Below are 67,894 nucleotides of genomic sequence, written 5' to 3'. Positions count from 1 at the left end.
ATATAATAAAGTACTCCATGTAATTCATATGTTTTCCAACATCTTTGGCTGCTTTGTATAACATACTTAAACTCAAGGAACACTCAAGGGAAAAACCAAGGGGAATTTGAACACAAAATGTTTTTGGCAAACGGGCACAGAAATTTGTAGGTCTATTTCAGAAGAGCATTTCCTTCCAGTATCACTGATGCAACATGATATTTCCAGTAAAAATGGTAATTTAGGTAAGGTTTAATGACCATTACAAGTGAATAAGCTACATATACAATGACAACGTATGCAGCTTTAATTCTGCACAGATGAGATTTAAAAACTGAAATGGTGTAGAAATATCACCCTCCTACTTGAAAAAAAGTGTAAGACTTTGATTAGCGTGGGATGCAAACTAAGCCCTCCTTCCACCAGTGGGAGGTGTGCCGACCCCATCGAGTCATCCACGGCAGGAAAAAAAATAAGAAAAAATCGTGACTTATGCAAAACTTTGAGTAAAATACAAATCTAGCTCAGTGACCACCTTGGAACCCTGAATCACAAAGTAAAAATACTGAAATATCCTTAAAGAGGAATTGGAATTTCCCTGCTTTAATAACCTTCAATAGTCTATTTCCACTGAGGCCATTCCTCGGATTTCAAATCTGGAAGTCCTCAAGCTGTACGGAGCCAAGCACAGCTACAACGGAGCGCTTGCGGTTAGAAAACACGCTCGGGAGCTGCATTCTCGCTTCTTGCTCTAAACCCTCGCCAAACATTAAGGAACTGTGCTGGAAGATGACAGAGTGCAACATTGAAAAGGCCACCTCTACAGCTTTCAGCACGTCCTCGAAAATACAAATGGTTATTTCAGTGTATTGGAGGTCATGATGACAGTAAAGAAAGAATGAGGGGCTGTAAAAGGTGCTGTAATCAGAGTTTATTCTGAATACACGGTTTCCTTGTATTCCAATGGTAAAGATGTGTAACTAAATTGGCACAACATTACTATAAAGATCACACCATACAGTATATAACTTCAAGAGTCATTTGTACAGTGTAAGCAAGGTAAATGGGAATTTACATTGGAGTTTTTGTATTTTACCTGCACGAGCTCAATTCCCCCTCCGTGCTTTTTGTTCAATCTTTGTTTCAGTGTTTCATATGACGTACTTGTATTTAACCACACACAAAGGCACGGGCTGAGCGGCAGGAAGTGTGAGATAACCCAGGAAGTTTAAAGATTAAAATATGCAACCCTAAAAAGTTCCCTTTCTTCAAAGTAGGTGGTTCTGTGGACTCTGGATATATGACGTGTGGCATGCTATCTTTAGAAAGCCTTTTCCTGTGTTCTTTACTTTTAGTTTTTAGGGCCTGTGTTATTTAGGACAGAAAAAAAAACATCAGAAGAATGCGTTTACATCCCATAAGCAATTATTGTGATTCAAAAGAAACAAAGAACAGTAAAATTCACTTCATGCTGTGCAAATTGTTTCTTTTTTAATGTTTTTGTGAAATACGTAGGATAGGATTTGTTATATATAGTTTGTATATGTTGATATATAAACAATTTTAGATAAAATACATGTAAGATACTAAAGGATATTCTGTATCTGTATTTTTCAGTTGCATCTAAATTTCACATTTGGATCTACTGAGTGTGGAGGAAGTTCAGTAACGGGGCTTTGAACGCTCATGCATTGAGACATGAAAGAAAGAATCCACTTTTCATCTCTTAGAGACGTTTAACAAGCATCTAAGAGGAGCCCTTGGAGTGGAGGCTGGCAGTTTCAATTCTGATCATACTTACGCTTCACATTTGAGGCTGGCATGTCAAACAAACTGTGACAGCCTCAAGAACAGAGACGATGAAATGACTTTTTTTCTCTTCTGTATGACATCACTAAACTCCACAACTGTCAAACAGCAATGAGTCACGGATTGTCTTCTGTGTACTTGTAGGCAGTGAAATCATGTGGCACGCATGATGTTAGCCTGAAATGCACCTTTCTCAAATACCATTTGAATGCTAATACTTTTAAAAACTTAGCTGTCATAGGATTATCGGGTAAAAAAACTAAACACTGAACCCAAAGAGTGTGTACTGGATCTCTGAAAACCATGTAATTATGAAATAACAGGAAACCAGACAGGGCTGAAAACTAGTCTGTGAATACAAGAAAGATTATTAATGAGAGGAAGTAAATCATCCCATTCATTCATTCATTTGGTTGCTATTAGCCAACCATTCCCAGAGTCCCAGTTTCTCTTTTAAATTTAGGATCCATCAACGACAGGATTTCTTTTTTACAAGGTGCTCTTAAAAGTATGCAACATTGCCTCTTTTGTAATTAAAGCACAAAGCAATATTTAATGATGACTGTTGCTGCTTTAACTACAGAAAGAAACATCAGACGACTGTGAAAATCCTTTCTCGTTGTTCCTGACAATGTTTAAGAAGCTTTAAAAGGCCGGTACACAGGAAGGCAAAACAAGTGTTGTTTATGAAATAGAAAAGGATTGGCCATTTGACTTTCTCAGAAATGCTTGCCAGCGAGATAAGGTAAATTTCCATTCTCCTTGTGATGTGTGTTGACTTCTTTCACCTTCTGTTCACCCAGTGGGAATGTTCCTACCTTGAGCTCTGGGATTTTTTCCAGCTCATCTCTTCCACTCCGCTAACAACTAAGAAGCCTTTCACAATGGTTCAGAACTTCATGGTGTTGCCCCCTGGAAAGATTTTGATAATTCGAAGCACTTTCACTTTCAAATTGAATTGAGCACGATGATTTCTTCGTGAAATGGGGGTGGGGGAGATGAAACCGATGAAGAATTTGTATCTCAGAGTCATGTGTTAGTGGAGGAAAGTACAGTGCACCCAGTGACCCGCCTCTGGATTGTGTTTGTATACTTCTCCACCTCATCTTCTGGGCAGTGGGGGTGCACCTAGGGGCGGTGCTATACTTCAGTGGAAAATCAGCCGGATCTTCTTCTTATATGCCAAATTTCTTTGGGATCCTTTGGGAAGAAAAAGAGTTAAAAAAAAGAAATTGAAAGGTCAGATATTTATATATCTAGTTACAGATAGATAGTATGGATCAATTAAATATACCCCTGCTTTGGGGGATAGTCAGAGATTATTACAGTTCTGTGTTAAAGGGTTGCTAATCATTAAATGGGGAAAAGTGATGTATTTTTAAGTTGAAACCTTTGAAGCAGACAGGTGATTTCCCACTGGGAAGTTGAAGTGATTGAACCTGCTGATTGTCAAGTTTGGGTCAGATAAAAAAAGAAAACCACCAGAAACAGGCCAATATGGCTTAGCAATCAGGAGACGTACTTCTTCCTAATAATGCGCTGCAGGCTGGGCTTTCGTCACACAGTTTTATGGCATCACAGGTATTAACAGTTGGCAGTTTCTAATCCTGCAAGACATTACAGCCAAGCACAGTTAATTAATGAGAGGCTGTCATCTCTGAGGCCCTGAGTCCCAACAGTTTGCAAAGATTTACATCCATCATTTTCACACAGCCAGATCGACTGCTTCAGAAACCTGCTCATTAGCACTTTAAGTGTGAAGAGGCAGCTACAAATTCACTGTGAGCATAAGAACATAAGAAAGGTTACAAACGAGAATGGGCCATTAGCCCATATAGCCTGTAGTGCTCGCCGATGTTCATCAGTGCAACTGAATGTCATGGTGTGAGTAAGTCCTCAGGTGGACATGCCAGCAGTGCAAATCCTGTTTAGCCATGAGCCACATTATTGTTCTAGGCTTGTTAAAAAGACAGGGTGCTCTACATTTTTTTGGAGCTAGTCTTATGGTATTAAGGGGTTGCTAACTGCCAGTTGGGGAGAAGTATTATTATTATAAATAAGAAGAGGCCTTTAAACTTGAAAGTTAAAAGAAGAGGGAGACCAAGGGTCACTTTTATGGCTTTCAACTCCAATAAAATGTCAGCTCAGTATTGTTCTCTGATCACATCTGATTTGAATGTGCATGTATATCCAGTTTCAATTCCATTAAAAGGTAACACCCATTAAAAGCAGCCTTCCACAATCTGCTGCTGTTCATGAGGGGATATTACTCCTTTGAGTTCTGGGTTTTTTTTCCAACTCATCTCTTCCACTCTGCTAACAACTACACAGCCTTTCATAATGGTTCAGAACCTCTGGGTGTTGCCCCCTGGAAAGATTTTGATAACATGAAGCATTTTCACTTTCAAATTGAATTGGAACACCAAGATTTTTTTGGTGACGTGGGAGTGGGGGGGGGGGGGGGGGGTTGTAGATGAAACCTAAAATTGAGAGCTAAGTCTTATTTGACAGGGGTTAATGGGGACAGTGGGGGATGGGGTGTTGAAATGGTTGAACAGTCTACCCTTGGGACACATCTCTGTTTTGAAATGATGCCAGTTCTTCCTAAGCTTGTTACTGTGGACTTATACCCATAAACGGCAGATCTGAAAGATGCAACTTTGTTTACGTGTATGGTAACAACACTTCTGAAAGTGGATGACCCAAGGACTGTGACCACCTCTTTGTTTTTGATTTGATTTTGTGGAACCCCAAGTCCTGTGAGTCATACCTGAGATCTAGTTTCAGCTCTTATCTGTGATGTAACAGATGGAGACCTACTTTTCAAATACTTTCAGGATGAGACAAAGTCACTAATTCACAGACTGTGCAAATGAGACACTCAGCAACACTAGCAACCACTAAGTCTGAGAAGGAACCGTGGATGTTAGATTCCATCTATAAATATTGTGTACATTTTTGTTAAAGTGAGATTCACAAGTCACTTCTACTGCACAACTGAATTGTAACTGATCTATAACTTCGGAAAGGCCTATGACAAAGGATCACTTGTCCCAAGAGCATAGTATTTTAAAGAAGCTGGCAGCCGTGTCCACCCTACCCATGCAATACAAACATGGAAAAGATGTCAGTATATGACAGATCTGGCATGTTTGAGTAAAGCGACTCATAACACTTTAACTGCATTGAGCTTCTCTGTGCTAGTTACGACAAAGAGAATAAAGACAAAATGATCAGGCACCAACACCACAATCATTACTTTTTACAATTTGTAAGTTGTCAATGATTAAATTACAAATATACATACGGAACAATGAATTTAAAATTTTTTCCATATATGTGTACTTGAAAAAGGTTGTTCAGTTTATGTTGTTTGCAGACAACCTGAGGTCTTTCATACCACCTAGAGGACACAGATGGCATGTCTTAAAGGATGATGGACCAGCATTAGGTTAAGGGCCCAGCCTCAATCACTGACAATGAGCCAATGAGGTCAGAGGGTGTATAGGACAGTCCAAAGTCATTTAAAGGCCATCTGTATCCTTCAACAACCCATTCTTTGCAGTCACATTTAAGTCAGAGGCGGTTTAAAGTGGAATGGTAGCTGGTTACTATTTCAGCTGTAACACCATCCATGAGTTTGCAGAGGTAGTGGATTCCTGCAGCCAACTGCAAGAAAAACATTTCAGACAAGACCAAAGGACCTACCAGAATGGAAACTAGACCAAACTGACAGACCAGGTGTCACCTGCAGTTACAGACTTGAAGCGTCTTAGACTAGCAACTGGGAGATGAATGCACAGATGTGTGTGGAAGTGAGGTTAATACATGCATGGAAAGGCATATTCCTTTCCCCTTTTACAAAATATCAATCACATTACTGTCCTAATAATAGATGACAATGCTAAAGTTTTTAATGATTCCTTAATGTCATTTTCCCCCAAGAAAACAGCCATAAAAACATCTATAAGCACTTTAAACACCACCATTTGGACAATTTTATTCCTAATTTTTTCTATTTTAAGGTTCAAAGATCCCTTAATGATTTATTGGACTTACACAAATGCTCATAAACCATTTCTTTTGCTTTCTGCCTCAATTCCATCATTGGTGTGCTTTTCTTCTTCTTAGGCTGTGGATTTTGCTGTCCTGCATTTTGGAGCCCATCTCATTCAGGTCTTGACCATTAGCGTTTTCACCGCAACCGTAGTCTTCCCTCTCCTTTTCTATTAATGATTCTGTGATTTAACACTTACCCTTTTGCCTGGCATATCTTCTTGCTGTGTTCAAAATACCTCTCTCAATTAGCAGTATTCCTCCCTCTCAGACATTTCTGACCATATCAACCTGATTTCCACTTTCCAATCTTGCATTTTTAAAGCAGTGTACCAAAAGCTTCCAATTCTAACCATCCTTGGAACTTCTTTTTTCTGTGTCCTCTGCTCCATACAGGTTAATCAGATGTGGATTTACAGTGCATAGTGGCAGACTTGAAGTAAATGATTTCATGTTTGGATTGTGAACAAGACAGTCAACCTCAATTCAAATTGAGATTTAACAGACATTAACAAGCATCTCTGAAACAAAGTAGACAAGTTACTCTCAAGCATTTTTGAAAGTTTAAAATATTTATAATCACTATACCAAAAAGCACATTTTTGTGCTTAAGTCACCAAGCATTGCTCATTTCTAAATGGAGACAGATTTCTGAAGTTCATTTTGTAGTGAAATGGTATCTTCAATACTACGTCTCAGACTACCTTCAAATATATTTTCGCAAAAAGTATGCTGTTGCATACTCTAAAATACTACTCTGAGTATTAGACAAATTGAACGCCAATAATCTCTTTAATTTAACTAGTACCTGCTTTAATTTGTGAAAACATCTACCTCACTGCTCAAGATGATCAAGATGATACTCATCAAGATGTATGCTACATGCGCAGGCAAATGTCCTTAATTTTTAACCTTGAAAAAATGCTGCAAAGGTTATTTTAGAAACTCCAAAAGGAAATTTGCATATTTTCAACAGAAGTAAGTTTTTATGTGCTATACCTAGATTCAAACCCACAGCAATGAGTGCCTTTGGGTTACCTTCAGCGAATTCAGTCTGTCTCACTACACTGGAAATGCGAAGATGTCATGTTTCCATTGCGACAAAAACTCTGGATACGTTCAAGAAGTGAATTTCTGACACTGTAATGTCTACTTTCCTTTTGATTATGAATGCATGATGCAGTAAAATCAAGAAATTTGTCAGGGTGATTACTCAGACACTGTAAGGGGGTGAGACTGAAGCTACATATCTATCTTAAAGTGTTACCTTTAAAGTGACTATCCAGGGGTGTGTCGATTAATAAAGTGTGCTATTAGGGATTTCCATAAGCATGTTTCTAAATGTTATTTTCCGTAAGCATGGGGTAAATAATGTAGAACACTTATTGGTAAAACGGTTCTGAAGAACATGTATAAAAAATAATAGATTTACAGTATTCTGAAAAATTAATCTTAATCTTTTAAGGGAGCATTAATAAGACTAAATCCTTTGCTGCAATAAAAAATGTAAAATAACAAGCACATATCTTTTTACGAACAGTGAAAGGAATAAACATTCAAGACACAAAGGAATCTTCCTGCCATACTACTGTATTCCATCTTTCAAAAAAGAAAGACAAGATTTTTAATATTACTTAACAATATGTTAAAAAGTAGCCAGTTTGGCTTCAGTGTTAATACAATATACACTCTATAACAGGTCGATAGTGTGAGTACTGTTCTTTTCTTAAATTCCATTCTGCAAGTAATCTGATACAAGCTGGCTACAGGTCAAGAAGAAAAAAAAACACATAACTTGAACACTTTTGAACAGTGGATTGTGAGACAAAAAGAAAAATGCATTGTCAAGTATTAGCCTTCCTTCTTTTTTAAAACCTTATTGTGTAGAATGCTGGAGCAAAGTAGAGTGATACTGACCAAGCCCATTCCCTTGTCAGCAATCTGAAAGAAGTGCTGGATGCATGTGTGATAGAAGCCACAGTTACAGTGAAAAACGTTTTAATGGTTTCTTTTTGGAGGACCTTCATCCAAACAGAACGTAAGCAGCCTGGACTACTATAGGTGGGGGGGGGGGGGGAAAGCCAGAATAAATCTGAACAAAAGTCATTTTATGTTCTAGCTTCATCAGGATATGGCTACAGTCAAGAGAAATGTCCCACTCACAGACTACAAGCACACAAGCAAACAAATTCAGGTAGAAAGTAGCTTTTGTTTTGTTTTTCTTTTTTTTTCAGTTCTGCAAGAATATCAGGCCAAATGGGTTCTTCACAGAACCTCGCAGCAACAAGAACAAGGCAAGGCAGCAGAGGCTCAGAGGCCAAAGGAGCTTCTAGCACAGCAGGGCTGAGTCAGCAGTCAGTGATTGGTTCCTGCCAATGTCTTTTTGTATGGTTATCAGTGTGCAGCAAATGTGGTTTTCTTCAAGCTAAAGTTTGACCAGTTGATGGAAAGCCGCTGTCTAGTCTGTCTAGCAGAGTCCAAACAAAATCTGCAAAGAGAGTAACGCATAAGTTATATTCAAAAATATTTACAATAGCTTAACTTCACTGTTGTCACCATACCTAACACAATATATGTGTGCTAAAAAAGCTAGTAATACATTGTTAATGACATACCTGTTATTCTAAAACTCACTAATCCAGACTATGTAAACAAATGCAGCCATTAACACATTGATTGATGAAAGCAACTGGTATTGCTGATGCCAACCTCCACCTCCTCCTCCAATCGTCTACAGAAGTCAGACGGCTTGAAATAAAAGTCACTGACTTGTCTGGGTCATGCTGCTAATCACTGTATAACTTTGAGATGACCGGTGCCTATATAGGTTTCATAATTCTTCAGAATATACGATACAAAAAAACAAGAAATTAAAAATCTTCATTTATCTTTAAAGTTTTCTGAAATTGAATGGGTGGCACATTCACTAAAGCTGAAATGTGGGAACTACAGCTAAAATACTTATGCAATACTTGATATTTTGGAACTTTAATACCACACATTTAATAGAATATACAAATACACTGAAAATGAAATCCAACTTTAATCATTATACTGATTTACATAGACAACACTTCCTATTCTATGATATCAGTTCTCCAAGCATTTTTTTTTACTTTCAACAAAACACTTCTGCAAATATTCCTAGATGGTAAATGCATGAAAGTGCATTTAAATGGTTTACCAGTGTTATAAAGACATTTTTATCACACAAGGCATATTTATATTACTCATCTATGCTCCTTCTACGGTGCAAATACTGTAGATTAATCTTTTCTCAAATTTAGAATAAGGCAGGAAAACACATTGATATTTGACCTTTTAAAGTACTCTACTTCTCGTTCTGTTTCATCCATTTCCACGCTGTCCAGGTCAATGTCTTTTGGCAGGAACACATCATCTTAGAAGAAAAACAGTTATTTTCCTTTTATAACACAAAATAAATAAAAAGCAACATTTATGAAAAAAAAACAACATTTCAGCCAGCATCATAATATGCCTCCTTGTCTTGTAACACAGGACCGTATAATAAAAAGTCTCTTTTTATAAACTATTATAAAAAGCTTCTGGAGAATAAATACATCTAATGGGGTGCACAATATTAAAGTAATTGAATACAAGAAGAGTCATGCGCTAGCTATTACAAAAGATCATTTTTTAATACAAACAACACATGACAGAACCTCAGTAATAATGAAACAAATCTGAACACCATTATGTTTGGAAGTCTTCCTGTGAATACTCACCGATGGAGTTATTGAGCTTATCTCCCTTTTTCTTTTTGTTCTTCTTGGCCTTTCCTTTAGGCTGCGGAGATTCGGCTGTGCTGGGCTTGCTGTGCTGCTGCTGCTGCTGCTGCTCCACCTGGGGAGGCAACTCTGTGACCTCAGCTGCCTTGTCCTCTCTTACGTGATTTAGCTGCTTCTTGCCGTTTAAGCTGTTGATCTTGTCTTCCCTTTTCACTTCGCTAGAAGGATCCTCTCCAGGTTTAGGCTTAGACTCTATCTGAGCGCCGTTAGTAGTCTTTGCGGTCAACTCTGTACCTTTGGAAATTTCCGGTGACTTCTTTGCTATCTCTGTTACAAGTTTGCTTAGTGGCTGCCTTACCTTTGACTTTCCATTCACTTCTTTCTGCATGAGAGCTTCAGGAAGAACAGGTGTGTCCACCTGTTTCACCTTTGCGTTCTTCTGGCTCTGCATTTGATTAAGCTGCCTACAGTCTTTTCCATTCATCCAGCTCTGCTTAGTCATAGTGGGCTCATGCACTAATCTTTGTTGCTCTTTATTGTCTTCTGGTCCAGTCTGAGGACTGGGTAGCTGAATAATGTCTTGCAGCAACTGAGGTTTACCATTCTTAAAGTTGTCCAATGCGTTCTGAGCGGTTTCCTTTAAGTGTTGGGGGTTCTGGGGTGCAGCAGGTTCTGCTTTTTGAACCTCTTTTGTTTTGTCTTTTTTCTTTTTCTTAACAGCCCTCAGCTGCTGGAGCTCCTGAAGCCTCAGCAGCTCCTGTTTCAGCGTCTCTTCTTCTCTCCGCCTCTGCTCCTCAAGCAATTGCTGCTGCTCCCTCTCCCGGGCCTCGGCCTCCAGACGAGCCTTTTCCTCCATCTGCACATCACAGAACACGGGCTGTTAATCCACAAACAAACTCCGACAAACTACCAAGGGTTATGCATGGCTCCCTGCTCAGCGCACAGCGGTTCAGGTCCCACAGCCCTGCACATTGGACGTGTTTGTCTAACATCTGGCTTTAGGGAAGCAAACTGCAAATGTAAATCCTATTTTTTATTTTTTTTCAGCATTCTGTATTAAATATGTAACACATTCCATTGGTTCCAATACTGATTTTAACGGCTCTTGGCATGTATCCAAGTTTCATATACAATTCCTTGCCCTATTCGAGACATTTCTTGGAATAACAGTGTCAAAAAAAAGTGGCAACCTGGATCAGGAAAAAACTGTGCTCTTCCATGCTTCACCTGGGTGTTTTAGCAGAAATGCCTTTTCTATTTGTATTCTCCTTTCATGTTATATGTGGATGGATGGGGAACATCTGTATATAATGGATTGATAATAAGCCAAATATTTGTTCCAATGAAAGCCAAACATTGACTTTTGTTAAAAGATATTTTGGATTACAGAGTCTGCAACCAGCTAACTCCACTTAGAAAATATGGAAATGCCACAGAAAATACTGGAATAATACAGAGCTGTTTTAATAAAATAAGAATAGGCTATCACATGTTAAAATATCTAATTGAATGAGTACAAAAATCCACTCTTCGGATCTTCAGTCTTGTGTGGTGGTTTTAAAACTGTAAATAAGTAATAATGATAAAAAATGCTTACTATAAGATTTGTTGAGAGATTGAACACCCTTATTACAGTATGCTAGCACAATGGGTGACGACAAAAAAGCAGAAATACATGCATCTACCGGTCCTGGAATTTTGAATTAGTCAAATATATCACTGTGACAAACAGTAATTTAACATTAATTATTATCTTTCAGTCAAAGCAAGTTAGCTCAAAGTCCTTGTTTGGCTTTTATCTATAAAGTTCCACCTGAGCCAGCAGTGATGTTTTTAAACTGCCTTTACCTGTTTACTCAAAATAATAATACTAATGTTTTTAAATGATACATTAGTGTTATAGATGTATTTTCTAGTAATACTAATTTAACAACATTCTGGATTATTTGATTACTTTTTGAAAAATGTTATCCTTGGAAGAATACAGAAATGTGGCAAAATATTATTTACTACAAAAGATCAAATATATTTTGACTCATCTCATCTAGCAGAAAAACTGCCTTTTTTAAATTTACTTCCCAAGGAGAACACGAATGCACTTAATTATTGTAATCCACTTATCACTGTTTTACATTCCAGTTACTAAGATGGAAAGATCTAAACCAGGAGTCTCCAACTGAAGTCCTGGAGACCCTGAATCCAGCAGGTTTATATAGAACCATTAAATAATTAATTTCCAAAAAAACTGTATTATGATCAACTAAGCAGGTGATTTGCCAAATTATGCAACTTAAAGTTTAACTAGAGCACTGTGAGCACTCAGGTCCTTATGGACCACAATCTGTTTAACTGAACAAATTACTTATTAACTAATGCATGATATATGCCAATACAATAAAGTATTCCATAGTCTTCAGTGGATTAAAATGAGTTATAGGATTGCAGCCCTTGAGGACCAGGGTAGGAGATCCAGTTTTAGGCTATCGGTCACAATCATATGCTGAAATAGTGTGGATAACTGCAAAAGAATCTGTAGTTAAGAGAAAAAATTGAAGTACTTCAAAGTCACTTTGAGACCCAAATATGTCACACAAGCGTTTTCAACAAGAGTATCTGCATATCAGTATTGTGAACGCCTGCAAATAAGTCCAATTCTGATGCTTATAACTGGGAAGGCATGGAGAAAATATACATTTAAACAGAGACCTGGTGTTGACTTGGCCTGCAGATTAGTCAGCAATGATATTGTCCTTCAAGCACATCTTAACTAAAAGTGTTTTAATGTGAATTTTATAATGTAAATCATTTTGTATGTCTAAAGCTTTACATAAATGTCATGTCACCCTATCCTTTCAATACATCCAATGACTTGAAGATTAGTGTTCATTTACTATCCCTCATGGTCATGAATGATTGGTCATCTTCAAGTTCCTAGTAGACAATAAGACCTACACAGGATCGACACACTCACTGGCTGGGGGAGCAGATGACTCTGGAGATGGAAAGATCTAGTTGTGTATTTTAAAATGATAGTTTAATTAAAGTGTTAATTTTTGTTTACAAATATGATCCTGTTACAGCACAAATAAAGTTTTGAATAATGGCAGCACAAGTTTGGATTTCACATGAATATAGTAAATATATGTAACTGCACTGGCTACATATGCCAGAGCATCATGTTTATTTAGTTTTAAAGAATTTAGAAACATGAACAAATTAAATATTAATTTAAGATTACATTTCTGTTATGTAACTGTTACTAACACTTTCTGCCAGTAAAACATCCTTCCTGCAAGATCTGACAAGCTCTTTGCAGAGTAGTACAGGATTTAGCCAAGAGGTGGTGCAGGTTGGGACAAGTATAGAGAATGCTACAAGACTGGGATCAAGTGACACCTGCTGGCGGTTAAGGGTGAGACCCATTTAGCATTTTCTGGAGCAAAGTACAAAAACAGCTTTGTTTTGTGATTCAATTAAACATAGTAGTTTGGCAAGCCAATGAAACACTGAAGAGTTGCTTTATAAACACTAATTAAAAAAGGTGGGTAGCTGCATCAGCATGCATAGGCTGCAAAGGAACAAGTAATAGGTTTATTCCATGCTGAAAAAAAGAAGAAAGAGAACACAACGTTTCGGCCGTGGAGCCTTCTTCAGGTGTCACTGAAGAAGGCTCCACGGCCGAAACGTTGTGTTCTCTTTCTTCTTTTTTTCAGCATGGAATAAACCTATTACTTGTTCCTTTGCACTAATTAAAAAAAGCTTCCTTTCCACAGTTTATGGTCTTTCATGAACATCGGAAGTTTACATTAACAAAATGACATAACGGAATACGCTTACAATTTACAAAGCCACTTCGAGTTTTTATTACTTTATCATAACAGTGGGAACAAAAAAAAAAAATCGCATCTGTTCTTACCTTCTTCTGTTTGTGCCGCGCCCTTTTGGCCGCCCGAGAGCTACTGACAGGTTTGGAGTCGGCGCTGTTTATGAACTGTAATAGGTCTTCTACCTTTCGGTGGTCTTCTAAGCTCTCCCTGTCCAGTAGCTGGTCACCTCTCTTTGGCTGTTCCTCTTTCCGCCTTGTGAGCCGAAGGCGTAACTTCTCGCGCATTTCTGCATAGTTTCGACTTGTGGGCGCCGCTGGAGGCTGCCGATGAGAAATCGGCATTAAAGGCTTACGAAGAGAGTTGTTCACCTATAGCAAATCTAACGTCACTCAGGTAATGGTTCTTAAATAATAAGGTAGTCATGTATACAGAGTCCTGCTGGGGGTATTTAAAAACATATTTCCCCTCAACGTTTGGATGTTGGATGACTTCATGAAATAAATGAAACACACGTTAAACTTTGGTGTTATTTGATCACTGAACGTGATCAGAGCTTCATTCAGTGATCAAACATAGAACATGGAAAAATTCAGAAAATCTGAAAGGGAACAGCATTACAGAACAGAATGTGTTCCAGGCCAAGAAAGATGAACAAGGTCAAGGTTCCCGTTGTGTTACCGCGGTGTTATTCGTGGTGGTGATTTGTGTTCACTATATTGCTGAAGATGCTTCATTTAACATGGCAGTACAGCATTTTTAGGATTAATTTCAGAGGATAACAGAAATTAAAAAGATGTAAAAGTAACGAAGAAGTTATGAAATATCTCAAACATTTTATTAAAAAACACTGCACCCTACCAAACGTCCACCTTAAAATGCTGATAAAGTACTGGTGCTACAGATTTAGTTATTTCTATTTAGTTGTTCCTTAGGGCTGTGTAAAAACATCTGAACAAAAAGGAAGTGCTCTCTGAGGTCAAATTATCCATTTAAAAAAAATTAAGTCTTACCCCCCCATGGCCAAAGAATTCACAGTAGCAGCAGTCACAGTACTTTCCTTCTTTCTGATTGGTGGATGTCGAAGTGCTAGAACTGTGTTCTGAGCAGCTGTCCTCATCCTGGCTCTCCTCGCCGTCGTACTGCTGATGGTCATACGCACTACTGCCTTCACATCGATGGCCCTCGCAGTCCGGATCACTGAAACCGAAGACCGGTACCAAAACCATTAAAACAATGCCGTTAAATCTGTTGACGACTGTCTGGGTTCTTCTTCACGGTGCATTACAGGGGCAATAGCTGCTTTAAGTTGTAGCATAGCTCTGAATGTTTAAATGGCACGCCATCACATCTGCCAGCATAACTAGGCAAATCCATAAAAAGGGTATATTCCCGCTTTGCCAACGGATGAGGCGCAGACGTCTGCATTAATCCGCTCATCACCAATATGAAAAAAAAGAGCCGTCTGACAAACCTGCAAACGCTGGGCGGGGCGCTGACGGAGCTTTCAGTGGCAGCAGCAGGGGGCACCGCTGAGGGAGGGCACAGTCCTTGGTGGGGGTCCACGAAGCCAGGGGCTGTGGCAGCCGTCTTTGGGAAAGCTGGAGCTCCAATGTTGGGGAGATGAGGAGCAGTGGCTGGAGAGAATGTTGTGGCGCTAAGAGGAGGGAGTGAAGCTAAACCTGTCGGGCTATTTCTAGGTACAACTGGAGGTGGGTGTCTGTGGTCCTCTTTACCTAGATTGTGAAATACCTCACCTACAAAGAACAGAAAAAAATGGTGGTCAGGAAAAGTACAAATGCTAGTTTCTAATTTGACATATAGCCAACATTAGATAAAGGTAATATAATCCTAAAAAAAGGAATAAAGATGTACATGATTAATATTTCAAAATCACTGTATACATATTATCGTCCATACTACACACAGAGAACTACTGATAAAAGACATTTGTTAAATTTTGCATTTTGTAATATCAAGGTGATTAAACAGTTTAAAGACCCAAAGCTTTCATAAAAATAAAATTGCTTAGTCAAAATAGTGTATTGTCTAATATGTTCCCTCAGTAAAGGTATAGTAACTTCATAAAGGTTCAATTTTAAATAACTTCAAAACGCGTGATGATAAATGCCCATTAACTTTGATGAATCAGGGCTTTAAATTTAAAGTCTTAAATTTACAGATTTTCACATTATCACAAACATTGCATTCAAATTCCGTGGAATCCAAATTTGGATTTTTCTCTAAACTATGAATTTTAAAATGTTAAAAAGTAAAAAAGCTTATATCTTCAGATCAAAATGCTTTTAAATTTGGAGACATTAAAATACAGAAACTATGCTAAAGATCTAGTCTGCAATGTTTTAATTCAGAAGTGCTTTTCCTGGAACAAATTTTCAAGTTTTCCAAGGGTTTAATATAATAACAATGCTGAACTGAATTATAGCCAAATTAGAATTTTATTTGCATTTATGAAACAATGCAAACATTTATGGGACTAGATTTGTTCCAAGTGCATTTTGGTGTTACTAGCCTTGAAAGACATGGCTAGCAAGTCCTTCATACTCCTCCTACCCTCTTTACCTAAAGAAGTGGGTCTTTTAGATGAAACTTTGATCTGATTATTACTTGACTGGACAGTAGTAGCTGTGCAGGACACGGATGAGGTTGCTGAAGATGTTGCCATAACAACTTTATTAGCTTCCATAAATGTGTCTTGGAAATTATAGAGACATTTCTTCTTGGCTGTGTTCTTTTTTTCTGTGGTTTCTGTAGGGGTTGTGGTTTCAGCACTGGATGATGGTGGTGGAACTTCTGGTCTGATTTCTGGGAGAGCCGATCCAAGCATATCACCTTTATGAAAGAGGACATTTCAGCAACAATAGACAGTAACAGCAACAATATGAAAATACACGTGTTAAACTAATAACAACGGCTACTATAAAGCATTCTGGTATTCATTGCTGTTATTAACCAAAGGCCTAATCATGGAAGATTAATCTTTCCAAATAACTGGCTAAACGCATTGTGAAAAAACATCTCTACATATCCAATTTCCAGTATGGTCAACTGTTTCCAATGGACTGATGCTATGATGGGAACTACAGACCACTGTCAGAAAGGGTTCATGATTATGTTTATATGCCTATATACTGACTTACACAAACATATGTTATTTAAAACAGAGCAAATGTCACACCTGAAAGCGGCTCCTGCAGAAAAATTGCTGGATTCCAGTTCATGACTGATGTTTCCCAGATGTTTTCAAACTTCAGAGACGGGGGGAGTGAACTGTTCCAGTCTGTAGTGTTCCCAAAACAGTTTTGATAAATATGGTCTTGAAGTGAAGCATTGAAAACCTGATGTTTGCCTGTGTGGTTGGTAGTCAGGGCTGATGGAGGCGTCTGCAAAATGTACACATAAATCAATTTATAATTGCTGAGACTGTGTATTTACATATGGAAGATAATTATACATTATATATATATTATATATCATACATACATTAAATAAAAACATTTAATAAAAAATAAGAAAAAAATCCCTACAATAAAGAACTGTGAGTGAAGCAAGAAGGAGAGAAGTTTAATAATCTTTTAATAACTTTCCATTTTAATATTTTCAGTCAACCAATGACAATATAATTCGGGTGACAATTTCAAAAATCATATTGAATTGCCTAAAAAAGTAAACAAAATTTAAGATTAAACCTGGGAATAAAACAGCACTTTAAATATCCCACAGAATCTCCTGTAGCCTTACCTTATTGCTGTGTGTAAAAGGTGGACTAGTATAGAGGGTTGGGTGAAGAAGGGGCCTAGGTAGATGTGAGATGGTGTGCAATGGTAGATGGCCATGGATGTGTGGATAAAGGTGCAAAGCAGGATGGGACGTTTTCTCTGTTAAGAATTGATGGCCAGGATGGAGTCTCCCAGGCGTGAGTGTTGTTCCATTAATACCAGATACTTCCTGCTTGCAAACATGACATTCGCAAGCATGCTGAACTTGATCAGTCTGTTGGAATAATAAATAAGTTAAATTACATTAGATATACAGTCACGGAGACAAAATACGTAAGTAGGAAAATCATATACAGAAATGCACACAAACACATTCTCACATTTACAGGGGATCTTAAAAACACCAGGGTATAACATTTTAAAAGGACATATGGAAAGAAACATTGGTCATAATCGGTCAAGTCACACCAATATATTGTGCATGAATTGAGTTTCTCGGCATATCTCTAACATAACAATACGGAACCTCAAAATTGGGTATTCTAATTACAACATAACTTAATTAGCTGTAAGAAAAAAAGTTAAAATTTAAGCCATAAACTTCATAGGATACTAAACAGTACTAATTTATGATACATTTCAGAAAGGCTGTAGGCAAGACATCTTGTGTATTCTGCCAGTTAGACTTCTTAGGGGAAAACTAAAAAGAGACTCAATGATTCTTCAAGTTATCTCAAGTGCACCCCACAGAACTTCAAAAAAGCAGTGTACTAAAGGCAAAGCAGTTTATCAATCAGGATATGCTATCCCTTTGTGCCCTGAAAGTGACAAATGTGGTTTGCCTTATAGCCCATCTTCAGTACAAAGGACAGAAACAGCACAGCAATAATTACATATCGCCTTAATACGAACTGGACCCGAGTCATGTTATCTGCACCTGTTGGTTCTGGTAAGACGGCGGAGGACTATCGCTACTCATTTCATCCTTCACTGAAGCTCTCTTCCCTGAAGAGAGCTCCTCCTGCGGCCCTGGGGGCTCCCCACTGCTCTCCCCGTCAGCCTCCTCGTCGTCTGCTTCGGAGGAAGAGCTGCTACTGCTGCTGCTGCTGCTGCTCACCCGCGGGGACTGCATTGAGAAATGGCACATGCGGCGCTTAGAACATGACCCAGACCCCCTCAATTACCAATATTCTCTACTGTTCTAAACCTCCTGAGCCACCAAGGCTACATCCATTACAGACAAAACGTCAATAATAATCATAATTCCTTACACTTCTACAGCGCTTTTCTGGACACTCCACTCACAGCACTTTACAGGTAATGGAGACTCTCCGCCACCACCACCCCATCTTTGACAGCAGCCAAAGTGCACACAGTTCGCTCCCCACACACCAGCTATCAGTGGGAAGGAGAGCAGAGTGATGAAGTTATGAATCTCCATAGATGGAGGTTTTTAGGAGGCCATGATAGGAAAACACCAGGGGTAAATTTGGCCAGGACACTGGGGTTAAAACCCCTATTCTTTTTGAGACACGCGCTGGGATTTTTAATGACCCTGGAGAGTCAGGACCTCGGTTTTATGCCCCATCCAAAGGATGGCACCTTTCCGACAGTAAAGTGTATCCATTGGGGGTTTAGGACTGCTGGATGAGCGCCCCCTACTGGTTCACTAACATCTCTTCCAACAGTAACCTTTTTTCGAGGTCTCCCATCCAGGTTCTGGCCAGGCTCACACCTGCCTCGCTTCAGTGGGTTGCCAGCTGTGAGACGCAGGGTGATACAGGGTGATATTCTGCTAAATCAGAATGTCAGTCTGGGTATGACTGAAAATGTACAAAAACAACTCAAACCCCGAGAGAAGGAAAACTTTTTTAAAGCATGATTTTTTCCTCAAATGTTGTTTTTTTAATGAACACAAAATGATAACTACTTCTAATCCATTAAAGTATACTATAAAGAGATAACCTTTCAAGTCTTAATATGGAACTCTTTAAAGGATTATAGTCATCAACAAGCATGAATAATCACTTAAGAAGCCTGTATATTTTTTTGATAAGCAGAGTTTTAAAAACATTGTCAATAATAAGAGGTTAAATGCATAACGTATGCATAAAATGAATCCTTGTTCTTTGGAGTAAAAGTTATCTGAACAAATTTATGTACCAAATTAGAAAATGGAATAACTCGGATACATAGGATCCAAGCTATTAAAGCTACTTTCATCATAGATAAAATCTTTCACTTTTTGTTAAAAGAAAAAAAAACATTTTACTTTGACAAAAATTGACATCTTGCATAATGCACTTTCTACAAAAACGTATAAATGATTACAAGAGTCACACCTCATCTTTTAACGCCATATTTTCTCCTCCTCCATTCAGCTGACCATGAGTTCCATTCATGCTGGCTGCTACCTCTGCGTCATCATAGCTACCCAATGGGTAAATATCGGCAAACTTAGCAGATAGGGGAGGTACTTCATCATCATCACTGCCACTAGGAAAAAAACAAATTCTTCAACATTCTGTCTGCACTAGAAAACTGGCAGGACAAATCATTAAGATGACCCTATTATTAAGGACACATACATAGAAAAAGTCATGGGATTTTTAATGGGTTATTTCTGCAAGATTAGTATAGGTTGTCAAAATAACAAATGTGAAACACAAAGCAATCAACCCTGATTAAAAGGTTCTAGGTGTTCTAAGGATTGTTTCACAACACTTGCAAGACTAGCTTCATTACTGAAGACTGTAGGTTTATGGTGGTGTTATTTTGATTTCTGATCCAATTAAGCACACAACTGTCCAAACTGTTGGTTGTTCTTATCAGTGGCAAATACTAAAAACTAAGAAAGTGAGATTTTGCACAACATCATATCATATTAAAAATCATATTACAAAATCAATACAATTCTTCCTTCAGTGTGATAGAAATGCCTCTATGGCATCATGAAAACTAATATTATTTAAAAGTCTCTCCTTGAGCTCAGACTTCATGTTTGTTCCAGGATGGAGCTCTTGCAGGTGTCAAAAGGTTTCAGCGATCAGGGGTGCTTTGCAAAACAGGGCTTTGGAAGTGACTTACAAGGTGGAAGCAGGACCACTGTCAGTGAGGATGAGTCTGGGGTGCTGCTGGATTGTGATGGGGGAGCTGGGTCCTGAGCCGGAGCTTGCAGAAGACATGCTGGGTGGATGGACTTCAGAGAGATAGTCAGGAGCAGACTCCACTTGCATTGGCGACTTGGTCACATGAAGATCATCAGCGATGGGAGAATCCATAATGCCACAGGTCAGAATGTGCGAAAGGCTACAGTCATCACATGTACACCTATGGATGGGAAAGAGACAGCTTTAATATTTTTAATCTACCCTGATAAGTAAATAGTTATAATAGAAAATGCTTCCTTAGACTATTGCCATCAAATTGTCAATTACAAAACCTTATTTGATACAATAATTATATAAAACACTCAAATTTAACTAATCTTTAATGCTACTTTCCTTAATTATATACTAAGCACCTGCATATACTATTAACAACCATTCAGACGCATAACTCGGTTTTTAGAACCCTTTGCACTGGAATGTGAAAACCAAAACCAGCTTCTTGATGGTACTTATCATATACAGATTTAGATTTTTTCTGTTGCAGTAAATTCACATTTGAAAAGAAACAAAAATAATTTAGAAATTACCATATGCACTCTTTTTCAAACAATATAACCAATGTAAGAATTAATATCAAATTTGGATGTGGTTCCTTGGATAGTGGCTAGGTTAGATTTGTACAACCCACAGATCTTTGGGATCTAGGTTAAAGATAGATTAGTACGCAGTGTTAAAGTAATTATGTTAGAAACGCTAAGGCAGCCATTGTTGAGAATCTAAATTAAAAGTAATCAACAGTTTACTACTAAATGCATGTTTTGAATTTGAGGGTATATGATATAATAGCATTTCATGATTCAAGATTGAGGCAATCTTTTTCCTTCTTTAAGAATGTTCCAAACTGACAATGTTTTTCTATATATATATAACACTTCCATGTACTTTCTTTCACTGAATCCGTGTAGGGACCTTAACACTGTACCATCAACACTAACAAATCAGCTGGCAAAAATTTGACAAGATCAAATGTGCATGGTGACAGATGTTTTGTTGTTCTGTGCTCCTCCAGGCTTTTACACAGAGTATGAATGTTTTACCAGGTGTGAACATCACACCTGGTTTTACAGAAAATGTTGTTTGAGCCTTTCGTAACGAAATAATTACTGTGCCCTTTGTTTTAAACAGAAATAACAGCCCATTTTAATGACAAGTTCACCCAAGAGATACCAGTTTAACTGATCCTTCAGTTTTCATTTAAAGCCCTTCTGTGGTTATTTTGGTTGGTGACAGAAAGGAACAATGACTGGTTAAGAACTATACAGCTGAGCATGCATGTACACACATACACATACGTGTCCACATACAGAGTTCATTGGAAAAAAAGCAGCTACAACAGAAATGTCATTTACCATTCCAGTTCAATAAAAACACCCCCCCAATTAATGTGGCACTGCCTTAGAGAGTGCTGTGGAAACTATGTAAAAATGGTCAGAGCTTTTACATTTTCAAAACATTTTTACTGAGAAACACTAACACATCCAATCAATTGTACTTACCTTCGCCGATAATTACAGTTGGGACAATCTGGTATACTCAGCCTAGATGAAAGCATGTGTCTCATTGTATCTGTAAAATTATTGTCTCCTGTAAGGGATTTCTTACTGTTTGTTAGCTGTAAAAACATAAACTGGTATTAATATCACGCATATACAAAAAATGAAAAATATTGAGCAGAACAGCTTGATGCAATGTAAGTTTTAAAACCTCAGTATTGTGCCCTAATTTATTTTTAGCATTTTTCAAAAATCATTGAAAGACTATATATTGTATAGAATTTTCAATTAAAATTCCTGTCCTTTGTTCAAGACATGCCACTTCTTCTGTACTAATGGCAACATGTACAATAAAATATATGGGTTAAATAGGAAATATTGTTTTGAAAAAGTCATTATACTGTCTTTACCTGTTCTTCAATAAATCTTCTTTGCTTAAAGAACTCCCAATCTTCTTTCAGCATGCGCTGCTTTGTTTTTAATGACATCTGTAAAAACCATCCAGAAGATGAATTTAATTTCATACAAAAGGTCCTTTCAATTACAACTTATTGACTTTCAGAACATGCCATGGTAACCGAGAATTTGTTGACATTACTTTTTTTCTACCAGCTTCAAAAACATCTTAAAAAAAAAAGATGTGGATTTTAGACACTGTATGATGATGCAGTATTGGGCGGATAGGATGACATGACATCTATGTAGAGCTTTATACATACAAAATGACTTACGTTATAAAATTCACTTTAAAACACTTTTGTAGTTAAGAGTAAAAGAGTACTTACATTTTTGCTAATTAGTGACTTATGTGGATCTGTCCTCTGATTTGTATGGTTCTGCCCTTCCACTTTAAATAGCAACTGTCAAAATGACAAAACATTTGAATACAGTATTAGATTGTTAAATGTATTTCAGGATGAATGAATTCACAAAGTTAGTCAATTACCACATCTCAATTACCACAGCTAAGAAACTGAATGAATTAATTCAATGCAAGATACCAGGCCCTGGACATAAAAGCAACATCACACACAGACAAAAGATAATTGAAGACTTAGTAGAAAAAGCTGTTTATGTCCAAAAAAGGTTGCAGTTGTCTAGATCAAGTTACCCAGTTGAGGTACTGAAAGTGACAGTGACTTTTCACAAAAAAAAGGGTGGATGAGACCCTCAGATTACCCAGCTACCAGCAACCAAATGAACTAGATGGCTCCTCACTTTAATAGCCCTTCAAGCATTCATAAGTGGTTAAAAAAAAAACAATTACATTACTTTAAATTCGATTAAGAAAGTTTGGAAATCAACTATTTTAGATTCTCCATATCTTGCGGTCTTTACCACAACAGACCAGATACACCTACAAAAGGATTAGGATTTTTCACACCATGAGCTCCGCAGGGCTTACGGGAGAGTTAGCATCAACCCAAGGCGTGAAGCTGCTCTCCCTGGCAACGCGGCAAGCTCACACGTGACCAGCACCTCTCTGCAGTGTGGAAAGCCAAGGTTGCCTCGTAAGACTCGAGCTCAGTTCATCCTGCCACTTGAGAAACCTAATCAGTTCTTTAATGACAAAACCCAGGCTTGAGCTGGCAGAGTATGAATTGTCAGTCTGCACTGCAAATAACCAACTGCCAGTGGAGCCAATTAGGGATGTCCCACCACTGCAGAATCCTTAGAATTAAGTTCTGAGAACGACAATCTAAATTGTACTGCATTTCAACTGAGCAACGTATATACATTCGTTTTACCTGTTCATCTACATAATCATCTATCCGTTTTTCACATTCAAGCCACTCAACAGCAACTACATTCATTTCCTGGTCAAGATGGTGGTAGCTCTGAAGCAGGGTGCTATACATATCTTCACTGTAGGAATCATGTGAAGCTGTCCCACACCTAGGAATTTAAACAACATTAAAGTATATCAAAGTTCAGCCAAGTTTGAAATGTTTTCTGATTCTTTGAAAATAAAAAAACAAAAGTCACAAAAGCTGTAAAAACATTCCACATCTTAAAACAAAAATGTTTCCTGCACAATAATGGATTTAATCTCTATCCACTGAATGTTTACTAAAGATAATTATAATTTGTAAAAAATAACAGACTCTGTGTACAAACGTAACACTAAAGATGCTTTATGGGAGGATTACAGGTGAAGAACCATCTCAAAGATTTTCCATGATGATTAAAGATCTTGTCCTGTCTCAAAATGAACAGCCTTTCCACAGTGACAACAGCTGGTGATAATAAAATAGCAAGGAGTAATGCAGAGAGACCAACATTGCTGTTCTCCACCAGCAACCAGCGGCAAAGTCCTAAATTTGGGAAATCTTGTGGTTAGCGCAGGAAATACACTCAGGGATCTTTGGCTGAATTGACACACATTTCAAAACTTTCTAAGGGAAATTCATTCAGAATACAAGGATATGTTTTACCACAGCGACACAAAAGAATGTGCTCAAATAAATGAGGCATGATACAGAAATGGGCTCAAATGCTTTTCTGCATTGCAGAATGAAATTTACAAAGATATTTTTGGAGCCAGGAAAGTGCAAAACATCCCTGAACTATCAGATCAGGTACAGATGTGGGATAATGTGGTTCTGACAAGACTTAACGACTCGATCAACCTCAGTTTAAAGTTGCAAGGTAAAGAAAGGCTCGTCTTTTTCATCTTAACTCACACATAGAAGTCTTTCAGGCAAAACTGAGGCTCTTCCAATGAAACAAGGACAAGGAAAAAAGCAATCTCACTTTCTATCTTTTAAAGAAGTAAATCGTGATCAGAAAGTCTGTGCTCCATTCCCTTGTGACCATATGGTAAAAGTTCTTGCTGACTAAAAATGTTGAGGCTGGGTTTTCCAATGTCAAGTTACACACAAAATCTGCTTAATTGCCAATGTGGATAATATATCTGCCTCTCTTCAGTTGTAACTTACTGAACTGCAGTATAATTCAAACTGCGGAGAAGAAATCAGTCAAGCTGTAATCCCTGCTATCCAGTGATGAGTTCAAAAATGCACAACTCAGATGAATGTGTACAGTTAGTGTACAAAACACTTGCAAATGACCACTTGCATGTCACCAATGGATGACAATATCACACTTTGAACCCAAGTTACTGATGGCTAAGAAAAAAGCTCAGAGCTCTAGCTAACCTGGTAAGTGTAACTTATATCCAACTTCATACTTTTTTTGATGAGGTATTTTTTTATTCTTTTCTCTATCTAAATTTAACATACAATGATAATATGAATTGTAAACTTAACATAGAATGATAATATAAACGTCTTTTCTGTATGAATGCCCACCTTACCTTAACTGTGCAACGAGGTTGGGTAAATTGTTGTGCAGAAGGGGTTCCGAAAAAACAAGATTTTCAAAAAGGTGCTTGTTGTGTAGCTCCCATGTCACTTGGAATTTCTTTAAATGCTCATTTTCCTACAAGAAATGTATCCATTATGTATATTCAATGCATCGCAGTCATACAAGATATATCATTTAAAATTCTAAGAAACGCCTGAGAAACACTGGTGAGGTTCTGACCTTATGAACTTTTACCATGTGGGATAAGTGTAATACTGTAAACTGCCACTTGCAATTGCAAATTATTCTTATTCTAGACCCAAGGAACACATTTTAGTTAACTCACACAAGAAGAACCTAAAGCTACAAACAACCCAAAAAAGTGATATAGTAATTAAAATCTCACACTTTACAACAGACAACAAATTTGTCTGCCTTAGTTATACAACACAAGCCCTATCATTTTACCAATCCCCACACTACCCCCTTTAGTTCTACTGTTAAATCAGAAACTGTGCTGCTCTGCTGCAGCTTGTATACAGAAATGTTGCATGCATGCCACTTCCTGCACCACAAACATGCCACCTGAAGGCTGACTTACCAGTGTGAGCAGGAAGGTGCTGATTGTGCGTGCAGCTTGACAGAGGGCACTGTACTCCTCCAGGAGCAGGGAGATGAACTGATGTGCTTGTGGGGGGCCTTGCACTGCTGATGCCATCTTAGAGCCTACAGACAGATGCTTCAGTAGACGAACCTTCATTTCTAGCACGTACTCCCTAGCTTGCTGCTCTAACCGCTGATAGAGCTGGTAGGGGTCTTTTTCACAAAGTCTGAAAACCCAACAAAGCAGAACAATGCATCACATAAGATATGCAGCAACAACAACATCTATTTTTTGTAACATGGAAGCAAAACATTTAAAGGAGCATCAGACTGTTACAAAAGTACACAATGTACTTTATTGGAAGGTTATTGCTGAAATCCACAAGAGGCTGCAGTCTTCAGCCAGTGAGGAACACTTTCACTAAACAAAATCCTAGAATTTGTATCATGATACATTTATTCACTAGCAAACAAGCATATCTCCCGACATATACTTTGCCCTCCTTTCACTGAGAAACTACCACATATAATTACTGTTTTACAAGACATAAATGTCTGATATTGTGTCACGGCCACAGGATCTTCCACTCTCTCTTAAAATCGAGAAACAAGAATGTTGCCAGAGAACAATGGTTAAATGCTTGAAATATTGGCTAAATAAATGTTATGGATATTTTGAAATGACACAGTACCTATCTACTAGTTCTTTCATTCCTTCCTTGTCTCGATCCAGGGGCTGGTCGTGGTCGTCTGCCAGTGGTGTTCCGGTCTGTCGATAGATACACCTCACCATGTAGCGGATTTCAGACCAGTAATTCTGAAGCTGCTGAGACTCTCTTTCAGACTCTGCCGAAATTTCCCTGGAAAGCATAGTTATAAGATTTTACAGCTCTCACAATCAGCTGTTAGTGTAACTATTCTGATTAATGATTTGTTGTCTTACAAGCTTAAATTTAAGTAATTTTTTATTTGGTGTACAACAATGTCCACATTTGTATTTCCTCAACTTCAGGACCCTAAATTAAAGCAAATGTGTATCTCTATCTTTCATACTGCAGTGGAATAACTTACCAAGTCTTAAATTAGTTAAAATCAGTTGAAAAAAACATCATTTGTTTCACATCACAATAAACCATAAACCAGGAAAAGATCAATTTAATTTGAACAATATGAACAGCACTTAATAATTAAATAATACTGTTAGAAAATTAAATGTTACAGAACATCTAAATGCTGATGCTCAGAAGAAAAAAAACGATTACCAAAAACTGATGCAATACAGTGATGAAGGGGGTTATCAGATTTAATACTGGCTTAAGGTGGGCCGATACAGAAGCAGTAGGACTCTACCTTCGCTCATTACAAGCCTCACAGCTACACACTGTATCTGTGGCCGCAGGAGTGCTGAGGTCTGGAGTTGGTGGTGTCTGTGCTCCAATAGCTTGTCTTCCTCCTCCGCCCCCAGGCTCCTGCAGCGACCCATTGTTCCCAGCAGGCATGTGCAATAAGAAGTCCTGGTTCTGTTATACAACATAAAAAAAACATTGCGTTTGCATATTTGTCAAGATGTTCGAACTTCCTGGCCATGACATTTCAACTTATCTGCATAAAAGGTCTAATACAAAATTAAAAAGTGTAATTAAAAATTCATTTATTTCTTTGCCTAGTGTACTACAAAAACTAGGAACTAGCCTCAATTACATAATTTTATCAAGCATAGCGTAAAAGTCTCAAATTAATTTGTTCAAGAATTCAAGTAGGAGCAACAGAGAAGCAACAGACCCATTTATAAGCTCCAATTTATGAGTGATATGAAATTGTGCTATTACAGGATGAGAACATAGTTTGGTTTGTGTGACAAAAAAGACTGGGACCACTGAACTGTGGCTATTAACAGAAAGGACAACTTTCCGTAAGGGGTCTCCCATCTAAAATTGACACATGAGACAAAGCTTGTTCAGCTTCCGAGATGTGAAAAGCTCAGTCTCTGAATCCGAATGCCTGAGCCTATTTCTACCATATGTTATATGAAATCTTAACTGATTTCCAGGGTGATAGAACTCCGACTGATTCATTAATTGACTTACCACAAGTGACTGCTCCAAGGCAGCATGCCGTTCTTCTTTTTCCACTGTGCGCCGGCAATCTGGGCAGACCCACAGAGGTAACTGAAGCATGCTGTTGGTTTTTGGAGATGTGGAAAGTGCTGTTTTGCTAGAACTGGAAACCCCTGTTTCCAAAAGTGAATTATCTTTACGTTCATTTCTGCACAGGAGACATCGTTCCCCTGTTGTGTATGGTGCCCTCTGACCCAAGCCAAAGGTAAAAGGGGTCTACAAAAGAAAGGAGAACAAGCATATTCTTACAGACAGAACTTTGATTAATGTTATGACAACGTCATGTTCAAAACTATCTAACTTTTATTATGATGATGGTAAGGACTATTTTTAGAAATGTTAAAAGCCTTCCAGAGATACAAGAAAGTCGACTAATAATAAGGGTGCTTACAATACATGATGCAAATAGCACACGCCTAACAGCACAGCAGTGATCTGGTGTCTACCACCATACTGGAAATGCTGGTTCGGTGGGGGGGGGAGGAAGAGTGCCCTTATAACTTACAGCAGCAACCTGCTTTTATGGTAAATACTACTCAGTAGGGTCTCGAAAACTGCAAACCTGCAAATTTAACGTTTTCAAATTTACTTATTCGTGATTCGGTATGGCTGGAAGAAGAGTGGAGTGGGATGAAACCCAGCTGTTAGCCGCAACTTTCAAATCAGTGGAGCAACAGATAAGGGTTGTGAAAAGATTCTTGCTAGTTAGGGAGCCTCTCCCTGCCCCGTCCACCAGCATCTCAGCATTGTTTTAATAGCGTAACAAATCTCTGTATCGCCTGCGCGGGGAATAATAGGGTGAAGACAACTTCACAGGCTCACTGACAGTTTTATTGCCCGTTTCATTACAGTGGGGCGTCATGATCACAGAGGCAGAGAGAGAAAGTGCCGGCTGGACATGGAGGAGGGATTCATGCTGTTGATTTTAAGTGATTACTATAAGCCTGTGATTACTGTTTGTTTTAGTTGATCGATGTAATTTAAATTCACCTAATGTCAAAGCATTAGGATCTCTGCACCAAACCTTCACGAAGGTCAAGACTCTACTGCACTGTGATGTTAATAACGCATTTCTGGAAAGTATTCGTGAACTGTCCCAAACCTGTATTCAAGCTGTTAGCCAAACACAATAATTTCATATATCAGGTTAAATTAAAATCAGGATAACTTCATAAGTTAAAGGGGAGCTGCAGTCTCAGTTTCTCAGACAGATTATTAAGTCTCGGTAACTATATAAGTGCATTGACTTTATAGAAAAAAATTACAAATTTTAAATGTGATGCTGCCCTTCCTGCTCACTAGTCAGTGTTTTGAATAATGTAATGGGATATACAAGCATATAAATACAGGTTGTGCAGCAGACATTTCACCACAGAAATGTTCCTTCATCTTCATGCAGAGTTAACAAGTAGTATTTACTGCCTCAAAATCTAAAGCAATATTTCTAATATATTAAAAGAGACGTATTCACAAGCCTGCTTGTTTACAATGTCATAGGGCTGCAGATGTCGCTGCAAATTTTGTTGCCTTGTTCTGAATCGAAGAACAAGGTGCTGTGCTGTACCTGCAAACTTTGTCTATTTTGTGATGTAAACTGGAGGTTTTACAAGTTACTGTCTCCATTTTACTGTTACTGTGGTTTGAAATGCACTCAGTGCCGATTCTTTCTAACCCCGAAATATGAAAGTAGCATTGCAGTACCCCTTTAAGAATGCGGTAGATGAGAATGATTACATGTCAATAGCAGCGATGAAGAAAACATAATAAAAAGAAATTACCTGCAAGACTCCTGCAAACTCAGGATTCACCAGCCCTTCTGTGAACTGGGTACCATTTAAAGATACCTGAAACACAAAAAGTAGCAGCTTTGTCAATCTAACTTTTTTTACTTGTATAATTAACAGTATTTCAATAACTGTTCAACCGAACATCACTTGTGAAGATGCAAACATAAGAACATGTAGAACACTACATATTACTGCTGCATTTTCTTTAGGACTTCTGCCAAAGCATCCCAGCCCCACGCGTCTAATGTGAGCCACTCATGCCTGGTGACAGTCAGGGCAATCCAAGGCCAGAAGCACAGGGTGCAAGTGGAACTGCAGCCTGGATGGGACAGCGGTCCATCACTGAGTCTATCATACAGACAATTCAGAGATACCTGGCTAGCACATCTTTGGGAGGCAGTACGAAACTGAAGCCACTAAGAAAACCCATGCTAGAACATGTCAGGACACCAGGGATACAGGACAGCACAGGACAGCATCCCCCTTCTTGAAACGACTGAAAATCAACCTCTGATTGGTGACATTGTAGACAGTATCTGAGGTCCAATTCTACATGCAGTCTTTGGATTATCCAGCTGAAACCTTCCATTTCACAAAATTGTCTCTTTTTCAAGCTTATTTAATTATAATTATAGAATTATTTAACACAATTCAAACACTCTTACCGGAACAAAAAATCTCAATGAATTGTAAATTTAATGCTAACTTGGTTAGATGCTTTTCAGGTTTTATTAATGTAGATGTTCAACATGTAAAAGTGAGAAAACGATTATCTGAAGTTCATTTCACTTCTGTTGTATCCCCTTTATTGTACATTTCCTATGAGCAAACAGAAATCTTAACTTTGCTGATGTTGTGAGATAATTTATCTAAAGGCCAATAGAGGCATTTTTTTTTTAAAGGAAGCTGGTTTTTACGGGAAGGTTCTTTATAGTGGACAGAACTATTTTATCACTTTTCTACAACTAATACTGAAAGGGTCTTAACATAGTCTTATCTGTTGGTTTGCAACATCAGTAATACAAATTGGAATGGGCTGGGGGGAAAATAGTGAACATGAGTAGTAAAATCACTGAAGTAAATCAGATCCACTGTGAAACTGCACTTCTTCCAATCTGAAAGATGCCTCCGCCTTCCAGGATACGATGGAAATGTCAACCCGAAATACTTTTCCCCCTGCAGTTTCACTTTGTTGGTGATATTTGTTTTAGCTGTATTGGACTCTGCCGCAAAACACATTTAGTCTAGGGAAAAATAACGCCTGAATTAATTTTAAGACTAAAGCAATGAAGCAAATGCCAGTGTTATTTCCTCATGTTACGTGTTTATTTCTGCCAAGCCACCCATTTATTCTTAGCAAAGGGAAAAACAGAGAGGCCTGCCCGTAATCTCTGGGACATCCTAACCATACTGCCATACTGTGATTTTCTACTATCACTGTCCTGTTGATGCACATGACCCACTTGCTATTTAATGCAACCTTAGAGAATTACAACGTCTAAAGTTGAAAATGAATCTTTCAGAGCTACTTTAATATAGATTTATACAACCACACAAATATTTTTCTCATTTTTATTTGTATTTGCTATATGAGATTGATGGAGGGCAAGGAACAACATTTCCGGAAAAATTAACTACTGAATGTCTATTGTAGAAACAGGATCTTATACTGATCACAGGCTACAAATCTGATTTTGATCCCAATCTAGTTCTGAGTGTGAAGCACTTTACTAAACAAATGAGCGCTCACACTGAGCTCGGATCTGGATGATGAACAACTTGCAGTTGCCTTTTCAAAGATTTTGACGTTTTTCTAAAACAAATGTAACTACATCACGGAACTGACCTTACAAATGTGGAATAAAGTAGGGCATTCATTTAGGCACATAACATTTAAACAAACTAAGAAGAGGTCTAGGAACACTGTTCTATATTACGGACATGACAAATTAACTCCATGTCTTTCCTTGTGTGTTGCTACTTAAGAAATTTCAGCCACACAATCAATTTTAGTAACACAATAAGTTCAATTTTTCAGTGTTGCCAATGATATGGAGCACATCCATTTCAACACTCCTAAAAGCATTTCAAGTTGACTTCATCTTGTGGGAAAAGATTAATTACAGTGATGCCACCTACATGTAGCCCAATTACCAACACCTTGTCAGGAAAAATAACTTTCCTTCTGACACTTGGCTAGATATATATATTTTTTTACCAAGACAGACGTGTTGCTAAGCAACGTCAAACTAGATATACTGAGGATAACTTACAACTCTCAACACAATGCGTTTGCCACACCAGATATTTCGGAAAAAGGAAAAGGAAGAAGGCTAAAACATTCAAAGGTTTGTCATCCGATAAATGGGATCTGATAAATTGATGTCAGATGTGCAAATTCATATCAAGAGAGGTTCATCACTTATACTTACATTGATTACTTTAACTTAGGTTGGGGTGGGCAGTGGTGGTCCTGCTAAATGACTATTTTTACATTGGTAATAGCAATCATATTGACTTACAGTAGCAATGACAGCTTTTCTGTCATTGTTATGTCCAAAGAAACGATTAGAAGAACACATTTAGAAACAGATTCACAAAGTAAAAATGGCATCAGAAAAGAAACTGTATCTCGAGTCAAGGAGATGTGCTGGCATGGCTGAGACCTCAAAATCACCACTATAAAGGCGTGACTTTGTAAATGTTGTAAGTGAAGTTCAATTTAATGTGAATACCGTAAAGCTGAGGACTGCTTGTGCAGGTAACAGGTGTTTTAAATCTTCATCTTCAGTTTTTCAGTTGTATTCATTATTTAAATAGGATTTTAGCATTCAGGGTTTATTTTTTGTATTAAATAATTAGCTAATGTTGCTCAAAAGCATGGTCCCAGTTTTACTACATTACCTAGAAGACCATTTCATGACAACCTTAGGTTTTTCGAGACTTCATTTAAATGCAGGTCAAGCAGGTCATACATACTATACGTTATCAAAATACTAGGCACAACCATTATAGTATATTAAATGTAAAATAAACTTTGAAAATGCAAAACAGTACAACTTAATATCTCCCTATCTAATAAATCTAAATTTCTCAGTCACTGCATCTTTACTAAATGCCAGTTAGCAAAGCTTGTTTCATACACTCTGAATACACAATGCTTTTTAGCATTATTATCTGGAATTAGTTTAAAAATCAATTGATTATTTTAGACTACGTAAAAATCTATTCTGAAACAAAAATTTAGGAAAATGTTGTTTAAAGACAGGCAGAAATAGTGAACAATACTAGACTTTGGGAATGAGTTGTACGTTTGTAACCTGTGAATTATAATTAATTATAATTTCATTTTTGTTTAGAAATTTTGCATTAAGTACTGTTTGAGAATTTATTACTTTTGTAAACTGAGGGATGAGTACATGTATATCAATTGCAGTAATGTTAGGTATACATGCTCTTCACCCATCAGTTATCAACATCACCTGTAATCTCTTCTTTAGGGACTGGTTACAATTAACACAGCGCCTGTGGGAAGCAGCTCAGGTCTTGTTTCAAAATAAGCCGAGTTTACTAACTGAGAAACAGAAACAGCAAAAGACCAGGTTGCATGAAAAAACAATGAAAAGGAGGAATGCTATTTTTTACTATTAAATATATTAAAACAGCAAAGAACTACAACTACAACTGTTATTCTTTGCCAATTTCAATCTGTGCAAATCAAGCATGTTGACTTCCCATTCGTGTCTACAAAGTCATATACATTTTTCCACTTCTTTTGAATCAAACAAAAAAACATTATTCTTTCAAGGCCCTTACTGCCATGTCCAACATTTTTCCTTCTTATATCATAAAACACTATTGTGTTTATTGGTCAGTAAAGCGAGTGGTGATTCAGCCACTGATCTTGCTCCAGAATCAGCAGGGGGAGATTGCAGGAAGTGTGGGTACAGGTCTTAAGGTGTCAATTTTTTCCGCTGTTCTCATGCAAAGACACGCCCCCTGTCAAACGAGATGTGTGACTACATCAGACAGATGCACCACTATGTAAGATCGATACAGCAGTATTGCCAAGTGTGCCTGCTTTGTGTGAGGGCTATGCAGGTTCCGACTTGGTGCATGGCGAATACCATACAAGTTCTCTGACCAAAACTGCCACACAGGGCAAACAAATGGGCTTTTAGAGCCAGATTCTGCCCCTGGGCTGTTAATGTATTTGTGACAGACTTGATATTTCCATATTTGATAAACGATAAGGCTCGACACTCAAGACTGAAACAAGACTCAAGCATCAGGGGGCACTAGCAGCATCACTGCTTGAAGGAATAGCCTTGGCTTCCAGATGAGTTCTTACTTAATTTCTATCCATATACTGTTCATGATCTGTACTTCAAAGATTCCTGCAATAATTTGCCTGCCAACCATCGGGTTATCAGCTTCCTGGTGAAATGCAGCCCGTTTCTGCTTCTGTTCAAAGATCATTTGATTAAATAACACCAACCTTCATAGGTATCATTAGAGTGACAACAGTTAACATATTCATTAATAAGCTTCAGCTTAACCCACAGTAGGTACTATTGTACGAGAAACAATACAACAAAGCAAAACTGGATTCCACTACAAACCATAATAGCCACCCAGTTGCTTTTTTTTAAACTTGTCATCATTTGTTCTCAACCACAAACTTCCCCTGAACAGATATTCTGCCATTTAAATCCAAACCTGGTAGGTATCATTTCTAGAAAAATACAATATAACAGAGTTTGACGTGATTGCATTTTCTTATAATCAATCTCCCCATGGGATGATTAACCTATAAATGTAGTAACTGTTAAAGCTGTGCTTACTGTATAGTCTTTGTTAAATGCATGTAATACTCTTACATATATTAAGTGTATTAAAGGAAATATCTATACAGTGTGTTGAACTATCACCCTATTACAGTAGAATAATGCACAAATCTTTTGCAATCTGTGTAATCCTTGCATTTATAATACTGCTAAAAAAAACCTTTATCCTTTCATGCTATATTATGAATTGTATGTGGAGATGCTCTTGAGAAAGGAGAACAGTCCACAGAGACAAAGCCAGATTATTGCTACATTCATACATCGTAGCAAAAAGATTTTCTTCCTGTTTCATCGTTAACATTCTTGCAGTGTAGGAATTTTCATTAGGCTTAAATTATTAAATGACTTAAAGCCCGTTTTTTTAACTAATTTTCTTAACGTAGCATCTTCCATCTATTTTTGCTTTATGGTAAGATCTGTTGAGACCTTGAAATCTGCTGCAAGTAGTGGCTATGAAGTGCTAAGTATCTGAGGTTTTTTTTTACTTATTTTCCTCTTGTGTTTCTATTTTCATTTTTATTTTTGGGCACTTCTCGTTTCGCAATGTTCTGTTTATGTTAAACCGCATAACTTTTTTTCTTCCACTTTTCTTCAGACTAGTACGTAAGAATGGGCACAAATGAGAGAAGGCCATTTGGTCCGTCCAACCTGTTTGGATAGTACCACTAATTGATCCAAGCGCTCCAAGCAGCTGTTTCTGTATTGATTTCTTTACAATATCTGTGCATTCAACAACACAGTTTGTTCCACTTTGCCTAGTACTCAAGCTTAAACAACAGTTATATTCAATTCCTTTATCGGGAGCTGCAGAAACCTAGCATTCACACTTACTCTACTCTCTAGCATGCCTCCAATTTCTAAAAGAAACAGAAAATTGATTCCCAAGCCTGCTGACTTGATAATGTTTTTCACTTAGTGAGGCCTAATCGTGAGAACTGCCTTCCCAAAGAACGGGCAATCTTCACTCCAAGTGACAACCGTTTCATGCTTAGGTAAGAAAACAAATGTCAAAAGTCCAAGAAAACTGACCATCATCATGCACATGTACATTATTTTAACCAGCTTGCTGATGGTGCCCTTTCTGTATTCTGCTGAACTACTTTGCATTTTGGAGTAATCCATACAGTCACTTAAGGGCTGGATACATATTTTGATAAAAGAATAACTAAGACCTCTGGAGTACTAAGAAATCTGAATAACTATGAACTTTAATGTTTCTAAACCTGGCCTGTAAAGTATACTATAGTTTGGCTCTGTAAAATATAATACATGAGCATTTCGTATTTTCAGAAAATACACAGTTCAGCCTCACACATAACCTCAATGCAAGTAAATTATTTTAAATAATGTATTTAATTTCATATGGCAGCATCATTAGGACAATCTATTTTGAGTGCACATTAAACACGTACCTCAGTAAGTGAAAACACAAGTTTGGAATTCAAAACTGCTCGGGTTCTGTACATTTACATGCGTCTCAGAATCTAACCTCCTGATACTTAGAATGTGCAGTACTCCGATATTATTGGAAAAATATTTTCTATAAAAGTTATACTGGTGGCAATTCCTGGTAGTAAAGGATTAAAGGATCAACATTCCACTTTGAAACTACTGTGTAACACCCCTTAACAATCTTTAAAAGACCTGAGGAACCGAAAACGAAGATAGTCTATTTTTTGGGCTTAATTTGAAATACTCAATAAATCGACAATTTAAGTCTTCAGGGTCAAACTAGTTGGTTTATCAGTTGCACGTGTTCATAAGCATGCTCTGACAAAGTTGCTACGTATTTCACACCTTCAATGACTGGAAACGTGTCCAGAAAAATCAAATCCATTTTCAGGAAGTGTTCATGCCGTTTTAAAAACACACAAGACAGGGCTGCTGAAACTAAAGGTTAAAGATTAGAGATAACTGAATGAAACTGTGTAGCAAACTAAAGGGGCTCCGGGTATCCTAGCTCTCCTCTGACTTTCTGAATGTCTTCATTTTATATCACTCGAGATGGGATGAGACGTTGACATTTGAAGGAAGCAGCAAAACATGACACTTTACTTAACACTTTCCCCTCTGCTTTGATGCAACTGTCAAGAAAGTCAATTTTTTCTTTAAACACCCTTGACACCTGGTCGAGATAAGGCAATTTCCTTCTTGAAGGCATCAATAACGCTGCACGTCATACAAACAGATGCGTGATGGCAGTAAGGTCGGTCTGTTTGGTGGAGTTAAGAATTTTTCATACCGGCGACTTTTTTTTTTTACAGAAAGCACTTCTCTGCTGCTGGTTGCCTTTTTGATTCAAACATCAGAGATTTCAGCCACTGGGCACGTTTTAAACCGAACTTTTTTTTTTTTTTTAGGCTGCTGCTCCGCTTGAAAGTTGAAGAGCAGGGGACAGCTCAACAAGTAAAAGCCCTGAGCTGTCACGAAACACAAACACACCGTGATCACAAGAGTCAACTTCTCAAGTTTATGGCTTATAATATCAAGGTTAACCCAGGCAGCCTCCTGCATCTTACCTTGCGATTTAGCAAGAATAACAAACCCGCCTGCCTCGCCCTCTGCAGAATGCTACGAGCAGTCCGTCTACGGGGGTTAAATTCCCCGGGGTAGTACCCCCAGCCCTGCAATTTTACACCGCTGATCCGTCTGTAAACAAAACTCTCAATCTCTGCAGGCCTCAAAAGGTGTAGCAATCCAGCCCGTCTCTACACCGTGCGCGCTATCAACCCGTCGTCACACCGCGGCTAACAACCTCACCTCCCCGTTCAGGCCAGCGCTGTCACCCCCAGGACCCCCGGTTGTCAGCAAGCCCATCGCCGCCGCTTGGGCTCCCGCTGCCTGTGGACTCCGGGCCGCGGCAGAAGCCCCGGCCTTTCCACTGCTGCTGCTAACAACACCACTGCAACTACCGCTGCCACCGCCCCGCTTGCTCTTCCTGCGTTTCGCTCCCCGTTTTGCGTCGGTGGGGCTCATTTTCGTTCCCCTTCCCTCTGAAGTCACAGGCAGTCTGCCGTCTGTCGAAACGCTGCCCGCTCGGTAGATTTCTGGCTCACACCTTCACCTCGAAAGGCTGTTATAAGGAATCCAAAATATCCAGTCACTCTGTTCCTCCACAGAGCTAAGAGACTTCAGGTTCCAACATGGCCGGCCCAACAGGAATGGGATGCTAGGGCTCACGTCCCCGCGCAACTGCGTCGTTTGCGTCATCTGCCCACCCTCGGGCTTTATGGGAAATGTTGTTTTATCGGCCCCATTCTGCCCGCCGGGTCCCGTTGTTTTCCAGGTCGTCACGAAACTACAGCGCCCCAAGATGCATTTCGTTATTGACATTACCCGATGGGTGTTCGAACTTGATGGTTGTAGTCTTTGGAGTTTTTTTTTTTATTATTTCAGTTTTAGGGAAATTGTAACAGGCAGTAAAATAAACTACAGGTTTTAGGACCAGAATGTAGACGCATACAACAATATACGTTTAGCTAGTTTCCTCCTGTATGCTGTCAAGGGTTATATAGAATTCAAATAATTTCAACTTTTCAAATTTATGTAGCTGGTAGTACGCACTCTAGTGGTGAAAGTCTAGGAATATTTTGTGGGTTGTACCTTTAACAGTTTCACACACTTGAACTCGTCATGCAAGGGACAAATGTTAAGTTTCTTGAATGACTGAAGCGCCAGTGGCAAAAAAAAAAACTATTTGTGCGAACGTTATTACCTGGAAGCAAAAGCGCAAAACAGTGCATAAAAAAACTACAGAAATGTTTCTCGTTGATCCGTGACTTGTTCATAACAAAACGCCATTTGCCTTTTTAATTATTTTCATTATGCGCTAAAATTGATTCAGAAATTCAAACAATGCTAAAAGGAAAATAATTTGTCATTCTGGCTTCTCATGAACTTTTTACCGTCAGGTCAAAATTATGGTAAATTGTTTTCTGCTGCTGTGTCATCCCACCCGAAGTCACGGAGTTTCAAAGTTGTTGTCTTTTTCAATGTTGTAATTTGATTAAGTGGCTTCCAGTCCAGGTCTATAGTTATATCTCTCAGTCCCTTTTTGATCGCAGTGTTTCTAGAATAGACTCCGAGATGCAACGACCCTCACCAAGACAAACGCATTTCCGATAATGGTATAGATCGATCAGCGGATATCGTTTCCGGTATTTGCTCATTGTGCTTTGCTATTTGACATGCAGCCAGAAAAAGAAGAATGCTTGCTAATCGCGTTAATTACAGTCTCGAAAATGAATCCATCTTAATTCATTCTAATCCGTCTTTTGGAGGAAAGATGCCCTCAATACAATCCTAACGTGAATAGAAAATGAACAAGCTAAACAATTATAAGAGATGAGCCAAAAAGCTCCCCCTTTTGAAAATGATCTGCATAGTATATTATGTTTTACGATTTCTGAAGCATAATACGCTATACAGAGCATTCTGCGGTGCCAATATAAACTCCTTTTCTGAGGATTTTGAGTTTTAGGTTTAAAAGCGCATGTTTTAGCTAAAATAAGAAAAGGAAGCTGATTTAATTTTTAGATACTACGAGGAAACAATACAAATGGAAATATAAAATCAGGATATAGTTACTTGTGTAGAATTCTAACTATATGTAATTAATGTTTAATGTCAAATTATACAATTCAGGATACTGTGTGCAAGTTTGGTCATTACATTACATCCAGTGGAAAGAGACCAGGCACAGTACATACCCAGCCGTAAAGGAAAGTCTCACTCTGACAGGCTTAAAGTACTGAACGTTTTCAGTCTTGAACAGAGAAGACTGCCAAGGGATCTGGCCTATGTATTTTAAATCCTCGAAGGCACTGACCAAGTCAACCCAAAGAGCTCCTTCAAAATCGGCAGTGAAACACAAACTAGAGGACACAGATGAAGTTACTGGGAAGTGCATTTAAAACTCAGAACAAGGTGGCGTCCTGCACAGGCATCACACGAGTGAGTCAAACCTCCACATACATTTGATGTGTTTTTACTCCATGGATGCATGATTTAATTTCATTTATATGTAGATTGTCTAATGAAATTGGAAGGACGCTTTAACAGAGATCTTGTGATTCCGTATTGATTTTCACCTCTAACACAGGAAAAAGACGACTCTTCTGAAAAAAGAGATTTGACCTAATACCTGATCTGGCCACTGCTAATACAAAGACAAAGAGCTATCAACAGAGATAGAAATGATGATCACATAAAGCCATACTTGCCTCTAGAATACATAACCTCACAACAGAAGAGTCTTCTCAGCCTTCAGGACTATTTTTTCTCTTTAATGTATGACACACACCCAAACCAGCATTTGATTATTTTCATTTAAAGGTTGTCTTTTTTTAGTATAATGAGTGTGCTTTGTGAGCCATCTGCTGGTCAACTGTTGTATTGCAGCTCCAGGAAGTACAGTGCCGTATTGTTAATAGTGAACCTAACAGTGCAGAGTCAGAGGCGCACGTTTTGTTACTCTAATTTTTCTGCTGGCGAACGGTTAATCTAATCATTAAGCAGTGGAAAACGCCGAGATAAATAAGGATGTACCTCCAAGCTGAGCAGCAGGGCAAGGAGGAAACTGGTTAGAAATGCCACTATGAGGTTAGCAACTACTTTTAAAGAGTTATGGAGTTCAGTGGCTCAGATGGGAGAAAACAGTATTCAGATCACTTCACAGAGGGGGCTTGTATGAAATAAAAAAACCCCATCTCAAATCAGACATAGGGTTTGCAACAAAACACCTTTGTGATACTGACAAAAAGTTTTGTATCCTGACAGGACAAAATTGGAAAATTTAGGTTTAAATGCAGCCTAAATATGGTCTAAATCAAATTAGGTTTTACATCAGATGCAAACCTACTGTAACATGGTGCAGCACTCACCCACCCCTTCTGTCCAGCATTATGGTTACAGTATTATGTTATAGTTCTGTTTTCTCATCATCAGCGATTAGAGACCTTGTTAATACTGATGGAAATAAAATGGGACAAAAATTCACTTTTTAGCAGGACAATGACCAAAAGCACAAGGCCAAAGCTGTAGTTTGTGTAGTTGTGCAGTGATGAATAGGAAAGCGAATGTCCTTGAGTGGCCCAGTCAGATCTCTGAGGGGAATCCTACTGAGAATCTGTGAAAACACTGAAAGACTGCTGTCCACGAGTGATCCTAAAGCAACTCAAGAAGCCTTGAGAAAATTCACAAAGAACAGTGGGCAAAAACTGCACCTAGATCTTGTGCGGTAGAGATTTACCCAAAATGACTGCAAGTGACTACAATTACTGCCAGAGGTGCTTCCACTAAATATTGATTTTATGGGTCTGCAATATACCCATATGCAATCAAAATATCATAGTTTTTTTCTCTTTAGGTTTTGCTGAAGTTTTTGTAATATAACTTATCCTCAGAAGGCTTTAGTTTAAGAATTTATATATGAGTAAAATATTAAGTGTAAAAAATATATTTGCATCATTTTGTAATGACGGGACACAACAAGAAGGGTCTGTAAAGGTTGCAAGACACAATTAAATGTTGTTTGTTGAACTAGAAATATTTGACAATGGTATTTTAGTTCACAGTCATTGCAGATAGGGAGCGATTTTTAAAACACAGGATGTGATAACTGTAAGTCTTGAAGTCTCTGGAGCTGTAGAAAGAGGTGGTGAATATGTATGGTCTGAGTGGCCAGGTGATGTCCCAATGAAACATTCCTGAAAACAGCATTTCTAGAGCACATTCTCTCTGTCTTTCATTAGAAGATGACATGACTGTGGTGCTATTCAGGTTTTTTATATGTGCACAATCCCCATTCAGACAAGCACACACATCTTATCACACTTCCTGCATTGTCATTTCACACTCAGGGGTTCAAGTTCATGTTTATTTGTCATTCCAACCATGTACAAGTATACAGTGGAAAGATATATCGTTCCTCCTGGTCCACGGTGCAAATACAGACAGGACACTGACATAGACATTGTAGACAGGATACACATAGTGCAAAGTGCAAATTACTAAGGCAAATACATAATACAATATACACAACACACTGGGGGGATTTAAACCCTGTTTCTGGAATTGGAATGGGTGCAAGTACTGTAGATTCCAGGGTGTTGAGGAGCCTGACAGCCTGCGGGAAGAAACTGTTCCAGAGTCTGGTGGATCTAGCCCGTACACTGCGGTATCTTTTTCCAGATGGTAGGAGTGCAAAGAGCTTATGGGAGGGGTGGGAGGGGTCATCTACTATACTGGAGGCCCTGTGTAGGCAGCGTTTGTGATAGGTGACAGAAATGGAAGGGAGGGAGGCTCCAATGATCTTTTCAGCTGCTTCCACAATTTGTTGCAGGGTCTTGCGGTCTGAAGCATTGCAATTCCCAAACCAAACAGTGATACAGCTGGTCGAGGTGTAGGAGGTGACAAGGAGCGTAAAAAAGGGAACATAAGTTCATATTTTTCCTGCATATCACGTTGTCTCGTTATATCTTACCCAAATGGATTAATTGGTTAAATGTTTAAAATTCTTTTTGGATTCCCCAAATGATTCAGAATACAGTATATTCAGCGGATATGCAGCAGATATATTGATGTTGTACATTACAAAGAACAGATTAATAAATAAAATACTTATTTAAAATCATGGTCCTAGAGAGCCTCTATTCAGTAAATCTTATAGATCACCTTAATCACCTATTTTTAAAGTTAACGTAACTATAAGTTAACATAGCTTATCTGTCAATTAAGGAAATTCTGATCCTAGGGGGTATTGCGATTTGTTTCTAAATAAAGTTTTAAATCACTTACCTTGACTAATCAGATGCTTAATTGATTACATGTACATTATTTCCAGCATTTGGAAACTGAAGATTTAAATATTGTCTATAGAAAGCCTCTACAGAACCAGGTTGGATGACTCCTGATATTAGCCTTATAAGTAATTGAAAGCTCAGAATGAAAACAGAATTATCTTGTTTGCTTCAATATATTGGCTTCAGTCAAACTGATAGGAATTGTTCTCCCTGTTGTTGCTTCTACTCAGACTGCCTTGATGTATCCTTAGACTGATACAGTTAGTGGATAAATGAGGCACACCAAGTACAGTATATTAAAAGGATAGGCTTCCACACAGGTGTAACTAAGGGTTAACTAAGCAAATGCTGTCCCAGCAAGCTTAGGGCTTTGTATACAAATGCTGGACAGATCTGGTTGCCTGTACTGTAATTACAGTGTATCTGGCATTGCTGCAACAGCGAGTTGAAGGGTCATATCTGTGCATTCAATTATAAGTGCAAGGTAAAACAGACGAGCAACTGCAGATCCAGTGATCACAAATTTCAGCCTGGTTTGTGAGCAGGCAGAATAATCAAAAACAGTCTGTTGAGAGCCACACAGAGTGGGCTACAGGAGACAGATTGCAGTGCACAGCCTGCTTTATACATTTTTACAAAGTAAGTTAGTTTGCATGTCCAGTGAACTCACAGCACCTTTCACCATGTACTCGACAAATGAGCAGGATCTAAGTGCTTGATTCCCACACTGAAGAATGCTGGTGGCTCTGTAATTTTGTGTGGCTTATTTTCCTTGCAAAGTTTGAGTGCACGTTTTCCCTTAGTGTGCAGTGTCAGTTCTAGTCACTACTCAATGGTACTTGTGATGCCCGGACGAGCTCCAATGCTCCTGCATCAGCACCCTCCATCACCACGGCGCATTCCACATATGCAAGGAGCTCATCAGGGCCATCTCTAACAAGCTTATCAACCTCGTTAAGAACATCGCACAGTATTTAAACCTTGAGGAACCAGCCCTCAGGGCTCTGATATTGAGTCGACGAGTGTGTGAGTGTGTGAGTGTGTGAGTGTCCCGTTCACAGCCTTCTGGTTCCTGTTTGCAATGCTCCCACTTGCTAGCTATCTATCATCCCTTCCTGTCTCCGGCCCAGATCTGACTGCTTCCCCTGTGCATCTCAGCTGCCTGCCGTTTTCTTTTCTCTGCTGTGCCCTTTTTCTTTCCTCCTACGGGCCTGGCGTAACAGTACTGAGTGATCATCTTCACCCCCTGCTGCAGCATGTCTTTCCTATCAGGAGGGGTGTCTCCCAGGAGCATGTGTGCCCACTGGTCTGATGAGCTGAGACCGACGTTCTCCACACGTCACGGCTTTCTCAGTCACCAGTTCTGAACCCAATCAAGCATCCGTGGAAAATTCTGGAATGAAACTTCAGAGTGTTTTCCACTTGTTGTCAACTGTACATGAGCTGATTCAATTTGTCATGGAAGAATAGTGTCACATCAGATGCTGATAGACTTTTATACCGTGGCTCATACAAGCCACATTGGCTGCATGTGGTGGCCCAAATGTCCTCATTCAGTAAATTTACATTGGTATTTGTATTTTAGGTCAACTATCTGTATTTCCGCTCCTGGAAATATAGAATAGATATAGAAGCTGTGGTTACCGCTTTGCACCATAGTGGACAGGTTTTGAAAGTAACCTTTGAACTGAAAGAAAATGACGTGTAGACTGCGCATAGCCTTTATTAATTTTGCATTGCTGCTTACTTACTTTGTCATACTTGCTATGACAATATGAAAAAAATAAATTATAAAAATGAAACTCCTGTTATATTGTTTTTATACTTTGTATATATTGTTTTATTATTATATAAACACATAATATTGCCATGGTTGAAACAAAACCAGACAGAGATAATGATTCAGTAGGATGATATACAGTACTTGTTATCAGGCTGTGCAGCAGAAATTGAATACAAAAATGTTTGTGATCAGACCACAGGGGGCAGTATCTTCCTTTCTAAATCTGAACTCTCACTACACAGAATATAAATACATGTGAAGAGAGCTAAACAGACATTTTGAGACTAATTTTACATTATCTAAAAACTTTGCTGCTTCATATGTTTCAGAACTTTTTAATAACATTTTAACAAACTTTCACAATTCATTTCCCGGTTTCACACATTCCAAAGGTAATTTTACATTTTTCTGGTACAGTCTTATAGGATTTGTATAATCCAAATGAATTTTTCTTAGATATTCTAGAAGGTTTATTTAAGGTCTTTTTATCAAATAGGATTATTTGAAAGGATCTCAGCAGTAGAGCATCTACTAAATTCCATTAACATAATCACACAAGAATGACATTACTCTGATGGATTATACCGTCTGCGCGTTGCAACGTTTTGTAAAAATGTCATTGTATGTGTAACTATCACATTGTGATATGAACGATTAATCTTTTTAAAGTAACAATTTAAATAAGAGGCCTATCATTTTTGGATTTTCAGCTTTCAACTGCTTTCAAGATGAAAATAAGTAAGATTCATATTGGAAACTCACTAGGAATCTATCAGAAAACAATAATGGGAAGATTCCAAAGTTATGTGATGTATTTCTACTGGGTTTCCTACTGGATCTTGTTTATGCGACTTCCTATAGGATTTTTTGATTAGGGATTGGTGTTTCTCTTCTGCTTTTCAGCTACATGATGCCAAGGCTCTGCTGTACACAACAGATAAAACAGGAGAACTCCTTTGAGATGTAATCTTGGTGAAAGGCACAAATTCATACTTTCATCAAAAGTCTCAGTTTTTTTCTTTCATTCTTGAATATTAGAGGCCAAAAGAGTTTTCAGGTAAAGCTAAGCAACTCCAAAATCGACGTGGTGATCTTTATAACATTATAACAAGGGGACTTAGACATTTTTTATGATAGGAAATTATACACATAATTATTTAATAAAGGAACAAGTAATAGGTTTATTCCATGCTGAAAAAAAGAAGAAAGAGAACACAACGTTTCGGCCGTGGAGCCTTCTTCAGGTGTGAGAGAGACAGGGCAGTAGGCAAAGGTAAAGTAGCGGGAGAACAAAGGTTGGGAGGGAGGAGGAGTGAGAGGCGGGAGCAGGGGACAGAAAGAGAGGCCAATCAAGAGGTGTGAAGTCAGAATGGGTGCAGAGAGGTGTGAAATATCTCTGCACCCATTCTGACTTCACACCTCTTGATTGGCCTCTCTTTCTGTCCCCTGCTCCCGCCTCTCACTCCTCCTCCCTCCCAACCTTTGTTCTCCCGCTACTTTACCTTTGCCTACTGCCCTGTCTCTCTCACACCTGAAGAAGGCTCCACGGCCGAAACGTTGTGTTCTCTTTCTTCTTTTTTTCAGCATGGAATAAACCTATTACTTGTTCCTTTGCAGCCTACGCATGCTGACGCAGCTACCCACCTGAATTATTTAATAAATATATTATTGATAAAAATATAAGTAATATATAAAATACATACCATGTATTATATTTTATATATAATATACAAGGGAATGAAACATCCCTTTTTATAATAGGACATTATACACATATAATATATAAAGCCACTAAATCTAAAAGTAACATAAAAGCATCAAAATAATTGATTCTAAGGTTTGAATCTAATTATATTTCTTATCATATTTTTTTCTGAAATGAACACACACAAAATTATTAAATTTCAATCCAGGCAATATTTTCTTGTCAGAGAATGGGTTACAGCATTTTAACAACAGCGATTAGTATAATAATTGTATGTGAAAGGCATGGAAGTTCATAGCCTGCCAAAAGTAAGACTTTCAAATTGGATGTGTCATCTCCGGAGTGGAAAATTACCAGGAAAATACTGGAAGGTAAATCTGAAATTTTCATTGTTCTATATTATCAATTATGTCGGCAACAGAGCAGGGCTCAATTTCAGCAACTTTAAAAGAGAACCTTGACATTATAATCGTAGTGTAAACTCATAGCAAAATATATTTTAAGCATTTAGGAAATGTGCTTTTTTGCCCTATTTAAAAAAAGCAAAATAAATTCCTAAATTAATAGCACCATAAAAATATTAAAACAATATTTAATTCACAAAAGCACTGTAATGATTTGAAGTATGCTGAGCATTATAAGACATCTGTTATTCTATTTATACTTGTATTAATTAGAAAAAATGCAGTGATCCCTCATTATACAAACTTTGGTACTTTTGTAATTTGTTCCTTAAAAACTGCTCATAAGTTGAAAACTAGATTAATAGAAATTCCGGTGTTATAATATTTGATTGGTTCCAGGACTCAAAAATGTTCCCTCAGACATCTAAAGGTCATCTTAACACAACATCAAATGGTACCTACGTATGAAAACAATAACACTTGTGGTTAATTATTTAAGCAACTATTTAAGTATGCTTAAATTTATTAACTAATACATAAATAACAGGTAGGAAACCAACAACACTCTAGCTAATTTATGATACACTACAGTAGTTACATCATTACAGTTGTTAGCCAATTTAAAATCATCACATTGCTTCATGCCTTTCTCAGAAAATGTTAACTGACAGAACATTTTTACTCATGCTTGTTAAACATACTCATATTGTCCGAAGACTTTTCTGGGCTGACATATAAGAAAATTTGAAGTGCTTCCCTGCTTTGTTTTGACATCTAACCTGACCCTGAATTAACCCTGAAATTGACCTGATATGAATTTGAACTTTGACTGCAGTACTATCCACAAAATCTTCATTGTTTAGCTTGTTTTGGTTAGAAATGTTTTTTGTGGTTGTCTAGGGACTGATGTTGTGCCATTGATTTCTGAAATATTCTTACACTACGGATAGATAGCGATTGGCACAGATTGATTCATTAGCACAGTTTTCACGCTCTAAAATAGTGGTCTGTATCCTTGTGTGCATGTGAGTGTTAGTAATACAGAATTTTCTTTTGCTTTTCTGAACTCACATGACATTAACACAGACAAAACCTTGAAATGACTAATTGCCCTGGTACTAACATTAATATAAACTACACAAGGACGCTGACAGTGCAGTACATGTAGAAATAAACAAAGCTAAGAGTCTTTCCCTAGAATATGAAAATTACTTTTGTCTTGTTCTGGCAGGGCTCTGGGTGTAAGGCTTGTGTGTGGTAGAATTCAATAAAAATCCAATAAGTCTTTGTCTCTTTGCTTACATGTTGTATTATAGTCATGAATCACTGTTTGGCTGTGGTTTACAAATTCATCTTATGTGGATTACAGTTTATTTAATTTCTGTGTGTGTTGCCTGTAATCTTCTCTCTTCTCTGTTTAATGATGCACATTTCAAAAACGCTTTAGCTGTCAGCTGTGGAGTCTGGGGAGAAATTAAGGATACCTGCATCTAACTTCTGGCCCCAAGTATTCTGCCATCTCAGCAAAGCTATTACAAGCTAACTTCCAATAAATCAAGCTTTAGAGTAATTCTGCAGGGCTTATTAGCACATGATTTGTTTCTTTTTGTTTTTGCTTTTACGTCATGTCAGGAAACCAGCAAAGTAGTTACCTTAACTTATATTGCTTAAGAATAATGTATATATTTGTCTTGAGTTGTTTTATCTGTGCAGTGCTTTCGACAGAAATGACATGGTGAAGAAAGTTTTTGTTTTCAAAATGTTCAAAAAGACAATGAAAGTGAATTTCCAGTGAAATGCTGTTGATGAGGTCTTTGGTTCTCTCTAAATTATCTTTAACAAATCTACCTTTAGCTGTATATTCATCAACAATGTTGACACACATCTGGCTTTTGTTTTTAATCAGACCAAAGCAGTAGTACTGTATTGGATCTACCTGGACCTTTTCATGAGATATAAAGTATCTCAGTATTTAGCTGTAGGGCAGAAATGATGACAGATGGAGCAAATACTTCTCCTTAATAGCTTTTGAAATGTAAGATGTCTTCACTGAGCATAGACACAGGTGTTAAAGCAACAGACAAGAGCAACTAGATGTTTTGGACAAAAAGCAAGCTGGAAGAAGTATCCCTGCTGCATCAATGTTTCAGGAAACTATTCAATGCTTAGTTGTATTATTTTTTTGTTTTAGAATACAAACACAGAAGTATATTTCAATTATTTATTTGATGTCTTCCAGAAATCATTATCAAATGGCTGGAAAAAGTGCAAGAACAGAGAGCCTGGTGTTGATAATATGGTTATTTTTTCTTTACAGGTACTTTAATCCTTTGATGTACAGTATTAATATTTTTGGATCGGTGAACAGACAGCTGTCTTTTCTTTTATGATATACTACAGACATTAATTTCTAATTGTGGAAGCAGCCTAGTGCATACTCCTTTTACAAGGAATATTTTAAAATGTCAATTTGTGTGACATTATGTGTGTGTTTGCCAGCTATACTATACTATCAGGATAGTTGCATATTACACAGGTGGGTGTTACTGATCACACAGTTTCATGCATTATTTCAAGTGCAAATTCAAAATGCAGTGTAATCAGAAGTCCAAATAGGTATTCCATGATTTATTAAGCAATTTACATGTCCTCCTCAATTGTACAGCCATCCAGATAAAGAGAGGACAATTTGACTGCCATCCTACTTATCAGAAATGTTCCTCTGTGTAATGCATTTTTTTCTCCAACCTCTTTGTACGTGGTGTTTCCAGACTTTTGAATGGTACATTGTAACACACAATGTGTTAATTCTACCTTATTCATAAGGATAAATACCAGCCCATGTTATCAATACCAGCACATGTTATCAATACCAGAACAGAAAATGTCACAGCAACTTGCAGAAGACTATATGCCATGTCTTATTATTCTAAGAAAGGTGCCTGTAAAAAGGACAGAAATTTATCAGAAGCCTCTGTAAAGCTGAAAAAGGATCTCAACAAGGTATCTTTGCATGAGCCGAAAAATGTGAGTGAAACAGATATTGATATCAAGTCTAAGTGAGCAAGTACAAATTTGCAATTTGCTTTTGTAAAGTCTTGAGCCTCATTATGGAACATAATAAATATAGAACTCCCAAGTTACAATTCTAGGATATATTGCAAAAATTTAAATTAAAACAGAAGAGTCACTTGTAGCTAATCACCATATCAATAATTGATGGAAAGATTGTGGTGGCAAATGATATCACTAAAAAGCAACAGAAATATAAAATCTTATATTGACAGTAACACTAACAAAAGACTCATCCAAGAACGCATTCCCACACTTTTCTGGAATTATCCTTCTGAAATACAAGCACAGGAACTGTACAGGAACTGTACAATTCCATACGGCTTTTGCTCTTTGTTTCTCTGTCCAGCTCCTGACAAAGATTAAAATCTGATTTGTCTGTTCAGCATAAGCCTGTGTCTTGTGTCATCATGATCAGAGAGAAATGGGGCTGATCATTTTGTATCATAGTTTAAAGGCAACAACTGACAAAACAGAGTTTAAAGACTTGATAAATCTCCTTTCTCTTGACAGCAACCTTAACAAACTATCTCAGTCAAGCTGATTTGTGCCTATGTTACCTTCAGAAAAGAATATTGCTCCTAGATTTCATTACAATACGCTGCTGATACAACAAGACAGATGTACTTTAAATTAGCATTTGATAAAAATATCATCATGTCAGACCTTTATGCATCAATAACATAAAAATGGAATACGAAATAATTGTTTCCACTCACAAGCCTATATTCATATTGCAAGCAGCTGACTGAGTAGTATTTTCCATGCTAATAAGGGAAAAGGGGCCGTTTAATGGTTTCCCTTCTGTCAGACTAATGCGAAGACATATGCACGGGGCTCAACAAGATAGTAACAGCATTTACTTCAGGGCAAAATAGATGGAAGGTTTTAGGAATAACACCTAATATGTTTTTGTTGACATTTATTCAACATTTGGTATATTTATTTGGCATAACAATACCCAAGAAATGCCTTAAAGCTGTACTGTATGTCTTTCTGCTGAGGTCCGGACATTGAAAGTTGATGCTCTGGAGTGGAGAATACCACCAACAAAACAGATCAGCTTCACTCTGGTTTGCTATACACTTCTGGACCCTGACGCAGTACTTTAAAGCGTCAGCCATGGTTATAGGCACACGAGCAGGAATTTTTTTAAGGATTCTTTATTTCCTTCCCCCCAGCTAGGGTGTATTCAAAGGAACAAGCAAAGGTTTATCCCTTGCTGTGGAGCCTCCTTCAGGCGTGTGGGGTGGAGGCTGTATTCAGTGTATGGGCAGTCAGGACCCCATGACATTGACAACGCAGCCAGGGTCCCCTGACTCAAATGACAGGGAGATGCAGGGCCACAGTGCAGGGATCTGCAGAGGCTCCTTTTGGGGGTCCCCTCTCACCACACTCTCTGGGTGTGATGGGTCAGGGGTTTGCATCATTTTTAGTTCCTTTTTCCTAAGTCTATGTGGCCCTAAAGGGCCACAATATTTTATTAAGTGTTAGTCTCCTGGGTCATAAAACCTAATGGTATATTTTATTTAGGAACTTACGACCTTATTGTGTATGTATTTAGACTTATATACAGTTCATACACTGTGTGTTCGTTTTTCCTTATTCTCAAAGGACATTTTTTTATTTTTCTGAAGGCTTATGAGTACAGACTGGCCAGGCTTGTCTGCTTGTCCTGCCACCGTTAACAATTGGCAATAAAGTTTTAAAAATCAGGCTGCGGATTCTGGTTTCTCTGGTTACCCTGTTTGCTTTAACAGATTGCTGTACTGCTAGTTAAATGGGATGGGATGGGATGCCTGGAGAGGTGTCTGAACTGGAAACGAAAGAAAGAGTACTGCTAGGTGTTTGGCCAGGCAATGTGACCCTGCAGCTAATGAGTTCTCCCAGGGAACGACTAGCTGAGAAGACAATACTCATACTCATAGGCAGTAACAGGCTGTAGCACAAGGTAATGCCAGTCTAGTGGCATCTGTAGGATTACCAGATGTCCAGCAAGACTGGGATCTTTCTCTATGTATCAGTTTAAGTTAAATATACTTTAATTCAAAGAAAGCAATGGATTTCAATGCACTTCTGAGTATGCCTATTATGCCAATAGTTAAACACATTCAAAAAGGGTTTTACTTCCTTGAGCTGCGCTTAATGCCATTCAGAACAGCTGTTAATTATTTGTGTAGTTTCACATATACAATGAGGCTTATAGAAATAATAGATTTATAAAAACCATGATTTTTGAAATTACAAAAAGATAAAAAAGCTTCCTGAAAAGGACAGACTTTGGAGGTAAGTATATAAAATACAGGCTTAGAATTCCATGGGGCTTAGAATGCACCCTCAAGACCTAAGAAGTTTCTTCCTTCCTATTTCTATAGTTTATCTGTGGGTTTCCCATAAACACCAGGTGTTTAACCTATAATAATATTAACTATCTCCATCTTCAACTATTTATAGTACAAAATATCCAACTTTTCATAAAGGAAAAGGAGCCTTCAGTCTCAAGAGTACATTAGCTTACTGAGTTAATTTCAGCAACCAATATGAACACTAACGAGAGGGATCAACATGGCCAAAGACATTACAGAGAGACATGCAAGACACCAGCAGCACAATTTTGGTCTTTGAATTGTAGTCCAAAGGGGAAACTGCATTACTTTGAAGTCTGCACTGCTCAGAATTGCCATTATTCAAGCTGTGAGTCCAGCTGTTGATTAGAGGAGGGTGATAAGGCTCTTACTGGAACTGGAAGCTCACAGGTGTCCGACAAGTCGCAGGAGTCAGTGATGCACAGTGAGCTGGCCAGCTAAACTCTCCCAACTCCTGTGGCGCTCAGCTAGTTGTGTGCTGCCTCTAGGGTAATCCCCATCACAGATGACTAATGAGATAGCCCAAACTCCGGCTGACAATTACCAGAATATAGAGCTCAGCCTGTGCTCCGAACTGACAGAGCCACAGGGGAGCCTCACCAATTTAATGTTTGTTACAGAATTGTAAAAAAATAAGAGTAGGACCACAGCAAGTAAAGTATCTGTAATTAAACTGTTGATCCTGCAAACTTAGATTACAGTAGGTGTCTTAAAATGGCAAGCAACTCCCACATATGTCTTTTAGTTCGTCTTTGAACCGTACATAATTCTACTGTTTGGGCTTGAATACATCACCTCCACATATTCTCCATTACCTGTGTGACACCGAAGTCTTCATGGCCTCTTCCACTAGCTGTTTTGTTTCAATCTAGTCCCATTCCTCTGTGACCTCTTCATCCTCCCCTGTAGTTTCCTTTGAATGATTCACCCGGTTTCAAACTAGAGAAAAGGACATTGCTGCCAAGTGAGCTTCATCAGGCAATCCTAACTGTTCAATGTTTGCCATATAAGCTTAAATCCACAAAATCTTTGAAAGTCAACTTCAAGGTGGAGGAAAATCTTTGTAGCGTTTAACAGCTGAGAGAAAAAAATACCCCTTCAAACACTAAACTACAAAATGAAACAAAGACAAAATATGGGGAAACAAACTCATTAGAATTTCTTTTCAGGTACTGGATCTATAATGCTAATCCTCTTTGACCTCTCTTTAGTTGCTTTTATCTTTTCAAATGGAAGGCAGGGATTTAGCCCCTGACAATATAAGCTAAGCAAAATTGCTGGCAGTGATTACTTAATTATTTCTAGTAAGATAAGCCATTATTTTATTTCCCAATAGAATCTCTTGTTGGTGATAACCTTGCTGACATTTTAATTACAGAACAACGCTTGCATTTAAATTATTACCACAAAGATGACAAAGAGCAAGTGTAAGGTGATAACCTTAAGAGGTACAGACAATTGGAGCTAATGTCTCCTTGGCTAGATTTTCTTAATTAATTATGCTAAACAAACATGGAAAATGAATTGCATTAAGTGGATTAAATATTCAGAGAAAAACAATCAAAAAAATGAGTGAATCTTGCAAGTTGAAGCCTTTCTCTTTCTCATGGGCTTTGAGAACAACTACAGTACTTGATTTATTTTTATCGATAGCATATAATGTGAAGTGGAGTACTTCACATACTACTCTGTGACAATGGTTGGAGAAGTTCCAAACCTATCAGAAAAATTCACAAAGCATTTTGACTTAAGTGCTTTTCATGTATTGGTACTGATTGTCTCAAACAACAACAACAACAACAACAACAACAACAACAACAACAACAACAATTTAATCAAACCACTATTGGGATTAACACTTTGTTTTAATGCCTCTCAGAACAGATTTTCAGACTTCAGCAAAAAATTGGATCTGGATTACCCTGTACAACAGGAAGTTCATTGCCATTTCGACTTTGGTAAATTTTACTTTTGTAAATGTCTAATTTTTGTAAAATTGTAACAATTTTAGTAACACTTTTTGTGAATAAAATAAAAAATAAAGTGTCAAAGGTAGAAATCTCATTTAATCCTGCCTATAGTGTCTAACAGAGGATGTGCAGTATATTGGAATTTATTTCAAGAAAGAAAATGTGTTTTAAAGCTCCTTTCCCCTCAGCTGACAGAATTAATTCCATATTTTCAGGTAGGGCTTGTTGGCGAATGTTGGCGAACATTGGAACAACATTATATGTAGAATCATTTATTATTTATTGAAAACGATTGTGACTGTCAGAGTGATGTGGCGTGATAAGCCCTTGAACCTTCTGTTTTTAGAGAGACGTTCTCAATAAAACCCAAACTGTGATGGAGGGCTTTAAGAAGCTGGAAGATTTTTAACTTCCTGTGACAGGTTCGTTGGAAAAATCTAAAGTGCCTGAGATATGCTGGCATTAAACTAGACAACTGTGCTCTTTCTCAAGCAATTTAGAGCTACACAATTAGCTGTGACACATGAGATTAAGTAGTCTTGTGCTGCCAAAATTTATAAGAACACTGCACTGACATTTATTCTTATGTCACCTCTAAGTTCCTGACATGCTTGCTCTCCCAATAATTATTCTAAATGCCAATTTCTTCTTTGAAACGTCAAAGCAATTTTCTGAGCTTGCAGAATTCAATAACAGGTCTGCATTTTAAATGCACTCTGCCACAACTGTCACAATTCTTTGATTAATTAAGATTCCAGCACAATACTGAAAATTGGCAACAGCAATCAATGTAACCTTTTCAGTTTTGAATAATGAAGCAGAGATGGATGGCTGCCAGAGTGGTCCAGGCAAGACACATGAGATAGCGCTGTAATTAAACTATTAGTGTGTTGGAGAAAAACACTTCGAGAAAAGACAGATATAGGTTTATCCATGACATTGGATTGCAGGTTTTGCAACCATGAGCCGGTTCAGCTTAAAGAAAAACATTTTTTTCCCCATAAAGTTGTCATACACTTGCTCTCTACTGAACATATCCTGGCTCTCATCTCGTAAGGCAATAACACACAATAACTACAATGGACACAATCACACATCATGTGAGATAATATTGATATACAAGGGAGTCACACATACTCTGTGATTCTGTCATGCTATACTGGATATATGTCAACTTAATGGCATTACATTCTGCATCCACTTGAGGTTCTAAAATATTAATAATACCAAAAAATGGATCTTGACATTCATTCGTGCCTGTCGCATAACAGTACACCCTTCTTCGGTTAATTAATTACTCTCAGATAGAATAGCTGTTCTGAAAATGGAACGATTATCTTATTTACATAGCACAACAGTGGGTCCTGTCATTGGAAATGTTACACCATAAAAAATGAGTTTCTAAATGCCAAAAGGTTGTGTCTTAATATTGTAATTATGAAAACTAATGAAAGTTCTGCCATAAAGAAGTCCCTCGATGTTACAGTACAATTTAGAGGAAAAAACTATGTTATGGATCACAGTGATTTTCAACTCACTCAAAATAATGTGTGAGAACCACAGCTTTTTCATGTTTGCTGTGAAATTAATTCCAGGCATTTTTAAAGAGACGTTTCTTTGATATGTAATGGATTGCTTTTATTAACTCATTTTCGCGTACCGTATAAAAGAAAATCTACAAATTCTTGCACTCTTGCTCACGGCGGCACAAAAGACATTGAACTTCGAGCCTTAGGCTTCTGTTAGGCAAATTGATTAATTTAAACAAATCTTAATGTTGTAGTTTTAATGCTAATATATTACTGGGTAACACATCAGAATAATGGATGTGAACTCATGTCTACAGTCCTTAGAACCTGTGATACACAAACATTAATACAGTGTCAATAACCTTGCATATCAAGTTACTCATAATTAATTGTATGGCTGTTAACAGAAGTGAGATTTAGCCATTTATTAATACTTCATCAATGGCTACTTCACTGGGAAACATTAGGGTTATTATGCACTTATAAAGTGTAAATTGCACCAATTATAATAATTACCAATTATTATTTTAAAACTAGCCCTACCAGTGACATTATAATGAGCTTTTCCCATTTATTATTTTTTTACACAAAATTACCTTGGGCATAGGAATCTAAAATAAATAATAACAAATAATTTACCTGCCTTTAATAATGTATAAATGCAGGTCAGAAGGAATACCTTTCACTATCTGAACAAAAACATAAATTGCATCTTTTTAAGATTCTTCTGGTGTTTTTACTATCCTTCAAAAGTGTCGTGGGAAGAGAAAATAAAGTGAATGAGATAAAGAATGTCTCAGAGCTTGTTCTTCGCTGGAGGCATTTAAAACTTTTTTTTCTGCACAGCTGATTTTAAATAATTTAGTCTTTCTCTATCTGAATAGTTAATAATATACAGTGACTTGAAGAGAAGATTTCCTTTGTATGGTAACACTTCAGCACAGGAGCTACAGATTTAGAGTAAAAGCTCTTCTAACCTGGAATACACGAAGAGAATATTAATACAGTGTTAATATTCTGGTAGTAAGTGACCCATACTAATAATTAACTGCATGTTTGTTAACTAAAATCAGATGTGTCATTAATACATACTTCATTAATAACTACTTCAGTGTTAAGAAAGTCGTTATGCGTTTATACATTGTGTTTTCCATGCCTTAAAATAAATTGTTAACACTTGTATTTATATATAATTAAGATTAACTTGAATGAATACTTGGTAGAAGGAGAAAGAACCTGTTCAGTAGCAGCCCACAGAAAGGCAATTTGCATAGAGGGAGGGAAATTACATGTATTGAAAGTTCTTACATTTAAGGACAATAATTACATCGATTTAGTGACAGCAGCATCACCACCTTCAAGTCTGATCTCATCAGAACTCAAAAGCTAAGCACAGCCAGGCCTGGTAAATACCGGGATGGGAGATCTTTAAGGAAAACCATGTTGCTGCTTAAGTGGCGCTGGTGGACCAGTAGGTGGCACTTCTCCCTGGATGAGCATTTCCACACCAGTGCCTGTGTATGGTGACCAGGGACTTTGCATGCTAATTAAAGCTGTAGGTGACTATTTGGTCAAGATCCCATGGGTGTCCTGGCTAAACGACTGGGCTCTCAGCTCCTGTACTCCGTGATTTAATTGCTTAATTGCCATGATTGAATTGGCAAAGTCGTTTCTGACTTGTCCACTGGATCTGCTGTGTCGTGGGGGCTGGAGGCATATAATGGCAGCTACTCCTCACTCAGGTGGGCTTCATCGGGTGTAGGGGGGTTCAACTTCAGGGATGAAAAGATTAAATAGACACAAACACGTATTGCTATTTTGAAATATTCAGTGTGGTTCCATTCACGTGGCAGGCAGAAACAGCCCCAAGCCCTTTCCGTGCCTCTTCCATGTTTTACAGCTGACTGGCATCGCGTAGCTGAATGGCAATTCACAATGGCTTCAGATGAGCGGAAGACATATTCTTCACATCACTGTAAACTAAAAGTTACTGTAAACTACGCTGAGAACAAGCTCCCTTTGGCACACTGTTATCTTTTCAGGGCAAAAAAATGCTATGCATAGTGTTTTGGATGACTTAAGTTATTTTTTCCAACTTTAATGATTATACCTTTTGAAGTTCAAACCGTTTTTCAGCCTTCTTAAATCTAAAGCCGTTTCCTTACTTTTGGCTTAATTATATTTAGTAAATAACCTATTCACTTCAATAATAAATAAAATTAATCTGTACCGCTGCACAGATCAATCATGCTAATTAAAGCCGTGGAGTGATAAAAACTATCATTGACTGAACTTTAGATAATAACTTGCTCATTATGTGCTTAGTGCTGCATTTCTTTCTCAGGCTCCTGTTCATTTGCATTCAAACTATGCTTCTTATCTTTGGCGATGATTCACACATATGCCTCTTGTTTTCATGTATTTTCAAATAGATCTCGTTCACAGATTTTCAAATTAGCGTTTAACATGTCATTTATTATAATAGCACTGGCAAACTCAAAGTCCTCAAAATACAGTAGGGTTCTTTGATGAAACACTATTTTCTATTCTGTATTAAATCAGGATGGAGTGGGCAGGGTGGCTGGATGTGTCACCATTAACATTAAAAAAAGCAGAATGTTTTTTTGATTATGTAACCCTCCAAGAGCATTAGGAGCTTTGGCTTGTGGGAAAATACTAGCAAGAAGGCTGAGATTTGAGAGTTTCCTAGAGTGTGCTATACTTTGGAATCCATTTTATTTCTTTGAGAACAGCAGAAAAGTCTTAATAGGGCTCAGTAGTTTAATTATTGTAATTCATGCAGAAACATCTATCTCTCTGATCCTCGAACTGCCTTTGAGAAGCATGTTTGAATCAGTTTGTTTCAACACTGGCACTGGCTTTGAACACTTTCCAACCACATGAACATTTGTGGCACTGGAGACAAAAGTGGTTCTCCTCAGTTCAGTGCTTATCCCTCCCTATCTGCCACAGGAATCTAATCTAGTGAATTTCTCCATCCTGGATGCAGTATCTGTCTTGAATTTTTTTTTAAAGGCTTAGACTTCAAAGAGCCAAAAGAAATTCTGGTTTAATGCGTCTATGGTCAAACTATAAGTTAAAACAAAATGGGAAAAAATGAACTGTAGCCATTTTTCACCATTTTCTAGCTCTTGCAAATCCAGTCGGAACATTGATATCTTTCATGAGACAATGCTCATGACCACAGTAGTGACACTTTACTGTATAAATATCTGTCTGGAGCAGCACCTCCACAGAAATTCTCTCTTCACTTTACCCCCAGAGGAGTAACGTGTAAGGAGTAAGTAAGGTGAGTAATTTAAGCACTGTCTTAAATAAATGCTCATATCATATTCCGTTTTTTTTCTATGGTACAGAGAAAGGAAAAACAAACTGGACTACAAACCCAATTATCCAGTTGACTCTTGCACATCTGCTGCTTGGTGCAAGGCCTGCTTGATTTCTTTTTCTTGATCAGCCCTGTTCTTTTTAAACCATAGCTATCATGAAAAGGGGTGATTGAATCAATTCGATGAATTTTTTGGTTATTTTCTTCCTTTGATTTGATTTCTAAGAAGACCTAAAATGAAAGAAATACATTTATGCTCAAAGGTAGAACACTGTAGCACATATTAAAGGTCAGAGTTAAAAAACACTTTTTTATTCTCATCTGAAAATATTTGCTGATCATGTTTTTTTTGCAGTGTAAGCATATCATGCAATATGCAGCAGATATTTTGCAGTCCTCTTTCCAGCACTTCATAAGAAATTAATCTCGGGAGTATAAATTATTAATTGAATTAGATTAACACATGCAAGTTGTGGTGGCTGCGGACCACTAGAGGTCTCTATTGCACAAGGACGAGGTGGAGCTGCTAGTGGAGACAGGTGGCTGGAGCATCCAGATGGTAATTAAACTGATCACCATGAGGAGAGGGTGGTCTGGAGAATAAGGCCAATAAATCTGTAGGTTAATAATGCATTCATCAGATAAACATACCCTGTAACCACTGGCTGATTCATTTATCTTCCTTTACACTGTGTATTGATCTCTTCAAGAAGGTTCTGAAAGAAAGAAAAAGCAGCATTAAAATGCTTTTCATTCAACGCTAACACATAATTTATATCCTATGCTCCGCCTAGATGTGAAAATGAATTTCCTTACAGAAATAACGACTATACTTACATTGTGAAAATATTCTAGAAGGGTCACCCTGCTTCGTTGTAAAAGATCTTATTACAGGTAATTGGCTGCCTAATGAATTGCAAGAGAGGACTTGTGCCACAGAGGGAGTGTGAGTGGCAGACAGAGGCTTGTTTCAAACTCAAGGACACAAGCTCACTGGTTTTTCTGTTTGTCTTTGTGTTCGGTCATTTCCTTTTGTTTGTACAATTATTTTTCAATCAACTGTGAGAGAATTGCGGCTTATTTGCCTACATCTTTTCTTTGCATAAGCTCTCAGATCCAGAGGAAGCACTGCTCCTTTATTAGTGCAAATTAAAAATCCCCTATCCTCTCTCCCTCTTATACGCACACATATAAATGCAAATGCACAATGATATTGAAAATACAGATTGAGAACACATCTATGGGAGAAGCTATTAAATTCTGCAGGGAAAATATGCAGTTTTAGAGAACTTCAAGTGCACGCACTGCATACTTGGGGGAAACACATTTTTAATGTTTAAGACTGCTGACTCCCAATCCTTTTAAAGGAATAAGATTTTTTTCCTTTAATTCCCCAATTTGGATAGTCACTGGAGTATCAGAGAGAAAGTTGTTGCACATGCTGAAATACTGTAGTTGTAAGTAAAAAAAATAACATACTTAAAAATGGTGCATACATTCCTATGTAAATACATGTGCAGTATACACATAAAAACCCCATAGCAAGTTTGTCTATACCTCCATAAACTACAAACAGTTATATAGTGGGGCTAAAAAACAGAACATATTGTTTGTATCTTGACATTATTTTAATAAAAAAGAACTCTGTAAGTGTACTCTCAAACTATTGTGTCACCAGTGAAATTTACTTTCAGTATGAAGGGTTACTCATACACGATCCTCTATATCAGAGGTATCCAAACCTGTTCCCAGAGGACAGGTTTGTCTGAAGATTTTCATTCCAGCTCTTAACAGCCTAAATCAGCTCATTATTGTCTCCAGGTGCCAGTGCTGTAGAAAGACCCAGAAACCTGCAGACGTACTGTCCCTCCAGAACCAGGACTGCACAATTGTGCTGTATGCCACGTGATCCCAACTCTCCAGAGGGATTTCATATTGACCTAAGAGCTGCAGTTAACACTGACCCCTGAGGCATGTGCAACTCCAAGCCTGGAGCTTCTTTTGTAGAACTGACACACGGGACCTTTGATGCTATTCGGACTACGTCCTCCCCACCAGTACAAGAAGCCACTGGGTAGTGACCTCAGCTAACAGAGCTGACCTGGCTAACCTTAGCCAGCCGGCATTCTTTCAATCACTGTATAGGCGGTCCAGCTTCTTGTCACCATGACAACCCACTACCAGTGTCAGAGTGGCACAGCTTAGATCATACAGCCCCAGGAAGGACAGATTCAACCTGCTGTCTGAGGGGAGGTTTTACAAGGTTTGCCACTCGAGTGTGTTACCATTCTTTAATATTCAATTGAGAGTATTTATGATATATTTCTTTAAAAAAAAAAACAGGTGCTGTAGAGAGACCCAGAAAACCGCAGAGATATACAGTACATACTGTAGCATTTCATCTCCAAATGAAATTATTACTTAAAACAGCTATAAAACTTTTTTCAGACACTCCACACCATCGCTGTTACTGTTTTCTAAACAAGTTAGTTGAGTTAATGGAAGAAAAAAAAACAAGGATAAATTACAAGCCTAAAACACTGATAATTGTTTTTCAGACAGCTGTATTTTTTATCAAATTTCAACACAAATGAATATCTGAGAAAAACTTACAGTGCAATTTATGGTTTTAGAGTTTGCCTGGTCACGTGCTTTAGACAACTTGGGATTTTGTTTGTTTCTTGTTTTTTAACTTTAATTTACCAAAATGTATGTGCTTTTCTGAAGCATATATATAGGAGCTTTATCTATCATTATAAAAAAAAGCTTTACAAAAAATGGTTTATAATGAACTTGTTGCCCTGTGGGCCTTTTCACTGCCTCACAGTGTTTTTTAGCATTGATGACACGATGATGCAGCATTCCGAAGGGAAGCATATTCCATATTACACTTTTTGCTGTGAGCCTTCAAGACAGTTTTTAGCGATGGAAAGACAATGAAACATTTTTATAAAAAATACTTTGTGTACTTATCAAAAATGACCAGTACTACAAAAAATGACAAATCTTTTAATTTAAAGTGTATGTTGCATATAACTGAGTTAAATTAATAATAGATGCAAAAACAGTTTAGTAACATCATTATAATCTAGGAGAACAACATTAATACCGCAGTAAATAGTCCCTTGTAGCCACTAATACCCTACAATTACAGTGAAGACCATGATAATGATCATACAATTGAATATTTGTTTGAATTGATTTTCACCTGCTTTGCACAGGAAAAAATGATTTATTTTCCAATTAATCAATATTTTATGCTGATTATCTCTTATTTATACTGGAGTAAGATTTGTCTGGAGTGTCACCATTATTGTCATTGAGGTCCCATCCATGCAAACCAGGTATTGCTTGCAGAGCACACGTAGTGGGGGTGATTGCACAGAGAACAATATCCGATCTAGGGATGCCATTCACTTCATGTTAAAAACATAATGGTGTAAAATGAGCTTTTTTGTGTTGCTAAATTTACTTCAGCAGTTTTTCTGTTGGAATGTTGGCAACCACACAAGTTGTCATAAATAACTTCTCTTCACATCTGCAATGTTGTCTAAGTGAAGTTGTGTAAGTCAGCAAATCAGACATGGCAAACACCGCTGCATAGTTAATCAAATTGAAAAAAATCATATTTAGGGTAAATATAAGCTCATATTGTGTATTTAGTTTAACATAGTAATAAATATTCCCCATGGGGAACAGATTTTGCCTCATGCAGAAAGCTCATAGAACTGTCAAATGGGTCCAGTTACAAGACCTGCATTACTTCTTCCTGCAGGTTTGAGTTTTTTCTATGAAAACAAATACAATTTGATCATCATAATATTTTAAAATGAACTTATTTTACTACTTGGTATATATTTATTACATTAACAGTTCATTTTACTTTGGTAGGGTATGACTAAAACTTTACGCACCTAGACTTTAGAGGACAGCAGGGTGAAATGGTAAAACATTCTTGTCTCTTAATCAGCTGTATACCAGCTGTGTAACGTGTTTTTTTTGCAGGCACTTGTTTTGACTGATATCAAATAAACTGCGAGAGGCAAAACGATTACATATATGATGTTTTGTCATAGGGTTCTATCAAAGTCATTGGCACAATAGACTGGTGGCATTTAACAGAATGTAAGAAAACGTCATTTTAATTAATATAATTAAACTTAAAGAAAGAACATTTTGCTGTAGGAATAGGCATACAATATATACAGTATTAATTACAATTCTCTTGTATTTTTTAACAATTGTATAATTCTCTCACCATAATTATATAAGTACACTGCAATTAGCAAGTACACAGTTGCCAGAATAATCACTGTTGGTATATATTCAACACCTGTCAGCTGTCACCACTGCTAAGTAAGATATAATTGTGGAATGCAGAGTGACACAAGACTACCACAAATTGAAAGCTGCAATCCAAAAGGGAACTGCTTAAGTGATTAAAGAACGGTCTTGGCAATTTAAATCATGTTACTGATATGGGATAAATACCTAAATAACTGCAATTTTAATTTTACAAATTTGCAAAAATATAGCCTTGCAACGTTCGTTAGCGTAACGTTCATTAGATAACAGTGGCCACTTCAAAATATATACTCTTGAACAGGAATGGAGAAACATCTAGAAAGCATACCAAGATTTGAATAATAAGGTAGTTTGGGGTAAAACTTTTGTGCAATAGGAAAATACTGAAAAGTAATATTTAAAATAAAGTAATCTTTTTTGTACAAATGGGACATCTACAAAAGTCTGTAGGTGAACAATACATATACTGTATACTATATAAAATGTGCTTCAAAAGATATCACTTACAACTGCGTCAAATTCACAATGGTATTTTCAAGAACATCTTTAAATCTTTTTGGTAGCAGGTGCACCAACATCGTATTGAACAGACCAGACATGGGCAAAGTCACATTATGCTGATTGACATCAACATCAGTTCATCAACTGGGTTGATCAACAGGAGGTGTACTGTAAAATTCAGTCTAGAAGTGTTTATGGGCAATGCTGGTAGAAATACATGCATGTACATCTATGATACAAGCTTGGTACCAGGTTGAAGATACTGTCTTGTATGATTCTGTCCCATCTCTCTCACAGAGCCTGGATTGGCATGTACCAGTTCTCTGGTCTCTGAGATTCAGATGCCATTTAGATGTCCCTATTCATTCTACAAATGTTCAACAGGGCTCAAGTCTAGTGAACAGGACATTCACAACATACTGTAACTGTTACATTCTCATCTTGTAAGAAACCGGTTGTTACACAGGTAGCATGAGTATGTACTGTACACTGTCCTGCTGTAATGTTAAGAAAATATTAACATGAGAAGGGTTACAAATAAGATGAGGCCATTCGCCCCATCATGCCTGTTATTTAGTTGTTAGTAGTCTAGTGATCCAAATTGGTCTTTTCACATGAGGAAGAGCAGCAGTTGTGGACTTGATCAGTGTAGCAAACAGTCCGGATGCCATCAATCACTACATGTGGAGTTCTGTCTCTGTACAGACTAGAAACACCTGCCCTGACCAGTCCGCTGGGACCTCTCACTCTGTTGGTCTTCATCCACAATAATTAGCTTATTGTTCATCACTTCAGTGCTGATGCGCATCAGTGTGGTCTACAAAAAGCACACGAGTGTATGGTTCATTGCTAAAGAGGACTTATCGTAGCTCCACTACTGATGAGCTGACTTAGTGGCCTCCACATTCCGAGAGCATTTTTTCCTTGATGATCTGGGCATCTCACTTCCTTTTATGTAGCAATACTTCATTTTTCTAAACATGCAACCCACGAATACAGTGATACAGAGCTTCATGCTTAGCATGTGCCATGTACATAAAAGATATGCACTGCACAGAGTTGTAGTCTAAGTTATATTGTTCTTCTTAAAATATTCTTAAAATGTATGATGTGATATATTATTTAATTGTAAAATACATTAGTAAGAGCGAAGGTATTTTTCTTTGTAACAGATGAATTCTGGCAATGCTGTTGATAGTCAGGAATGATGTATTTGCAGTGATGATTTTTGGGCTTTTTCCATGTGAATAATTGGTATAAGAAGAAAGAAAACCTCAAATGAAGTGTGTGCTGCTTGAACATTTTCTAAAAGAAATTGCTGCGCCACATACATATACTGATTGTTGGGTCTTGTCATCCATATAAAGAAATCTGCAATTTCCCTCACAGGATCAATAAAGTATCTATCTATCTAAATAAATAGCATTTTACCTCATGGTACCTTTTATCAGGGCTGCCCAACATGCCGGCTCTCCAATCTGCTCCATTACACAATTTCACTATAACCAGCTCATTAGTTATTTAATTAATAATTACAAGATAAATAAAGCAATTAATGTGCAGGATGTACGGCAGTACAGAAATGGAGAAGATTGGAGGGCAATTGGATTATCCCTGCTTATGTTTTTGTTTTATCTCAGCCCTATTAGAAATACACTCCTATCATGCTTTAGTCATACTTCTTTAGTATATAAATATACTATCCTCTACCACGATTTGTGTGTTTTATTTGAATGAGGTAGTAAATGCTTTAAGCAAACTGGCAATGTGAGACTCATATTGATAGTATAAACAATATTCAATTAGAGTTCACACATTAAGTGTGTTTTTAATGACAGAAAAAATAAGATCACTTTGATGCTGAAGTCTTGATAGATTACAAAAGTATGTTCATGACTGCTGTAGGTTTCAACATGCAAAATGTTAGAAAGAAACATAAAAGGATAGGAAGCTAGCTACTTGCTGTTTGTCTTGGGATTTCTGTCACATAGCTTTAATTTTAAGCGATCTAGATAAAATTTGTTTATAACACATTCGATTTCCATATTTTTGATGAATAGTATTCAATAGTGCGCTGTTAACAAGACTATGTTACAAGCATCAATTTAATTTATCCTGCAGGGGATTCATAATTACTTTATGGCAACCATTGCCTTATATATAGATATATATATAACAAATAACGACAAGAAACATGATTATTTGGGTTGTGATGGATAGATTGAGCTTTGGGTGTCATCTGGGAACTCATTACAGGAAGCACATAATATACTGCAGAACTCTTTACTAATTGGATTCAAAATAGATCAGTCTAGTGAGCAGAAACTTTGTTAGAAAGAAAAACACTGGGCATCATTGTCTCCAGAAAGCTGTTTACAACTTTAAATGAATATCATCATCATGTACAGTACATTATTCTTTTTTTTTCACAATATATCTACTAAAATACAATTTTTATAGTAGAGTGACAGACATTCCTAAAGCATTACACAGTGTTTTAACATTTGTTTTCCTTGGAAAGATTGGTAGCCACTGAGTTGATTTCAAAACCAAAAATGTTGCTTTATCTCTCCTTTTGTTTTGTCTGCTCACTTAGCGTTTAATCTGTGTTGTAATGAATCCATTGACTCCACAGACAAAGTACAGTAGGTCTTTCTCTTAATGCAGATATTCTTCACTATTATATATATAATAAAAGAACATTTTAAACACATTTAATGGTATTTCTGCTTCAGGCTCTGGGCAACTATCAGTTTTTTAATAGCACTTTACTTTAATTGTAAAGCTTGCTGTAAAACAGTACATACAAAACAAACAGCAATGTAAGAAAATTGCTCTGCGAAAAGGAAAAGCACTCCTACTGTTTACACCGACATAGATAATGCAGTTATCCAGTACTGAAAATTGCTTTAAGTAGAGGCCTGGTTTGAAACACAGTGACCGCTGGAGCTGAGCTGAGCTCATCATGGTACAGTATGTAAAGGGCTTGCAGTATAGAACAATGCTGATAATGTGACACCTCCCAAAAACTTTCAGTCCCCCCATACTGGGGCACCAATTTGTGAACCAGTGTATGAGTGAATGTCTGTCTGGTTTTGAATGGACTGTCTAGTTTTGTCTTTCCAAGGTTTGCTTGTAAAGGGCACTTTGTGTGCCACAAAAGCAGAAACCCCCCAACAGCACCAAAACCCAGCATCCCAGAGCTCCATAAAGAAAACAGACACAGTCGCAAGACTGTTGATGGAATTTGTAAACATTATTATGACTGCAACCCCAGTCAAGATTTAGTCTCACCTTGTGCCTTATGCTTCTGGGTCAGGTTCTTGTTTGCCCCTACCTTCACAAGGAATAAGAGCCTTTCTATTGGATAGATGAACAGGTAGATGCCGTATTATTGTTAATGCAGGGGTTTCAGATCTATTCTTTACAAAGAAGGAAAAGCACCACAAATGCAATGCAGTCCGACATGAAATAATAGCTCAAGGAGCATCGTTTTTTAGAAATAATTTGAGGTGTAACGGGAATGTTTACATAACCTGTCGATGGTATATTGTACCTTACTCTACCTTGACAGCGACATTAACAAGTCCACCTGGCTCCTAATAAACCAGAACCTTTGAGAAATGAAAGCTACCTCTTTATTTTATACTGAAAATAAAACTGAAATAAAAACTTTGATTAAATTGCCATGACAAAAGAATGATCAAAAGTAGCATTAAGACATATTATTAGCAAACTAAAAAGAATGTGGCACATAGAAGTGGTGATGAATATATTTTATTTTAGTTTATTCCCCCTTTCTCTCTTATTGTTTATTATAATATGAATTTGCTTTCAACACCAGTTGATTAATATAATATCTTTTCACACAGTTTGATCTGTGGAAGGTTTTGTTGGCAATAAAAAGACTAAACAATCAAGAATACAGTTAAAGTACCAACTGGAACGTTGTCTTCTTTCAAAGTGAGTAGTTGGTGTGGGAGGGGGTAGTGAACTACATCTGCTGTATGTGGATCCTCTAATTTAGGGCAGAGTACAGCACAGTGTCCCTGCATCTTGTCTCAGGACTGCTTTCTTTCACAGTTGCCTGCTGAGTAACATTGTGTGGGGATTTCTTTAATATGTCCCGAAGTCCATTGGACACACTGAGATATCTTTGGATAGTGATCTATAACTCACTATGGAGGAGAGCTTGTCAGTATTTTTTGGCCTAAAAAGAATTCTGCTTTTTGTATGACTTGAGGAAAGCTGAATATTTTACTTAAATCTATTAGAATAAGTTGTGTATAATTATATTTTCATGACTGCTAAACCTAACTTATGAATGCTGAACCTAATATGTTTGCTTTTACAACCTCTGAGCCACAAGATAAGCCTCATACTGAAAAATATTTTTCATTCATGCCAATTTAAAATTTCTAAAATTGTATGTAGATAAAACCCTTTGGGGCCAAGAGAAAGCTAGTATATTCAAGACACCTCAGAAAGAGATGGCTTTATAACCCTTTCACTACAAGCCTAAATTCATTGTCTGTGTGTCATCAAAAGTTAAGTTCTTAACTGAACGAGACTGTTTATCTGTGTCTAAACTGAGATAATTCTACAGTAATGCAAGCTGTTCAGAGATC

At 37.6% G+C, this 67,894-nt stretch overlaps 1 protein-coding gene across 2 annotated transcripts; it reads right to left on the bottom strand.

The window, feature by feature from the left end:
- Positions 1 to 7,433: 7,433 nt before the first annotated feature.
- fam193a (family with sequence similarity 193 member A) lies at positions 7,434 to 37,648 on the bottom strand. 2 transcript variants are annotated; one of them, XM_088908742.1, is made up of 23 exons: positions 37,241 to 37,648; positions 29,625 to 29,690; positions 27,817 to 28,062; positions 27,080 to 27,249; positions 26,422 to 26,589; positions 25,728 to 25,956; positions 25,137 to 25,261; positions 23,569 to 23,716; positions 22,606 to 22,680; positions 22,231 to 22,308; positions 21,824 to 21,939; positions 20,245 to 20,487; positions 19,500 to 19,653; positions 18,095 to 18,283; positions 17,180 to 17,431; positions 16,617 to 16,821; positions 16,001 to 16,270; positions 14,892 to 15,174; positions 14,431 to 14,617; positions 13,510 to 13,740; positions 9,591 to 10,449; positions 9,163 to 9,244; positions 7,434 to 8,332 (listed from the first exon to the last, which is right to left on the bottom strand). In XM_088908742.1, the coding sequence occupies exons 1-23, from the start codon at positions 37,454 to 37,456 to the stop codon at positions 8,239 to 8,241; spliced, it is 4,686 nt and encodes a 1,561-aa protein (XP_088764868.1). In that variant the 5' UTR covers positions 37,457 to 37,648; the 3' UTR covers positions 7,434 to 8,238. The 2 variants fall into 2 exon arrangements, with proteins under 2 accessions (XP_088764868.1, XP_088764882.1); XM_088908756.1 differs by having other exon boundaries at positions 16,046 to 16,270.
- Positions 37,649 to 67,894: the final 30,246 nt, after the last annotated feature.

This window comes from Atractosteus spatula, chromosome 1 (genome assembly GCF_055471065.1).
Source record: "Atractosteus spatula isolate fAtrSpa1 chromosome 1, fAtrSpa1.hap1, whole genome shotgun sequence".
Taxonomy (NCBI): Eukaryota; Metazoa; Chordata; class Actinopteri; order Semionotiformes; family Lepisosteidae; genus Atractosteus; species Atractosteus spatula.
This window is presented reverse-complemented; position numbering and strand designations above follow the sequence as displayed.

Excerpts from the sequence above, each read along its gene's own strand:
- fam193a (XM_088908742.1), bottom strand. The coding sequence starts at position 37,456 with ATGAGCCCCACCGACGCAAAACGGGGAGCGAAACGCAGGAAGAGCAAG. Across the intron at positions 25,957-26,421 it reads ATGAAAGAACTAGTAGATAG|ACTTTGTGAAAAAGACCCCT; the intron begins GTACTGTGTCAT and ends TTGGGTTTTCAG. Across the intron at positions 16,822-17,179 it reads CTTTTACACACAGCAATAAG|ACGCCTCCATCAGCCCTGAC; the intron begins GTAAGGCTACAG and ends TACATTTTGCAG.